This window comes from Aplidium turbinatum, chromosome 9 (assembly GCF_918807975.1).
Source record: "Aplidium turbinatum chromosome 9, kaAplTurb1.1, whole genome shotgun sequence".
Classification (NCBI taxonomy): Eukaryota; Metazoa; Chordata; class Ascidiacea; order Aplousobranchia; family Polyclinidae; genus Aplidium; species Aplidium turbinatum.
In genome coordinates this window covers 19,876,508-19,940,386 of record NC_137480.1, presented here as the reverse complement: position 1 = coordinate 19,940,386, position 63,879 = coordinate 19,876,508, and the positions used below count along the sequence as shown (strand labels likewise).

At 37.9% G+C, this 63,879-nt stretch overlaps 4 protein-coding genes across 4 annotated transcripts; 3 read left to right on the top strand and 1 right to left on the bottom strand.

Moving 5' to 3' along the window:
• The first annotated feature begins 7,041 nt into the window (after window positions 1-7,041).
• LOC145777693 (DNA ligase 1-like) lies at window positions 7,042-12,861 on the top strand. Its single transcript, XM_082589127.1, has one exon. It carries the CDS (start codon window positions 7,227-7,229, stop codon window positions 10,002-10,004), a length of 2,778 nt encoding a protein of 925 aa, XP_082445253.1. The 5' UTR covers window positions 7,042-7,226; the 3' UTR covers window positions 10,005-12,861.
• Window positions 12,862-12,868: 7 nt separating this feature from the next.
• Window positions 12,869-19,772, top strand: LOC145777694 (CTD small phosphatase-like protein 2-A). Its single transcript, XM_082589128.1, has 13 exons — window positions 12,869-13,049; window positions 13,428-13,505; window positions 13,591-13,730; window positions 13,817-13,884; window positions 14,197-14,292; window positions 14,397-14,549; window positions 14,812-15,018; window positions 15,844-15,983; window positions 16,306-16,368; window positions 16,783-16,862; window positions 16,982-17,108; window positions 17,322-17,417; window positions 17,804-19,772. The coding sequence occupies exons 1-13, from the start codon at window positions 12,933-12,935 to the stop codon at window positions 17,873-17,875; spliced, it is 1,437 nt and encodes a 478-aa protein (XP_082445254.1). The 5' UTR covers window positions 12,869-12,932; the 3' UTR covers window positions 17,876-19,772.
• Window positions 19,773-24,385: 4,613 nt separating this feature from the next.
• Window positions 24,386-41,349, top strand: LOC145776764 (uncharacterized). Its single transcript, XM_082587990.1, has 20 exons — window positions 24,386-24,406; window positions 24,567-24,774; window positions 25,431-25,632; window positions 26,264-26,499; window positions 27,083-27,197; window positions 27,435-28,063; window positions 28,696-29,026; window positions 29,686-29,916; window positions 30,635-30,856; window positions 31,668-31,779; window positions 32,145-32,226; window positions 32,893-33,043; window positions 33,727-33,921; window positions 34,323-34,552; window positions 34,996-36,032; window positions 36,311-36,568; window positions 36,890-37,129; window positions 38,132-38,371; window positions 39,684-39,908; window positions 40,362-41,349. The coding sequence occupies exons 2-20, from the start codon at window positions 24,582-24,584 to the stop codon at window positions 40,638-40,640; spliced, it is 5,208 nt and encodes a 1,735-aa protein (XP_082444116.1). The 5' UTR covers window positions 24,386-24,406; window positions 24,567-24,581; the 3' UTR covers window positions 40,641-41,349.
• Window positions 41,350-41,780: 431 nt separating this feature from the next.
• Window positions 41,781-62,199, bottom strand: LOC145776941 (cilia- and flagella-associated protein 221-like). The gene is made up of 21 exons (XM_082588189.1): window positions 61,948-62,199; window positions 60,714-60,901; window positions 58,942-59,037; window positions 58,157-58,367; window positions 57,847-58,015; window positions 56,788-56,915; window positions 56,339-56,467; window positions 55,412-55,562; window positions 54,847-55,027; window positions 54,096-54,267; window positions 52,653-52,696; window positions 51,971-52,090; window positions 51,318-51,506; window positions 50,702-50,926; window positions 50,024-50,109; window positions 47,278-47,320; window positions 46,590-46,690; window positions 45,476-45,571; window positions 45,191-45,310; window positions 44,622-44,675; window positions 41,781-42,100 (listed from the first exon to the last, which is right to left on the bottom strand). Exons 1-21 carry the CDS (start codon window positions 62,069-62,071, stop codon window positions 41,989-41,991), a joined length of 2,739 nt encoding a protein of 912 aa, XP_082444315.1. The 5' UTR covers window positions 62,072-62,199; the 3' UTR covers window positions 41,781-41,988.
• Window positions 62,200-63,879: the final 1,680 nt, after the last annotated feature.

Below are 63,879 nucleotides of genomic sequence, written 5' to 3'. Positions count from 1 at the left end.
AGAGGTTGGGGGTTAGGGGTTGGGGTTAGAGTTCAAGATTAGGGTTAAGGTCTTATTTCAACGTTTAGCGACGTTAAAACGATGTAAAAGTAGCAACGATAATTAGGCTACGGTACCCGATAATTTAAAAAAAAAATTCAAAAAATTGCCGAATAGGGAACTCGCCGAATAGAGCACTCGCCGAATCAGACTAGCCGAATTAGACTCGCCGAATAGTAGCAGACCCATCTATTTTTTTCCCCTGAAACGATGAAGATAAAAAATGTTATTAGTTCTGTAGCCTACCAGAGAGTCTCCTCAAATTTTTTTCAATTAATCCTAGAAGTAATCAAGATAACAAATAAAGCAGTGCCGAAGTCGCTGATTGGAGTTCCTCAAATTTTTATCAATTTTGAGTATCTTTGAATGGAGAACTACTTTATTTTCTGTCTTAATCTTTTCTGTGGACAAAATAAGTGTCATCTGCAGTGAATTAACCAAACATTAGATATTAGGCTAAATTTGAATCAAATATATTGTATTTACCTATGTACCGGTAATGGTTGTTGGGTGCAACCTAATTCGTACCATGAACAATTCGTACCGTCAGTTCGTACCTTGAAAAGATCGAGAGAAAAAATTAAAAAAAGTCGAAGTCGCTGATTGCAGTTTCCGCAAACATTTTAAAAGGTTTAGGTAGGATGGCCAAAAACAATTGAAATTTTTTATTTTTGTTTGCACACCCGCTCATTTGAGGAGGATTCATGAAAAAATGACACTGTGAAAATTTGAAGTAAATCCGACAAGAGGAAGTGCTCTCCCATTGACCTCAAAGTTTGCTTTCTTTGGCATAATTCGTCAAAATTCCTTGAATATGTGACGTAATTCTTTTTTGACTTATCTACATTGCAGTTGCAGCATTTTTGTGTTAACACCATTGTTTTCTTCACACGGTAGATTTAAACGATCTGTCTTAGCCTGATGCTGCGAGTTTGCTGTGGCAATAGTAAGTTGCGCAAGCTTTCGGAACACAGTTCCCTAGTCATGTGCTATGATGAATTGTTTTACTCTGAATTTATGATACAATAAGTGTTTCCACATGCAGAAAAACATAAATAATGCACAAAATAGATCACATTAACAAGCGTTTGGTATGAAATTAAATGCACTAAACTTTAGCAAAAACCGCATAAAAGTACGTTCACCAGTCACGATCGCAACGCTTCAGGTGACAACACATTGCCCAGAAAAAGCAAAAGAAATGTTTGTAAAGAGTCAAGCCATTGATTTTATTTAATGGAGCTGTTGGCTTTTACTTGCACTTGTTGGAAGCAGCTTTCTGTGGTGCTCGACCACCTGATAGAGGAGCTGGCGTTGTTGTTCATTTTCCGTAAGGACTTCATTGAAGTCAGTAGCTAATTTGACTGCCCAGTGCCCGCTCTGCACAATCATTGACGACTTTGAGATCACGGCATGCAAGAAATAGCAGCCTTTGATTAAATGCCTGCTGCACGACAGTGATAGCTCCAGTGTGGATTCTCGTATTGCTTGATGTTGTGTCAAAACAAAGTGCAGCTAAATGCTCTGCTACAACTCGTGTATGAATTCCACTACTTTTTGGCCCATTAGTGATACTGATCCCGTTCCAACAGGCAGCTTCAGAATGCCAAGCAGTATCTCAACATGCATACCAGAAACTACAATGGCCAAAGAGTTGCACTTTGTGCCAGTGGCATTAGTGAAATGTTTACCATGAAAATGAGCAACAAGTGGAACTGTTGGTTTAAGTTTTTGCCGCACTGCAGCTGCCAGGCTTTCACGTGAGGTGTTTCGAGCATTCATGACAGAGGAATGTGACATTGTCAATTCATTTATATCAATTCCAGCTGCAGCAAGAGCAGGAGTGACGATCATCATTGCTTGACGACTTGATGTTATAGTTCTGTTCAGTGTTGCATTAAACAGTGAATTATCGATAATGCAGCGTTTTGGTAATGGCTGCTCCTACTGGGTTTTCTGTTGTTTTGGTGTTATTTGGATTTATAGTGCAAACAGTGGGTCACTGGAAGAATCTTCATCATCTGCTGATCATTTTCAGATGAGAAAGCAGCAGCACTTAATGGTACTGGATCAATGCGATTTCTGTTGCGTCTCTGTTCATCATCTTTGCGCTTTCTATACTTTGCAGCAGCTTGCCGATGCATTGGGTCCTCTGTTGTCATCAGTATCTGTCATGCACCACATTGGTCTAACAAAAACTGGCAGTCTTCTGGTATTGTTGTGCGGCTTTCCCAGTTAGCATGTGCAATATCAAATAATGCACTTAAGCTCTGGGTGAAGTCAGCTTCTGAGGTCAGCTGGGAAGCTGAATTTCGCCTCCCTTTGTGCTTTGATTCTCCTATATGCTCTTGATGGATGCGTTTTAGTTTGGTAACAACGTGAGTCTTTGCAGTGGTAGCCAGGGTTGGAAAAATCATGATTTTTTTTAAAAAATCAAAAAAATCGGATTTTTTTGATTTATATCAAATTTTTTTGATTTAAATCAGATTTTTTTGATTTTTTTATATAAAAAGCGTCGAGTCTACTTGGGGGAAGAGATCATTTTAGTAAGATAGCAGAATTATTTTTAACCCCTTGATTGATTGAAAGGCTTTGCTTTGCAAGTGTTTAATCATTTTTATTATATTGTAGGCTAGCCTGTCTATTGCACATATTTTTAAGTAGGTGTGATATGTTGCTTTATACTAAATCATAATGTGCATATCAAGATTGAGGTACGTCTCAGACTGTCATCTCACTACACTAAGATCTTTCCTATTACGTTTGAGCACACATCACTTTGTTTTTTTGCTCAACTGATGCATAGTCTACAACCAGACTTTTTGCAAAGAAAGTTCAACTGTGTAATATAATTATGTTACCGACGTACCCATAGGCGCCGACTTTTATTTTTGCACGGGGTGGCGGATAGCACAATATGGCAACCTAAAAACTTTCAAACTGCATGTTTTTGTTTTTTACTAAGCGTGTTTCGTAGATGCAATTGTCTTTTCACACCTGATTTGTAGCTCGATTATTTACAAAGCCACTTTACAACAAAGCACAGGAAGTATGTCGTGAATTTTATTGTTACTTTGTCGCTCTGACACTTAACATTTGGCAAAAGTATTTTTGCGAACGGCAGCTCTGTCAATCCAACTGGTCAAGTTGTAACCGTTAAGCTTCAGCTTGATAAACATTTAAAATTAGGATGTGGTTTTATCGCTGTTGCGTCATGGTAGATCACAAGTAGGTTTTTATGCGCCTGAGTGCACTTCTAAACGATCGCTCCGCCTCGCAGGTGGTGGAAGGCAACGATAAGTATATTTTCACAATGCAGACCACGTTTGGAAGCATTAATATTCTTGTTTCATTGCTTGCAAATAGATCAAACAGTTGCGACAGTTGAACGCTTTTTCGGTGGCATCTTTAAGCTGAATAAAACTGGAATGTCGGGGAAAACTTTTACTGGACGACTTTTTGTAATTTTTTCTATGATGTAACAAGCAACTCCTAACTTATGTCAGACCAATAAATTCCCTCCTCAAACTTTTACAGGACAACTTTTCGTATTTTTTTCTATGATGTAACAAGCAACTCCTATGTAAGACCAATAAATTCCCGCCTCACAATTTGTAACGCATTGACACGCAATATTACATTATTACTGCATAAAGTAGATAACAAAGTAGAAATTAAAGCAAGAAGTAGATGACAGTACACTCCAATTGAAATCGGAAAATAATTCAAAATGCAAAATCTTGACGAATTGAAAAAGGTTGCTTTCATTATTGGGACTTGGCAGGGGGTGTAGCTTTCCTCGAATAGAATCATGTAAACGTGTAAATTTGCAGAACGTTAAAACTGCTACTTTACTAAGTGCACTTTTTAAATAAAACTCAAAAAGTTTCAAAAATTGCATTTTTTTAATAAAATTTGAAAATAAATATTCATTTAGGGGGGGGAGGATGGAGCTATAAATCATCGAGATAATTTTATTTCCAAGTATTTTATAGCTGGCATAATTTATAGCGATATTATGAGCAGTTTAAAAAATTTCAAAAAAGATTTTTGAGGGAGGCAATGGAAAGATCGTATTTTATTGATTAATAAATCCCATTGTAAACCTAACAAATGTAACAATGACTTATGACAAATAACAAATAAAACGATCGCAACAACAACAAGGAAAAAATCGTAGCCACGTGTTGCGTAATCTTCACGTAGCTTGCTTGATGTTACGCGAGTATCATGCTTGAGACAAAAACAATCATTTTCTTCGCAATACTGTATTGGTTCACCTCTTGCTTTACGTTGACTTGAAGCGAAAACCAATGATCAAAAAAAGATTTAAACGTCCGTTCAAATTACATTTATTTGCAGTAAGTAATGTAACCTAAGCGGGGTGGCTGCCACCCCGCCACAGCGGTTATGGGGTGGCGTGGCCACCCCGTAAGTCGGCGCCAGTGGACGTACCATACCAAAACAATAAAAGTTCAGATGACACAAAATTGCAGTTTATTTTGCATTGAGAAGTTTGTACATAAATACAAGCTCGCCAGCTTTTGCAGTGCCCAATCGATTTCGAACTTCTGATTGAACCAGACCAAAAGTGGAAAAAACTCGCTCAAAAACTATGTTTAGTGAACAACACTGTTTGTGAACTGCCAAGTAAACTAAGTTGCCTTTCAAAACATGCATAGCCTATAGCCTTAAGTATTTAAATATAACTTTTGTATTACAGAGAAGCAGTGAATTGTTTGTTGATGTATTTATTTTTATTTTAGCAAATAAAAAATCATTTGATTTTTTTAATTGATTTTTATTGTTTGATTTAAATCATGATTTAAATCAATGATTTAAATCATTTGATTTAAATCAACCAACCCTGGTGGTAGCGATATTAGCTTTCACTCACAAGAACTGTACTGCAAGCTAGTGGCAGTGTAACCTTATTGATCTTCATCTCGTAGTAGAGGTGGTGAAGAACCACACCCCATACAGGTAGCTGACATGGCCCCTCAAGAGAGTCAACACTAGGCCATGTCAGCTGCCTGTATTGGGTGTGGTTCTACTGCATTGCTACTGCAGTACAGTTGCAGATGAAGTAATATTAACTACTACCATCTATGCCACTTTTTGGTTTGCCTTCATCAATATCTGCCCCTACAAATGACCTAGCAATGCTACAGCTCACAGAGGAATATAAATAGGTTGACAATGCAATTTCTCAAGTGGCAGAAAAAAGTTGAGGTTGCACTTGTGGTACATCAGTGAGGATCTTTCTGCACTGCCTTTATTCAGTGATAATATCACAGATGATGAAAAGAAGGCAACCGTTAATGCTCTTAATAAAGACCCATTTTCCGAAGATGTTCGTCGTGTTGCCCAAAACAAAATTGTCAAGTTTCAACGTCTCTCTTTGGCACAATTTGTAACACAGCATTCACTTAACCTTTTCGAGTCACTGCTTCTGTCGACACATGGCGTGATCGTGATGATTATAAAGAAGCATGCAAAGTTTGGCGTCATCTCAAAGCCGTCAATAATTGTGCAGAGCGGGCAGTCAAATTTGCTACTGACTTCAATGAAGTCCACAAAAAATGAACAACAGCACGAGCTCCTCTATCAAGTGGTCGAGCACCACAGAAAGCTGCTTCCAACAAGTGCAATAAAGTCAACCAATGGCTTGACTCTTTACAAACATTTCTCTTGCAATTTCTGGGCAATGTGTTGTCACCTGAAGCGTTACGATCGTGACTGGTAAACGTACTTTTATGCGGTTTTGGCTAAAGTTTAGTGCATTTAATTTCATACCAAACGCTTGTTAATGTGATCTATTTTGTGCATTATTTATGTATTTCTGCATGTGGAAACACTTATTGTATCATAAATTCAGAGTAAAACAATGGTTAACACAAAAATGCTGCAACTGCAATGTAGATAAGTCGAAAAAGAATTACGTCACATATTCAAGGAATTTTGACGAATTATGCCAAAGAAAGCAAACTTTGAGGTCGGTGGGAGAGCACTTCCTCTTGTCGGATTCACTTCAAATTTTCACAGTGTCATTTTTTCATGAATCCTCAAATGAGCGGGTGTGCAAACAAAAATAAAAAATTTCAATTTTTTTTGGCCACCCTAGGGTTAGGGTATTGGTTAGGTATCGGTATCCGCAAACAAACGAACTGAAAAGATCGAGAGAAAAAAATAGAACATCGCTGATCGCAGTTTCTGCAAACATTTTAAAATATCCGGTAATGATCCTAAGAGTTTGCCGAAGTCGCTGATCGCAGTTTCAGCAAACATTTTAAAAGAGTTAGGGTTGATCGTAGTTTCAGCAAACATTTTAAAAGGGGTAGGGTTTAGGGTGTTTCCGCAAACAAACAAACTGAAAAGATCTAGAGAAAAAAATAGAACAAAGCCGAAGTCGCTGATCGCAGTTTCCGCAAACATTTTGAAATTTCTGGTAATGATCCTAAAATAGTTTGCCGAAGTTGCTGATTGCAGTTTCCGCAAACATTTTAAGAGGGCTAGGGTTGATCGGAGTTTCCGCAAACATTTTAAAATGGTTAGGGTTGATCAGAGTTTCCTCAAACATTTTAAAATTTCTGGTAATGATCCTAAGAGTTTTGTTTGTTTGCGGAAAATTTTAAATTGTTTGCGGAAACTGCAATCAGCGACTTCGGCTTTTTTATTCATGGTACAAATTAGGTTGCATCCATGGTTGTTGATATCATCACAAAGAACTAAATGTGGAATTACTGTACTTAAGCATATTTCCTTTATATATCTTTGTGAGCTTTTCACCAAGCAGATGCAAATGCACACTCAGCCTTGACGGTTGACAAAAAAGTGGCATCAGCATACAACATATGCTAAGATTGGTTATTGCAATAGAGCAGTGCAAGAAGTACGGTACTTTTGCCTGTACTCCAAAGATATATCATAGCTACTGTAAATTATTTTTCTTTCAGAATATAAAATACATGTAAAACTAAATGCTTTGTCATGCATTAGGTCATGGTAGGAACTTTTGCAAAACGTTGTTTGTTGGTCTTAATGCAGTAAACTGTATAAGTATTCAACCTCTCAGATATTGCGTTGTGAGTCGCTCATTTTTTTGTTGCAAGAATTCAAGACCACATCTACAGTTGTTGAAGTGTATTACTTTGAAACAGCTTGATATATTTTCTAAACCTACAAATATGCCCCAACGATCCATTGCATCATTTTTTCAACGCAAAGAAAAATCAACATCAAAAGAAAATGCAGTAAATAACAATGGAAAGCAGTCAGAATCGGTGGAAGTTAATAAAACTGAAGTATTGTATGATGGTGAACTTTTAGAAAGCAAACATGAGAATACTGTCGAGCATGGAACTGGTGAAACTTTTGATGAGCATAAAAAAGTAAAGCTCACCTTAAAACAAGTTGAAAATGAAAGAGCAGATGATATAATCCCTAAACCACCTAGGGATGTTACTGTTACACCAAAAGGATCTGTGAAGCGTAAAACAGCTCGAAAAACTGCCCCTGTTTCAAAGAGACTAAAACTTTCTGAAAGTAATGCTTCAGAATCTATTGTGCACAAGAAAGAGAGTGCTGAAAAAATGCAAATTGCTAATGCTCTTGCTGAAAAGATAACTGATCATAATGCTAGATTATCAGACGAAGCAGACATTCTGCTTAAATCGCCTAAGTCACCACAATATTCACCAAAACCTGTAATTGACAGTGATTCTTCACCTGAAAGCCCTATTGTTTCTGAAGATATATCTCAAATGTTCAATCCCAGAAAAGAAAGTAAGCCTTCAACAACAAATATCATTCAACAAGCCAGTGAAAAGAGGAAAGCCAAAAGTCCTTTGTCATCACCAATGCATAGTTCAAGACAAAAAGTTAAATCTCCAAAGAAAGAAATTATCACTTCAACTGCTGATAAAGCTGTTGTAAAAAAAGATATCATTCAAAGCAAAGAAACAAAAGATGGCATAGCCGTACCTTTTGTTATTCCAGAGGAATATGACCCAAGTATAAAGCCATATCATCCCATTAAGCATGCTTGTTGGAAATTCAATCAAAAAGTTCCATATTTAGCATTGGCAAAAACATTTAAGCTCATTGAAAACACTTCTGGTCGGTTGAAGACAATTGAACTTCTTTCTAATTTTCTTCGTAGTGTGATAGTTTTATCTCCTGATGAACTGGTTATGTGTGTATACTTAAGTCTTAATAAGTTAGCTCCTGCTTATCAGGGGGTTGAACTTGGAATTGGTGAGAATTTATTAGTAAAAGCCGTTGCAGAAGCTACTGGAAGAAATGTTGCAAAAATTAAACTTGATATAGGAAGTACAGGAGATCTTGGTATTGTTGCTGAGAGCAGTCGCTCCAATCAAAAGGTGATGTTTACTCCTGCTGCATTGACGATCAATGTGGTGTTCAAAAAGCTGAAGCAGATTGCTGCAATCACAGGAAGTTCTTCAATGAATCAAAAGGTTGCATTGGTAAAAGGCTTGCTTGTTGCATGCAAGCAATGTGAGGCAAGATATCTCATCAGGTCACTTGGTGGAAAGCTAAGGATTGGGTTGGCTGAACAATCTGTTCTGGTAGCAATTGCTAATGCTGCATTTTTAACTCCTCCTGGACAAGCCTATCCCCCAGAAATCACAAATGCTGGCCATGGAATGCCAGCAGATAAACTTAAATCATGCTTAGATGAAAGAGCACTAATCATGAAGACTACATATTGCGAACTTCCAAACTATGACATTGTAATAAAGAACTTATTAGAGCATGGCATAGATGCTCTGCCCAATCATTGCAAGCTCACTCCAGGTATTCCATTGAAGCCTATGCTTGCACATCCTACCAAAGGAGTTTCTGAAGTTTTGTCAAGGTTTGACAAAGCTGCATTTACATGTGAATACAAGTATGACGGGGAGAGAGCTCAGATTCACTTATTAGAAGACGGCACTGTTAAAATATTTAGCAGGAATCAGGAAAACAACACATCAAAGTATCCTGATGTTGTAGATCGCATTCCAAGTATTCTTAAAGACACTGTAAAATCTTGTGTTATTGACTCTGAGGTAGTTGCATGGGATACAGAAAAGGAAAGAATTATGCCTTTTCAGGTACTGAGCACACGAAAAAGAAAAGATGCTGATGTGTCAACAATTAAAGTTCAAGTATGTATTTATGCTTTTGATCTGCTTTATCTCGATGGAAAAACCCTTGTAAAAGAAACTTTTAGAAAAAGGCGTGAGTTGCTTCACAAAAGTTTTACTTCTCAGTCAGGGCAGTTTCTATTTGCTCATGCACAAGATACAACCGACACTGACCAAATTGCCGAGTTTTTAGAAGAATCTGTTCTTGGAAATTGTGAAGGATTAATGGTAAAGACCTTAGACAAAGATGCAACATATGAAATTTCAAAACGTTCTCATAATTGGCTCAAGCTGAAAAAGGACTATCTTGATGGAATGGGTGATACACTAGACCTTGTGGTGATAGGCGGTTTTCGGGGCAAAGGAAAACGTGTAGGCAACTATGGTGGATTTTTGTTGGCTTGTTATGATGAAGAGAGTGAAGAATATCAGTCAATTTGTAAAATTGGAACTGGCTTTTCTGATCAAGCACTTGCTGATCATACCAATTTCTTTAAGGATCATTTAATTGATCAGCCTAAGTCTTATTACAGACTCAATGGAGGTGACGCTGATATATGGTTTGAACCAGTCCAGGTGTGGGAAGTAAAAGCAGCTGATTTATCTGTTTCACCTGTTTATGCTGCTGCCAATGGCATTGTTGATGCAGAAAAGGGAATTTCTCTCCGTTTTCCAAGATTTATCAGAATTCGAGATGACAAGAAGCCTGAACAAGCTACTAACAGCAATCAAGTTGCAGACCTGTACAATAAGCAACAACAAATACAGAATCAACTCAAAGACAAAGAATCTACAAAAGACATTGACTTCTATTAATATATTTGCAACTACTGTCCGCAACTCATCTCCAGCAGTCCAGAACCCATTTTTGTCACAGTATGTTTAATTCATGAAGTTACTCTTCTGAGCAAACACCAATGTGATTTGTAGCGTCTCAACCAATTTAGGTATTTATGGTGCTTTCTAAAATTTTATAGACATTATTTCAAAAGTTTGTTTGTTATGGCAAATGTTTCAGTTTAAAAGACGTAATTTGCAAGTGTTGAAATTCAAAAGTAAATTAAACTTTCGAATTTGGTTTGTAATTTTCATTTGGATCTTCCCCGTTTTTTTTTTGTCTTGATATTTGCTCACTTAATGTTCCTCAACAGCTGTGTATGTTGCACTTGCTGATCAACATTACATTGTTTTGTCGTCATCCTGTGTCACGCAGTCATAGCCTAGAACATAACGCAAGTTCATGCTCTGTCATTGGTGAACCATTACACTGTTTCATCTTTTAAGCGATTATGTTATTTTAAAGTAAAAAAGTTTGATATCACCCAAATATGATGTATAAGTAAATGTTAAAACCTGTAGGCTAAACTAATAGGCTACGGCATTTATCAGTAGGTTTGGTTAATATGTGTAATATGTAGAATTGCACTAAAAGGCTTTAAAGAATTTGCTAATTTATGGCACCTTGCCATCATCACCTGGGTTTTTTTTTTCGGTCATTTATCGGTCATTGACCGATTTTTTAGCAAAATGTCCGAAAAAAATATAGTCAATTCGGTCAAAATGTCCGAAAAATATATAGTCAATTCGGGTGTTGCACGGTTGAGTTTCGCTGATGAACGTTGAAGAAAGTTTTCTCAGATAAAACACGACAACGTTTCTCAGCGAAACTTGTTGTAGCTCATAGGCGCCTAACTATTTTTTTGGCTGTGGGGGCGAAAGCGTGTTTCATCAGCAGCAACGTAAATTCAGCAAAATGTCACGCAGATGGATGACATAATTATGTCGTCACACTAGGAGTGCTTTTATTGCCACACTCGGAGTTATCGCTACGTTCGACCTACCGTTAATTATTATAAACAAAACTCGACCACTTCGGTTAAGCAAACACATGCCATGCGTCTGCGTAAACTAGCGGTTGATGGACTGCGACTCTTTAAGCTAAGCACAACATAAAGTTTAGCAACGAATTAGATTTATTACCATGAAACAAGAGACGAAAAGGTTTACTAAAAAGTGAAAGGTATACTGTAAATGGAATGACAATGTCTTGAAAATGGAATGCAAATACTAACTTGATTATACGCTTGAAAATGTACCTGTTGAAAGTAAAACCATTCACGTTTACATCAATTCAACAGCACCGTCACCTTGAATAAATTTAGAAGTTGCTGACATCCGTAAACAGCCCTTGAAAAATAGTTACGGAGAGACGTTTGATTATAGCTCCCTTTTCACTACAATATCGCAACTTATGACTGACCTGTTTTCAACTTTATGGTTGACCTGTTTTCGTGTTGCAGATGAAACAAAATATGCGCATATTCCCGCCTTTGATCAGGTTTCTATGGCAACGGTCGTGTGTGCGCCATGCAGTTTGCGCGAGTTCGTTGTTGCGTTGATTATTCCGCATGTGCGCAATGCGGTTTGTACCAGCCCTTGTTGCGTTGGTTGGTGGTTACGTCGTGCCGAGACTTCAAGTTCATTTTCACAGCGAGCGGTTCACTGCCGCGACAATTCACTGCAGAGGTTTCGGTTTTCGAAAGCAACATCGAGTCTGTTTGCAAGCGCATAAAGCTAAACGCACGCTCCGTCTACGTAGCAAATTATGTTGTTTTTGGGTGCATTCAACATCTGATGACATTGAATCGACACAAAATGGTAGATTTTGCTATGTCGCAGGCAGCAAAATCAGTCATTTTTACATTGATTCAACGTCTGCAGACGTTGAATCAATGTAAAAATGACAGATTTTGTCTGGTGTGGAATTGTAGCATCCTACTCGTTCTAGTGATTATTTATCGCGAAGCTGTTGCGGTTTGCATTCAAAAAATGTTGTCCTGCTACCGATCGCTAGTTCATCTGTTGTTTTATGTATCAATACAGCATAAAAAGTTGGCGCCTATGTTGCAGCTAGTCAGGAAGTGCAAATTTTGGTTTGTATCAGCTACTTGAAAGGAAATATTTTCCTCAGAAAAAATGACCGAAATAAATAAAAAATGACCGAATTTTTTCAAGTCATTTCGGACAAATGACCGAAAAGTGTCAGCGAAAAAAAAAACCCAGATCATCACTACCATTGATCGTGTCTCATTTTAGAGAAGTGGTTCTTAACCTTTTATGCTTCATGCCCCTCTTAAAGTAAACCGTTGCTTCTGCTTGCCTATAAAAATGTAGATGGTATAAACTTGCAAAATTTAAAGTCAAAAGTTATTATTAGCGTTATCAGTGTGAAACATGAAACCAATTAATCTGAGATAATAATCCTTCCTTCGTCTTGAAAAGGAAATGCTCAAGGTAGTCACTTTGATGACTATTTGAAGGTGCAGAAGTTTACAAGTGTCTTTGGGTGTATTTTATTGGTGGGTGACACTAATAAGAGTGTACATACCTTTAAAAATCTTGTGCTCCCTTGTTGAGAAACACTGATGATGGTTTATGTTTTTCTTGGGACATCATGTAACAAAATTGCAGTTCAACTTGGGATTACGTTGTTGTTTCAACTGCACAGGTTTTATTTAAAGGCCTTCATGCTTTTCTGTGTGGCATTTGTCTATTTGAAACAATGGGTAATGAGAAGAATTTTATATTTTTGTTGTGCAGTTTTACTCCAACTTGCGGTTTAACTGTTTTTGCATAGTTAAGCCAAAACTACATGATATTATTGCTGTTTCAGTGTAGGTTTTAGTTAAACCAGCTTCCTTAGGATGGTCTGTTGCAATTGAATTTAATCAGACAGTCTCCACCATGAGGCTTAGACAAAGACAGCCATCAGGTGGAGTGACTACATCAACTCCACCTGCCAAGCCACCTACTCGAAGAGCAATGAAGCGGAAATTGTCATCCGATGTTTCTGACCAGGAGGTGCAGTCTTTTGCATGTGACTACTGTATTTTGATTGTTATTTTATGTTTAGCATGGAACTTATCTTTATTAGCCTATTCAATTTGAGTAGAGACTAGACAGGTAACTTTTTTAAACCATAACTCAGCAACAACACTACATTTAACATTATAAAAACAATAAGCTAACGGTTTCGGCTAGTCATACAGGCCTTTTAAAGCCTATAAGAATTTTTTTTAAAGGTTGTATGACTAGCCGAAAATGTTAGCTTTTTGTTTTTATAATGTTAAATGTAGTGTTGTTGCTGAGTTAGTCTGTTTATCTTTATTACACATACATTACAAAAGCAGCTTAAAAAAGTTAAAATGTTTTGACTTCATGTGACTTGGATATTTTTAGGAGGATCAGCAAGTAACTCCAAGCAGCATCTTGACGTCCATCAAACGCTTCATTGTCGGTGGCAATCAAGACAATGGGGTATGTAAAGTTTATGTCTATTTTAATATTACCCTGATTGTTGAGCTTGTGAATCTCATCATACCTTCTACCATGATTGTGATAGGTCTCAGAAAGAACTCCGCAACTTCAAAGAGCTGATCGCATTAAGAAGCGAAGAAGATATGCAGTAGATGATCCAGACACTTCCATGATCCATTCAACACCTATCTTACAGAAAAATAAGTCATCAGTTGCAAAAACTAAGTGAGTGCGGTTAAACTTTCAAGAAAACATCATTGGGCTATTATTCTATGTTTCTGTAATCATGAATTACTTCTAAACATTCTTAGGTCTCCAACAATTACTGGAAATGTTGATGCTACCAACCGAACATCCACTCCAAAGAAAGCCAAAAAAGGTGAGATGTGTAATTGTGTATATTTTCTACTTTTACAAAAGTCTTGTGCCGTAGGTTACTCAATAACTTTTTCAATTGTAGTTCATTCATCCATATAAAACTTTGTCACAGTGTTAGATTATCTTGATGCCTTTCTCGGACAAGTAGGGCTAATGGGATTGAATTACATACAATGCAATAAACTAACATGGAGAGTAGATTCAACCAAGATAGTTATTCAATCTCTTGAATTCTTAATTTTTCATTCATTCGTGGTCGCTCTTATCTGAAAAATAAAAATATGGTGTAATTCTCGAAATTTGCATTCAACAGGCAGAAGAAAAGGACGACGGAGAAAATCTTCGGCAAAGAGTTCTTTACTTGGAGCAATATTTTCACCTGTGTACAAATTTTTTGGTCAAGCAAATGGTAAAGACCTTGACCTTGTAGTTCTTGTTGTGCAATATACGTGCAAAAAGGGATAGTTTTGCATTTACTAAAATAAAATATTTGCTCAAACTAAAACTATTTAGATGAAGAAGTGAGCAGCAGTGAATCAAGTACGAGCACAGAGGAGACAGCCAATCAACTTGAAGAACAGGTCGCCGAAGTTTCATCTACAACAGATGTAGATGTGCCTACCGATAAAGTCGATGATCCTGTAATTATTGCCTTTGACAGCAAATGTAAGTGCGAAAAGTTTATTTGCAACTTGAACTTTGTATCATTGACTATATTGTGAACTCTGATCTATTACAACCACAGGTAAAAAATCGTGCTATTACAATATCCCAATCGGCAAAATTCATTATTTTTACAATTTTCTGTAGACATCAAATTAATGTAAAAAAAAAACTGGTTTTGTTGACTGATTTTGACTTAAGATTTTGGCATGGACCATGATGCATATTATAAGTTTAAGGTGTTGTACCTTATTTTGGATTTCAGATGCGGATCACGTCACAGTCTTAACTCCTTCAGCATCTACAGAAGAGGCCTATGAAGCAACTTTACCGGCTGTTGCTTCTAACTCAACTCCTACTGTTGCCACATCAAATACTGCCACTTACGAAGAAGACTGGGAAGTATTCGATCCGTTTCATTTCATTAAAAACCTCCCACCACTCACGAAGGAACAGAGATGTAGACAGCCAGGTGAATACCACGTCGCATGTACCATTTGTAGATTATTTGTTGAGCCTGGGGTAGTGCTGCTTTATTTGGAGTGCCTCATGAATTTTAGTTTCAAACAAACGCTTTCGGCAAAACTTTCTGCCCTCTTCAGGAAAATATCTTAATTCATTTAAACAAAACGATTATTCGTGAAATGTTAATAATAAATGACTGAAATTCAATAAAACTGCACTGACCTGCGTACAAGCAACAACTGACCAACAAGCACAAAAGGTGGCAGCAATCTGTCATAATTATGCGGGAGTTGTTGCTTTACTTGGCCGTGTGGCGTGTATCTGTCATAGCGTTTATGCAATGAACTGTCCCGTGTTTGCTTGTTGATAACACGAATTCCATAATTACACGGTGTAGAGTTGTGAGCTCACCTCTGTTGGCAAACAAAGCTTCACGCGCGTGGTTTGCTTAATAACTAACGACGCCTTGAGCGTTGTTGCTTTGGGCGATGTGTGGTCGACGCTGGGAAATGAACATTCACTTCTGGCGAAACTTTTCTCCACTACACCGCTTCGTGACGTATTTGCTCCAGCAGTATCAAGTACTGACGCGTGCTATTCGTGTCGTACCCAAACTTTTGCTGGAAAGCTGAAGGTTTAAAATATGTGAACTGAAATGGTCGCATTTACCTTAATCATGTCATTAAGTGTTTTGTCAAAGGCATAGCCTGGTGCTTTGAATAGGTGTCGAACAGACGCCTATTCGTGTTTTGTGAAGACGCAGTCATTCATAGTGACCGTTGTGTCGATTTCTTCCAAAGTACCAATGTGGTGATGATTTTTTTCTTTTCAGCACTTCCCCTAAAGACTAGGAGCTCTCCAGAGTTCTCGCTCGTTCTAGATTTGGACGAAACTCTTGTCCATTGTAGTTTGAATGAGTTGGAAGACGCCGACTTAACTTTTTCCGTCTTATTTCAAGACGTCGTCTACCAGGTTGGCAATTGTTGATTCCCAGACAGCAAAATTCGTTGTTTTTGCATTGATTCAACGTCTGCAGGCATTAAATCAATGTAAAAAAGAATTGCAGTTGGTTTTGCTAACTCGAAACATGGTTCACACCAGTAGTACCCTCCTTATGTTTATCTCAGGTTCTAGCAATGTTCCAGCTATGTAGTTTCGCTGCAAAGTTGGCTTCTTACGACGCAAATCGTAGTTTTTCTGGATTATTCTTTTTGTTGCGGTGATGGCTTTTATTGTTTTCCATCCAAATATATTACAGGAATCAGCAGATATTTACCATTGATTTTAACATTAGGTTTTTGTCCGAACACGACCAAAATACCGAGAGTTTCTGGAAAGGATGTCTAAACTATATGAAGTAAGTGTTATTTTTAATGGTAATTTTCAATAAAACTTTCAACTTTTTATGCCTGTAAGTTACGGTTGACATTATTTTCTTAGTGTAAAAAAAGGTAAAGGTGAGTCCATACTTGAATCCAAGCATCGGGGGATGAGGATAAGGTTTTCATTATACTAAGCCAGTAAGCATTCGGCACTAACGAGAGTAGGGTGGCCGGTTCCTTTCTCTAGGCCTACTTCAGCAACTACGCGCACCCAATTTATTACACCCTGGTTAGAGGTGAGCGGCGTTTTCAACAACCAGCTTAAGCCGAGAGTCGAACCAGGATTGCATGATTGGAAAGCGAGCGCCTCACCCGCTGCGCCATCCACCGCCTTTCTGAATGTATAACTGTTTAAAAAAAGGACTAAACTTGTATTGTTTCTATTCCAGATCATATTATTTACTGCCTCGAAGAGAGTGTACGCCGATAGGTTATTGAACATGCTCGATGGAGGGAAGCAATTTGTTAGGTTTGTGAATTTTGTTTATTTTCTTTTTGTTAAACTAACATTGATATTATCGTTTTTTACGTTGATTTGCTGTCTGGTATCCTCTTTCTCATACTCACTGAATGACGCATATTTTCTAGGCATCGGTTATTCCGTGAGCACTGCGTGTGTGTTCAAGGCAACTACATCAAAGATTTAAACATATTAGGCCGGGACTTGAGCAAGACTGTAATAATCGATAATTCTCCGCAAGCGTTTGCTTACCAGGTGAGGAAGTGTTTATTTTACGGCATGGAACATAAACAGACATTGGCTTTTGGTAAAAAAATATATATATCATCTTAGGAAAGATATCTTAGTATGAAACGACGGCATTTATTCATAAAGCACTTATTTCCTCAATTCCGTTGTATCAGTAAACACAAACAGTGTCTTCAAAAGCGGGGGTAGCAATGCAAAAAAATTTTCATTGCTTCTCAGCTATCAAACGGCATCCCCATTGAAAGTTGGTTCTCGGACAGAGAGGACAACGAACTGTTAAAGTTGGTACCATTTTTGGAAGCCCTCGCCAACCAGGTATGTTTCTTCGATTATATTTTTCATGTTCTTGTGACTTTGGTTGTAGAAGTCTTATCTTTAGATTGTCAGCCTTTACTGAAACTGAATTATCTTTGTTTCGCGTTACTTGGAGCGATAGAGGCTTTTAATCAATGACGCAACTTAAACCACTGAAGCGTCAAATCACTCACACTATTCGAATGGATTGTTAATAAGTACAAGGACATACAATTAAAAATCGTCGGACCAATGTCAGCCACTTTCAGAAATGTTGCTAGCTCAGTTGTTACTTGCTCAACTGTCATTTGCTCAGCTCATGACTGCTGACTTGTAATAGACTCCCAATTCAATGTCTTTTTTTTTTGACAAAGACTTCATCTTTTTAATCGTTCCATCCCTTGCAGAACGGCGATGTTCGGCCATTTGTTGAGAAGAAGTTCCAGATGCACGAACTGCTGCCTTCCGGCGATCGCTGATGTGTGACTTTACTTCCAGTGTTTTGCTGTCACCTACCCGACTGGACGCCTGCGTTTTGTTGCAAATGTTCTTTCATCATGGCGCGAATGGACTTAGCAGTTTCAACCAACACCGATATCCATCGATGCGATGGCAGCGATTGTCACAGAACACGTTCGGCTAAAGATTACACACGAGAAAGCCAACTGGCAACATCCGTACCTTTTTCGTTGTTGTTTGACACCGACAAAGTCTGTTCTTTTTCCATTAAACTTTAAGCTAGGTATAAAATAGCAAGCAAGCTAACCGGTAACTTTTTTTTAATTTTAAAACCTTGTTTCAAGAAGCTCACTTATCCCTGTTGCAAATGTCGAATTAATGAGAAAAAGCATTTTGTCTTGGCCATTTCGTTCCCCCCTAATAGCAGCTGGCGGTGTTTTGGTCTGCGTAACCCAAGAAGCTGGATTGCCCTACCCAAACAAGAAACACATCAAACAGTCTTTGGACAATTCAAAACATAAAACTAAAGTTACTTTTCTTCTCAAATGTTTAACTTGTCAAGGGTACAAGCTTTGAACCAGCCTCTACAAAACATGTCTTCTGCGGCTGCAAGAGAATTTAATGTATCAGTTCGTTGACATGAACTATGGTGCAAATTTAGTAACAGAGTCTTTTAGAATATTATACAAAGAATAATTTAACATTAAGTCGATTAAGTTTACTTTATTATCGTCACGTATCTTGATGCTGAATACACCGATGCATATCCCCAGACAGCAAAATGCGCCATTTTTACATTGATTTAACGTTTGTACATTTTGAATCAATGCAAAAAATCGACTAATTTGCTGTCTGGTAGGAGCCTTGTTTCAAAAGCAACAGTGCTTCCAAGCGGACATCTCCTACTGTATGTTTGCATTGGCGTCACGTTTTTTTCAATGTCTTCTGATGTGGATCTAGCTTAAACCTGTCCTGACGACGGGTTTAATTGTTGTTGTTTTAAAGTGTTTTGTTTGAAAGTTATATGTGTTAGAAGAAGCAGTTTATTTTGTGGTTCTCAAACTTTGCCTTTCGTTTATGGTATCGATGTAAAAACAGTTACATTTTTCTACATTACGTTTTCCCCAATGTCTTAACATTGATAGTATGTCCCAGGCAGCAAAATCCGCCATTTTTACATGACTTAACGTCTGCAGACGTTAAATCGATGTAAAAATGACGGATTTGAAGTCTGGGTTAGGTTGTTTGTTCATGTTAGCAACGGAACGGCTCGCATTTTTGCTGTTGGAAAAGGGAAATCCCTCTCTCTGCCAAAGTGTCGTGTGTTGATCAGGGATTTCCAAGTGCACTGATGCTGGTTTCACTCGTCGTTTTTTTTCACTTGCGTTTTGCAGAGATTAATGTAATACCGTAGCTTGTTTTTAGAGCGAACGGCTGAGCGATGCGTTTAAATTCTATTTATATTTTCTAAGGTTTTGTAAGATAGTTTTTAAACAGAATCTTGTATATACTATAAAGGTGTATTTTTACGCCTCACCCGTTGCATCGTATCAGTGTAATTTAACTTTAATTTGACGTCGGTTAGAATTTTCTGCCGCAGTTCTACCTTTGTGTTTCTTCGAACCATTTATTAAGAGCCAACCCATATTGCAATATAGTGTCATGTCAAATAGTGTGACGACGAATAAAGTGCCAACCAACCAGGAAATAGTTATCCAGACAGCCAAGTCCATCATTTTTATATTGATTCGACGTCTGTAAACGTTGATTCAATGTAAAAAAATACGGATTTTGCTGACTGGGGTTACACATTGAACTACTTTTGCAGGTTTACGACAATTTATCCCGGTGGTGAAAGCTGTCCACTTTCAATAAGTCCTCCCCAACATACAGTTGTTTGTTTTGTTTTCTTCTGTTCCCGTTCACATAAAAAACCATAGTATTCTTGGCCTTTTTGATCAGTAATCAAATTTCCTATCCTTTTGCAGCACATGCCCATAACAGATGAGGTGTGTGCTGTTGGTAAATTGTGTGAAGTCAAGGCATATGATAGTGATAGCAAGCAGTTGGATTCAAGTTGATAGTGTATTGCTTGGTATTTATTACGTTATATTAACGTTTCGAAAAGCTAAGTTTTTCAATCTGTACAAATTTTAGTGTATTCAATATTTTTATCACCTGATCTGGTGATGTAAACATTAGCTGCATTGGGATGCTATTTTACTGCCTTTTACCTCGACATAACATCGAACGATGTTTCATCAATTTCGAAACATTTTCTTGGTGTTTTTGTCAGGGTTTTTATCCCTGGTTTTTGTTCGTTACGTTCGGTTCTTAGGCTCGGTTCATTCACAGTCAATAACGTTTTGGTTGAAGAAATGCGAGAGAAACAATCTTTGATCCAGACAGCCAATCAGTCGTTTTTTACATTGATTCAACGTCTGCGTCTACAAATGTAAAACACGACTGATTTGCTGTCTGGGAAGTAATGTCTGCGTACATGACTTTCACTGAGAGGCCTGCTCTCGCAATTGTGTAAAAATCATGTTTATTTTCTTGTGTTCACTTTTTTAACTAGGTAGATCTATTAGTGTTAATGGGACCACAATGTTATTTGTTCAGCTTCGTTTCAATGACAGCATTTTTCTTTGGCTGACGGATATCTATACTACCGTAATTGCTTTAACAGCAACATATCTTATAGCTATTCCAAGTCAACTTCATCATTCATAAATATACAAATGTTTGTGACTGAAAATGATTTTGATTTAAATTATAACGTCACGCACGGAATTCTTCGTGTGACGGTGAGGTAGAATAATGCAAACTGCACACGAGTAACTAAATGTTGTTGCCAATTTGTTTCTGTTATAATTTGTGTACATAAATACATTGCCATTGAAACTCACCCATGTGCTTCTACATTATAGAAATAGTAGGCCTACACGAGTGTTCATCAGCTTGGGGACGATTTCTCACTCGTGAGCTCTCCATTTTGCTTCAAAGAAGCATGGTCTTTATCCCGAAACGTCAGTGTCGACCAGTTTTTGCAGTGACTTCTCCGTTTCTCTGTTGTTGGTATTTTCCAATTTCTTTTTATCAGGCCATCCTTCACATATTTTCTTTGGTCTTCCTTTTCTCATTTTGCCTATTACCACCTAATTCCAAACTCGCTTTGTCAAATTGTTCTCATCCATTTGTTCAAGATTTCCAAGCCATCTCAGACGATGACCACGCAAGTGCTCTTCAATCATCAGCATCAGTCCATTGAACACATACGAACCATCCTCATTTCTGTCGTTTGCATTCGCTTAATTTCTATCTTCATCATCGCCCAGCATTTACTTCCATAACATATCACGCTTCTTCGTTGAAGTATACTACAGTCATGTGGTGTCAGAATACAAAAAAATATGCTCATATTGACACCTTACGCCAGTGTTTCTTAACCTTTTTTAGCTAAAAGCAGACCTCTGAAAATGTGGGACCACCGGAAGAGCAATGGGAAATTTTTTGGTACAGGGGAGGCTACCTGCTTTTCTCTTGCTAACAAAATGAAGGCATTCTTGTTTCAGCAATCCACGGATCCTTTACACAACTTTTACTTGTATTAACTTGAGTCACCAGTTTGATAATGCCCTTGATGACATTGAACTGTTTTTACAGATCTGCCACTTGAGACAATATCGGGCGGCTCTATCTTAATCACGAATTGGTGATAATAACAGCCCAAGTAGGCCTACTGCCTGGATTTTTTTTATTTTATTGCTTTTCTGTGATTGCCATGGTAAAATCTGTGTTTAAAATAAAGTGTAATGACAATACCAAAAGTCAAGGAACGTTTGCATAGGAAATTTGAATTGCAGAAAACATAATTGCCAACAACACCATCAAGGAGAACGTTTGATTGACAGTAACGGTATTCGTGCTGCTTCAACCTCTGACGTTTGCTCATCTTGAGCTGTGACGTTCAAGTTCGGTTTAGCAGCAATTAACAAAAGAAATGTGGAGAATATCAACACAGACTGATACAAAAAAACTTGTACGTAAAAGTAATAAACGCGCAACTTCGCTCAAAGCAATTACAAATATTTCTGTAATTAAAAGTATCCAAACTGTCACGAACAATCGCTCGCGAGGGTAAGTGTGTTGCATTATTCCATCAAACAACGGAACAGTCGCTATTGTTGAAAAACCATAAAACATCGTTGTAATAGCAATAACAACCAGGTTACCATAGTAACAGCTCAAGATTAATCCAACAGTCCAAACAAGTGACAGAAAGCTGCCAGTGATGGACTGCAAGCGGTATGCTTTGAAGCAATCCAAGACTTTCCCTGAAATTAAACTTCCAAACACTGCGCCAACCGAATACAGTGGCATGACGTCAGGTGGATTTTTAGTGTGAAGTGATGGTAATATTGACCAGAGATGTACGTATACGCCGCATACTTGCGAGGTAGACTTTTGTTTACGCTAACGCTTGCCGCCACATTTTTTTGGATAGTTTGCGCTTGAGGCTACGCCGTAAAGTTTTCGCGGTTTTTTAGCGCATAGCGTCAACGCATACCTTTTAATGTATTTTTTCGCTACAACACGCCAATACCTTCTAGCGCTGCAGTTGAAAGAATGTTTTCAACGGGCGAAGACATATTGGAACCAAAACACAGCAAAATGTCAGATGAACACTTTCAGATGCTTGTGTATCTTCGTGGAAATTCAAAATAGAACTTGTTTGTTTCGAGTGGTTTATACCGTGTGAATGTTTGGCACCAAGCAAACAAAATTAGTTTACGCTAGTGTATGCGCTGACGCCGCCAACTTTTTTTACAAGTTACGTTTGACGCATACGGCGTATGGTTTTTCGAACGTTTGCGTTTACGCTGACGGCGTCAATATTTTTTGTTTGCGCGTACATCACTGGGTATTAATCAACAGATTTATCCAACATGCTGGATGCTTCTTCAATACTGTCACTGATTTTATTGGAGAACTTTTCATCTTGTGAAAAGACATAAATCAATTTGAATTTTTTTCTTTTAGGCTACAAGTGAGCTACGGTTCATATCCTTCGTATTTTTTTTAATTAAACTTCATCACTGAACAGCTTGTATAGGCCTAGATTGAGTTGAAACGATTCCGGAAAACGCAGTGTTTGTTTCTTGTTAAATAAATTCATGTCAGAATTAGCCTACATCTCATTTGACAATTTTTAGAATAAATTAGAATAAATAAGACGTGTAGGCTACGTATACTGTATATATACTGTACGTACAATAGAAACAATATAATATACTGTATTCTACAATACAATTGGAATAATACATTTTTAACTTCAGCGAAACGAAGTAATCGTGCATAATTATTCAAAATGAAGGCGTTCTTGTTTATGGAATTCTTTCACTCAATCACTCTTGAAGTCGCATGTAATGTTTTACTTAGACGACGTGGTTGGCTTATTAACCTAATGAGCCACTCGAGGATACATTCAGCTATCTGTTAATTGCTTTGATACTGCTATTCAAAACATATAAAACGCCGTAATCTACTTCGTTAAATTACTAAAACATCTTTTAAAGGAGTGGATCATGGCCATGAGTGGATGTATGGCCCAATGGCCCTCCCCTACATACGCCACTGGTTGCGGGTGCTTTATGTTTCCTGCTATTTATTTGCACGTTCCCAAAAACACTCCTGCTGTATCACAAGTACGGTAAGTAGGCTACAATGGCCATAGGTTTTCCAAAAAAACAATAAATAAGCATCTCACGTTAAGTTTGTTTCAAAAAAGTTCAAAAGTATAGAAAATATCTTGCACATAATCATTACTATGCGTTTGGTCACACAATAAGCAGTCTGCGACCAAAGATTGTAATTTAATGTGTGCTGGGAAGGATAGCATGTTTACCGAGTTTCTAAAGCAGTATTTACTCACTACTTGATTGATGGAAAGCAATGCAAATAGTAGATTTCCCATTCTTTTGTCCGAGCATCTAGTTTCTGAAATAAAAGCTATTGCATCATACTAATGTATATATACATCCATTTCATGCCGCGCGTAATGGAATTACAGCAAAGTCTGGACCATTTCGTTAAATTGTTTGATGAAAGCATATTGTTAAAACACAAATTTATATTGATTGATACATTCTTTGCACAAAAGCATTTAAACTATGACTTGGAAAATATATCAGTTGCACGAGACAGTTGTAAACTTGAAAATTATAGGCTACAGTTAGTAGATCGTTTTCATAACCATCACCTTCACTTAGCCCAAACAATTCCATTCAGGAATCTTTGTGGCGTTGAGATAATTGCGTGTTTGACGATGTTGAGGACAATGTTTGTCAAGCCAGTGTCTTTTCAAGTTTACAGAGTAAATAGGAATAAAACAGGCTTGACGATAACGGTGTGGCCAAACTAATAATAAATTTCCCGACAGTGGAGGTACAGTGTCATAATCAGCGCACGAGTTGCCATAGCAGCAGTTCTGGATTTACAAAAGGACATTGAATGCATGCCAATCGATAGGCTACAATGCTAAGATGACAGTACGTAATAATTGTGAAAGATGATCTTTTAAAAGTAGCTAACAAGTAGTTAAGTAGCCTATACTTTTTGAATTTTACAGTCAAGATGAACAGAATTTTTTAAGTCTTGTTTAGTAAATGAATGGTGTTTCAACTATTCTAAAAATTACTTTTCATATAGATGACTTAGCCAATCATGACTGTAGAATATCCTTTGCAAGGATGGCGCTCATGGGCTCGTTCTCAAATTCTTCAATCATCAAATGAAAATAAGGTAAAAAATCAAGAGAAAACAAAGGAATCAAGTTTTCCTTTGAAAGATGAACATGAAGAAAAGAGTTTAGCAAATTCTTTTGTTTTATTTATTCGCTTACCAAACTGGGAAAAAGGTAGGAGTCTAATCAATAGTTTTCTTGTCTATGTTGAACAACTATTCACATTTCTCAATAGGCTGTAGAACAGTGGTTCCCAACCTTTTTGTTGTCACGGACCCCTTTAGACAAATTATTAATTCTGCGGACCCCTACCTAAATTTTGCCTGAAACTCAATTAACATACTATTGACTATTGTAATAATTATGCTTCGCAACTACTGTACTGTGTCATATTGCATTGCGGCTATGACTCCTGCGGCAAATATCAGGTTAAACAGTTGCTCAAATAAGAAAATGAATGAATTGTTCAAGAAATGTCAGCAGTATTTGAATATTAAGGTGACCCAAAGTGGCATGCCGAAACTTTTTCAATGTAAGCGAATTTAATGAGAGAAATGAAAGTAAAAAGATCGTTTTTCGTTTTTTTTTCTCCAAAATTCATCAAGGTAATCACGGACCCCCAAATGCTTTCTCACGGACCCCCAAGGGGTCCGCTCTCACGGACCCCCAAGGGGTCCGCGGAGCCCAGGTTGGGAACCACTGCTATAGAACCTTACACTGTAACTTCAGCCTACGTTGTGTGAGAGTTAAGGCCCTGGGTCAATAAGAATGCACCAAATGCATGCTTTCAGTCACAAATTTTGCAATAAATTTTTGCTTTAATTTATCAGAACCCACTCGGAAACCTACAGAAATACGAACTCTCCGAAATCTTAAAAATGGTATTCAAGTTTTCCAAGTTAAAGCAGCGTTGGAATTATCTACTGGTTTTCCAGCTCATATCACTTCATTGTACGGTGTTAAAAATGAACGATTTTCCGATGACACAAGATTAATCCTCGGAGATAACATAAAAAATGGAAGCAGCTTCAGGTCAACTTATAAGATATTTATTTAGTTTTTTGAAACTGACAATTTGTTTTTTCACATATGCATGATGAGTGGTCATAATTAATCGATTTAATGTTGAGCTTGTCTTTATCGGTGATGTTGATCAAACTTTTGCAATTAAAGACTTCAAATATACTTCAACGAAAAGTGTCTTGATTTGAAAAATAAAGTTTTAGCGTACCGTACTCAAATGAAACAGTCCTTTATCACGTTTCATTTTGACTGTCGACGTATGGAGTTTGGTCTCACGATTTGCCTCAGTCAAAGGTTTTCACCTATTTGATTCGTCTGATTTTTAATTGCTCAAAACGTTGCATTTTTCAAGAAGTAGGCTAGTTTACACTGCTGAGCAACAAAACTGTTTATACTTGGTGTTTGACATAATATAAGCTATTTGCAACATAAAAATATGTATTTAAATTCAGTAAGAAAGTAGTAGGTTACTACAATGCAAAACACGAATCATTTGTTTCTTATTTTACTGAAAGTTATGACTTGACTACCACATTATCTTATCACCATTGTCATGTACAGCGCCCAGGAGCATAGTTTGCACAGTGGATGTGGCGCTATAGCCTATAAATGTTATTACTAAGCAATTATTATTTTGTAGTCTTCAAATACTTGGTGCTTGGGAAGAAATAGTCAGAAGTGCCTGGACTGGCAACTTGCCTCACATCCTCTACAACCAGCCATCTCAGCAAGTTAAAAGGAAGCGAACAATCCCGGATGCTTGGCAAGACTTTGCGTCTATTGTTGAAAAATCTGGGAAAGAAAACTCGTTTTGTGCTCTTTTTGCTGCTTCCGCCTGTGGAAATACGTCAGTTTGCAAAGCTATCATAAAAGCAGGTAGATTGCTTTTTTACTAAGCGATAGCCTAACTCTGTTGGCATGATTACGAGCGTGATTTCTCATCGTAAGAGTGTAGTCTAATACTTCAAAACTTAAAATGCTTTGGAAACATGGTAAACAGCGTTCACTAAGTTACTGCAGACATGTCTTTTTATGACGTACAAGCAGTCCATGCCAACTATGTCATGAGCAACCTAATTAATTACAGATAAGCTACTAAGGCCACTAAATCTATGCTTCATTATTTTTGCAAAAATAAATAAACAAACGTTGAACCAATAAAAATACGGTAAAAACGATTGATTAGACTAGCCTAATGTTAACAAATGCAAAAAATCATGATAGCTTTGACTAATATTTAGAATTATTTTGCTAAAGTTAGCTTTAATTATTCATCATCATGATGTCCTTCATTTATCTCCACTGAATGTAAGAATCGATAATATCCAATAAACACAAGAACAGAGATCGGGACATTTGCCTAAAATTGTAGTAAATTCTAATTTGAACTAGACTGCAGTCGATCGATTTGGAAGCGTTTTAATTTTTACCTGACTCAAATGTTTTTCGGATTTTGAAGGGAATGCGGATTTGAATCAAACAACATTCTTTGGAAATAGCTGCTTGCATGCTGCTGCGTTCAATGGACATCTTGAAATTATTCAATTACTTGTGGCATCGGGGAGCAACATCAGGTACGGTAATACAACGTTGTGTAACGTCTTTGTAGAACGTTGACAGGATTGCCATTGATAGAAGTAGTTTCGTAATCAGTTTTTACCACGCATGTATTGGAACCCCTGCTATAGGCTACTTTTTTGTAGCTATTAAGTCCTTCAGTAAGAAATTATTTCGCCTACCTTTGCAAGCGATGATTATCTTATCCAAATGCAGCAATTGCGTAACAAATCCTCTTTCTGATTGGTTTGTAGGTGTCGGAATACCGACGAAAAATCGCCTTTGGACCTTGCAGCTGCTTCCAACTTTATGGAATGTGCACGTTGGCTGTGGCTTAATCAGTGGTCTATCAGCATTTCATCATCAGATGCTAAATCTTCTCCAGATGTACGTTCCAATCAAGAAACTACAACTTTTCTTCCGAAACCAACTCCTCCCAATTTAGATCGTTTGAGCGGAATTGCAGCCCATCATGGAAAGAGGAAGAGCGCAAAATCTCCAAGATTACCAGAGCGGTCAAACAAGCCAAGAGTTTCAAACAGGCCAAAAACTACTCCCTATCTGAAGCAACCTGATGAAAATGGAAGTTTAATTCCCAATAGAATGCGAATCTCAACTCAAAGTTCTTTACCCGTGCATCACTCAAATACATTACAAAGACCACAAACGTGTTTTGTGAGGTCATCTGCTCCTAACCCACTGCAGCAGAGACCAAGCGTTCTTCCGAAACTTCTTCCCGAACTTAGAGCATCTTTAACCCGAGAAAGATCCATTCCATCTGTGCAAGAAACTCGTCTCAACTCTCAAACATTTGGTCATCTGAAGGTGGATGTAAAGCCTCGTACGTCTGACCAACCCCTAGAAGTGAAAGTTGTACTCAACCGTAAGTGTTCCAACCCAAAGATATTTTGTGCAAATCGTTTCACGGCGTAATAATATTATGTCTGGTGGGAATAGTTAGATTTAAAGCAAGGACGTGATTTCATTATAAAAGCGCAACTTAATTGTAGCAGAAAGTATAGAATAAATTCGAGCTTGAGAAAAAAATCAAGCAACTGAAATTTATTTTGTCTATTCTGAGTGCAATAGGCCTACACGGAATACAGAAGCGAAATTCAGTCTTGTTTTGCTTGTAGTGCACTTCATCAGCTAAATCAGGTGGTTGTCCCCTTCTGAATTTAAACCTGATCGTGTCAGAGTGGTTCCATGGGATCAGGCTCGGATTTAGGGAGGCAGAGAGTGCAGGTGCCCCGGGCCCACCTTTTGAAGTCCCCCTCGACGTGGAAAAAATGTGATTTTGTGTTATTATTATTTTTTTCTTTCAGCCTTAGAAGTTTCTGCAAAATGCTGTGCAGTGCAGTGCTGGATTAATGCTACTGTAGACGTAGAGGTGTTTTTTTTGCATGGGGACCCCCGATCTAAAAGTGCCTCGGGCCCCCATCAGCTAAATCCGCCCCTGCATGGGATATCAGTTGGTTGAACAATATTGATGCAAGAATTTATTATCTTGTATAGGTGAGTGGGTTAACCCTGGTCAAGGCAACACACAAGGAAGTCGACCATCATCGTTCCATGGAACTTCTCCGCAAACTCTTCACCGAACCGTGTCAAGTGAAAATACAGAGTCGACGTACCAGCAACAGCTAGAGAACATACAGAGCCAGAGGAAATTAAAATTTGAAAAGTTTTCCGAAAAAATAAACCGCCCTTTCACTGAACCTGCAAAAGTTCGTAAAAAAATTTATGTGAAGATGCAGAAAACGACAGATGAAGTCCCGCCCTCTTCGCCCAATAATGTATTGGATTCCTATGAAAATCTGCATAGCGGCAGCAAGTCTCCAAAGTGGTAAGTTTAAGTATGGCATTAAACTGAGTGCAAATATTAGTATTAATTTTTCCAAAAAGGCTGCTGAACCGATTTGTTCAAATGATTTTCTTAATGCAAGAGAAGCTAGATTTCTAAAGATTACCAACAGGTTTGATTCGGGTGAAAAAACAAAAAAACGTTTTATCTTTTAGAAGATTGTTTGACCACTGTGAATGGATTGCATCAGCACTTGGCTTATAAATTTTGCTGTGACATGCAATTATTAGATTGCATTTAACCAACAATCCGCCCACATTTAACTGGATCGCCATTCGTACGGCCTTTCATCGGTGCAAATTTTATTTTGCAGTAACCACTATGTAACGTCATTCGAATCAGTCGTTTTTTACATTGCATTTTTACGTCTGCAGACGTTGAGTCAAGGCAAAAAGCGACTGATTTGCTTCCTGAGCAATTTTTCTTCATTCAGTGGCTTGAATGGATGTAATCTTACCACATACGTTACAGATTGGCCAAATTTGTTCTCACTAAAATAAATGTTTTCCTAACTTTGTCGGTGTTTCAGAATATGAAAAGCTTTACATGTGTAAAGCTACAGCAACGTGTTGGTTACAGAAAACTTGTTCCTAAGCCTTTGTAGAAATACAATTTATTTTATCACTGCTTTTTTAATTCAGGTATAATAACAATGAAAAATTGTCTAAGCCGTCTGACGAAACAAGCAACACTGCAATAGAAGATCATTTGAAGCATCAACACACTGAGAAACCAAACTCAGCCTTCAAGTCTCACGTGTCAACACGTCACGGCGTTAAAGGTAAAACTTTAAGTCCAGTTGCCAAAAGTGACGGTTCAAGTGCTAACCCAACGTTGTCTCACAGCAAACATGCACAAGAGAAGCCTGAAAAGTAAGTTTACTTATGTCATACAACCCTGACCTTTTAAATACCACAAGGTTTGGCTTAGTTATGGTAACACAAACGTATACAAACAAATTGAATGTTTCCAATGGAAGTGTGACCTGGAATAGAAGAAGACCTATGTTAAAAACGTCGTAAATCACATATTTAAAGTTTGGAGGTTTGCTAAAGTAATGTTGTTAAATGGTCAAAGGATGTGCAGTTGTGCACGCTTTTTAGTTATTCTATTCGACAAAACATGTGTTGTTTTTTTTCAGACCACCTAGTACAACCTTAATAAGATGTTTAATTCAATACTCGGTACGCATTACTTTTGCAAAATTTTTGACGTTTATTTATCAAAACTTTAAACTCAGATTTTTAAGCAAAAATTGTTTGATACCAAAAAGAAAGCACAAAAATATGAATAACAAGTATATCATTGTATATTAGCGTTGATAGGTGTCCACTGTCCAGGGAGTACTTTTGGACGCGGTCGGGGTGATGGTAGGGGCCAGTAACCTTCCTAAGGGGGCCGGGAATTTGAAGAAACCACCTCGCATTTTTTGAAACAGTGTGTTTTTCTTAGAAGTGTCTTGATTTGGGTCCGAAAATCACATTTGTACCCGGCTCTCAAAGGCCCTGTTGGTGGGCTTTTGCCTACCGACTTCTCATTATTGAAATCTTAAATTTTTTTACATCACAAACATAGAAAACCAATTTTCAGACGTAAAGAGGAAATATCTCCGAACAAGCAGCCAGACAAACCAAAAGATATCTCATTGCGAGGTCCGAATCCCTTGAATAACAAAATAGAGAAACCAGATCTTCCTCCTAAATTATCTAAGATTGACAGCTCGGAGCAACCACTCCATGCAAAGATGGACCACTATCAACGTTTCAAAAGAGAAAGTCAAACGAATCCAAACGAAAACCAGCAATCAGCAAGGTTTGCTTGTTTACGGTGGTTACCACAATAACAGGCTGTTATTGCATTTTAATGTCGTCACGTTGGTGATATACTGCAAGGCAGACAGAAAATCGATAGGCTTACAATGAAAAATTTTTCTTACTTGAAAAAACACAATGTTTTTTTCATGATGAAATAAACACTTGCATAAAATTGCACCCTTTTAGAAATATACAGTATTTACTGTCACTCTGCAACTGCTACGGATTTGTACACACAATTTTGCTTTCATTTTTACCTTATTTACAATTCTTCTTTTTCACCTGTGCTATTGTTGGGGGTTTTTTTGCTGTCCGCGAGACAATGGCGGTGGCTTGGACTAAATGTCACGGCAGCCAGCCAGAAGGGTATTGAGCAGATTTTTTACAAAATTATGCAGATCACTATTGAGTAGCAATAGATCGTGCAGTTGATAATTTGGTCTGCAGCCTGTTCCACCATGTCACACTCACAGATCGCAAAAATTGTTATCCCTCAATTTGTACATATTCACAATGTAACTGCAATATGTAACATTTGTAATGTTTCTTGCTTCACGCGAGAAAAATGTTGATACCACCCTTTGAAAATATTTTGGCATTTCCCGACCTGGAATCGAACCAAGGCCGATTGCATGAAAATATTAACCACTTCTGCACTATGCCTGTTAGTTTATGGACGATGCCTTGAGATTTGAACAATTAATTACTCGTGGCTTGTGTTTGTCACAGTAAGAACGTTTTTTTTTCATTGCTTGACACAGTAGGAAGTCAGATTTGTCAAAAAGCTGCAACAATACTGTGCTGTCTAGGTCGAGGGAGGATGTCATCAGAAGAGAAAGAAATAAAACTGCTTGGAGTGAATGGATGGCAGCAAAACAAAAAGAAAAACTAGCTCAAAAGAAAGCGGAAGAAAATAAAAAGGTGTGCGTTGTACAAGCTATTTGGTGTCTATTGGCAGGTTTTAGAGAAGATTGCTGCGTAATTAACCTTTTTGTCATATATCTGATGGCTGTTGCCTGGATTCTTACAAAACTGCGTAGAAGGATGAATAGTTACATTTATTATAGTTACTGTGTGTGCTGACACGATTGACTTCAACACGGAGCCCAAGCAGGCAATGTTTACCTGTCTATAGTGTCTACTGTAGTGTAAAATAGCACAGCACATTTAGTTATTGACTTAGCTGTAATTTTATTGTGTCAGCTTTGAGCTACTTTCCATTGCTTTAAAAATGTCACTTTGACAAACTTTGTGGCGCTGTTAAACTTAATTTTCATGCTCATCAGAATGAAAGCGTGGCACAAAAATGGGGGATGACTTTTGATGAGTGGTTGGAGTCCAAACAAGATGAATTGGATAAAAAGTCAGGTAAAGTTTACATCTTACGCAGCAAGTAGAGTTAAAAGAAATTTATTTGTGGTTATCAGCAGTAAAATTGTAGTATGATAAAATAATAAAAGGCGTATTAACAATAATGGTATGTATCTTGTTGCTAGTGTACAGGTTTTAAGGTTGGATACACCAAAAGCGGATCAAAATAATCGTCTGATTAGTTAATCGACAACCAGTTTGGGCAAGGTCCATTGGTTGATCAGTAATTGGCAATTTTAATCAGAGGATTACTAAGAAAATACTATTTGTCTGCAAAGATGTGGTTTAATTCGGCGATCTGCTTAATCGGCGAATGATCAATGATTGGTGGATTCAACCTTTAACGTTTTTAGCGACTTTACATTTGTTCTATTCCAGTTATATTTGTCACGATACCACAGTGCATGATACGCCAAAGACGAAAACAATCATTCGACCGTCCCTTACACCCAGCTAGCGAATCAGTCCTTTTTTACATTGATTCAACATCTACTTGCATTGATTCAATGTAAAATAGGATTAATTTGCTGACTGGATAGTTACTTGGCCATGCTGACGCAATAAATACAAAGTTGCACGGTTGCAATGCAACGCTGCCGTGTTGCTATAAATACCTTTGGGATGCTTTTCCTTTACTTAAAGTAGTTTATTTTATTTTGAAAGAAGCACAAAAAGAAGCAGAAAAAGCCGCGAAGAAGCATCGTGCAAATACCAGTGGCAAAACGTTTGAAGACTGGTTGAGGGAAAAGGCTCAGGAAAAGCGCAAAGAGAATGAAACATCCAAAGAACTGACAGAAAAAGAAAGAGAAAAAATGTAAGTTCGATATGTGATGCTTGAGGTAATGTTGCAATCATTCCCAGACAGCAAATCAACCGTTTTTTACATTGACTCAACTTTTTGATTTGTTGTCTAGATTGTTTGTGGGATGATAAGAGATGATAATCCCAAAAACCCGTGGGACTATCTACTTATAAAACCAAGAAAATATATTTTGTGTGGTAAATGATGTTTGGTTGTTCTTGTCGCTGTATTAGTACGGGACTAGAGCGTAACTGCTAGGGTTATGGAACGCTTGATTGACAAGTTAACTATTAAAACCGAGTCAGAGGTTTAAATATATTTTGTCTAAATTACAGCATTTGCCCTTATTGTACGAACCTCCAGTACACCACTGAGTGTTTGAACTTGGGGAGCGTTAAACTAGTTAAAAAGTTAAACTATTAAAAGTTAAACTATTAAAACAAAACTATACATAACCATTCAATGGACGATACTGCACAAGTAAGTATGACAAAATTGATCCTTCAACAAAATAAACTTCTACGCTTCAACATGCTTAAACTTCATAATTTCAGCATTAACTCAAAATTTCAAAATTATAACCAAAGTAATGTTGGTTCGAAACTTGGGTCCTTAAATTTTAATGTAACGTTTTGATAACAGCACATTCAATAGGTCTAATCGACGCGTAATGCTTCTACCTTTTTGTGACACAGAGAGGAATCACGCAGACGTTCCTTTGCCATGTGGAGCACAAGAAAGCTGGAGGAAGCTAAGAAAGAACGACGTCAAAGCGAATTACAGGAGCAAAAGAAAATGGAGGAAATGCAGGATATGTATGATAAATGGAAGAGAAAGGAAAGAGTTATGTCATTCGAAAGTTGGTTAAAGAGAAAAGAAAGTTCGAGAGCGTTAGTCTTTAATTTCTGTACTTTGTTGCTTCTTACAATTTCCAATGTTATCACTGTGCATTTTACTGACTATTCTATAAGGCATGACTAAGATGTAGCCTAGGCCTACTGTACATCCAGCAGAATTCATGAAAATCAATAGAAGGTAGCTACTGTACGTGTATCACTAATCACTATTTCGCTTAAAAAAATAAAGCTACTGTAGCCTACTTATGGCTTTGAATAGGATTTTCTCGTCAAAACACCTGTCATTCTTGTTCAAAGTTTCATTTATCTAAATACTTTTAAATGTTTGGTGTCATTTCAGACTGCTGCTTTTTTGCTCTTTATTAATGATTGCTGTCCTTATTTTGTATTTTAACTTTAACTGGCCAACATAAAACTTGCTTTTCTGCGTTTAGGCTCAAAGCAGTTGATGAAGCACAAAAAGGTGCCCAGGTTTACATGGACTCGTGGGCTGCCCAAGAAAAAAAAGAGCTAGCCGATATTAAATTTAAAAAGTGGCTGATAAGGAAGGAGTCACTCTACGTGCAAGAAGCCGAGGAAGAATTGAAAGAAGCAAGATATCTTCGAGAAAAGGCTGAACAAAAGTCTCGGATAAGACGAGCTATGTTGAAAGCGAAAGCACTAAGTAAGAATCCTAATAGATACACAGTAATTAACGTTGGGTTTGTGTAAGTTTCAAGTCAAATTTTGTTGATCTGGGTTGTCCACAACAGTGTTGCCAACAATGAGAACCTTATCTTCTTATACCCGACACTTCAACCAAGTAAAGGACCACCTTTACCTTGATATCATCTGTCAGACCGAGTGCCAATTACTTCTTTGTGTAAAATTTAAAATAACGAAGGTTTTGCTTTAAAGATTTCATTAAAACAGAGACCTGTAACATGTAGCCTACCATGTAACATTATTAGCAAAACCCTACAGACCCATTCCCTGTTTTTACTGCGTACCGTACCTGCATTTACTCCACGTATTCTCCAAGTCCTCAATCTTTGTGACTGCACTTTATGGGGACAATCCTTCGCAATATCAAAAAAAGTAATTTTCTTGTCAATGTGTTTTTGACAGTGAGATTGAAGGCCATGTCGAAAAGTAACCCGGAATTACGAAGAGCCAAGCGATCGAGTTCCTCCTCAACGCCGAGGATAGCTGCTAAAAGCGTCCATGACGTCTCTATTCAACCAAACAGCTCTGATGAATCGGATTTCCACGAAAGAATATTAGAAACATCCATAAGAGCTGAAGATCAGGATGATGAAGAACCACGTGCAGTTTCAGATGTCAACACACTTGCATCAGTTGGTAGTGAGAGCTTGCGAAAAGAAGCTGTGGAACAGATACCTAAGGGGCATGTTGGAATAAAAATACTTGGTGAAGACATAAGAACCTCGAAGCACCCGAATTCCGCTTGGGAACATTTTTCAACAGAGCCAAATGTTTTGCAGTTAATTGAAAAAGATGAAATCGCCGAGGAAATTCACACAGTAGAAAAAACGGAAAAGAAACCCGAAACCTCGAATGGTGCAAAGAAAAGAACAAGTTCGAAGAAAAAGAAAACAAAAACAATGCAGGATGATAAAACAAACTTAGTTTCTAAAAAGTCACCTTCCTCAGTTATAACTCAAAGTGAAAGCAATGCTGTAAAAACAGCTGCAAGTTCCACTAAATCGAAAACTAAATTGATTCGGAAAATTCCTGAAGAACATACAGAGAGATCGAAAAAAGTTGAAAAGAAACCAACACGATCATCCACATCCTCTGTGGAAGTCAACAAACCGATTTCGTTAAAACCAAAGGTCAAGAAACCAGTCAAGAAAGCAAGTCACAAATCTAAAGTGTCAGGTAAAAAAAGTGCTGAAGATAAGCCAGTGCAGCTGGAAGTGTCTTCTAAAAATGTTGAAGAGAAACTAACGGAACGAGAAGAGGCAGTCCTTCAACCTCCCACAGAAGCACTTCTTCAAGATGAGATAGGCTTACCAATTCACACGAACTTCAATGTAGAAGATAGCACCCGTTCAGCAGGCATTAGGTCTTTTGATGAAGCTACCAACAAAAACAATAAAGAAGTTGATGCTACCCAGGAATCAGTAGACGCTTTTCAAAAGGTAAGATATTTTGTAAAATATTTTCAACATAGGCCTACTGTAGAATGCAAAAGATTGACAAAAAATAATTGTGATTTATAATTTATTGTGTGAAAGAACAAAACTACTTTTTGGGCGAAGCTGTTTTGTTTTAAATAGAAAAATTAATATTTAAGCTCATGGTTTTAATATTTTGTTATGTCTTGCACCAATCACCTAATAGTGTTTGTAGTGGGTTAAAGCAACCGTTTTATCAAGAAGTTAAAAAATCGCAACAAAATTCATATTATGCAAAAAAGAATCAAGCGAAAGAAAGATCACCATCGCCACAACGGCTCCAAGAAAAAATAACGGAACCAGAAGTGATAACACCACCACCATCACCAGTGATATCCACATCATCCCAAGAAACAGCTCTTCAACATGGGGCTGGAATTACCAACAATCCCAATGTGGGAGATAGCACACATTCGGCAGACATCAAACTTCCTGACAACATTGAAAACGTGAATGAAGATGTTGATGCTGAACAGGAATCAACAGACGCTTATCAAAAAGTACGAAAATACTTATATATTTTTAACATTGGCTGCAAATAATCGACAAAGAATAAGGTTAGGGGATTAACATATTCAAAATCAGTAATCTATATAACATTTACTAACTGGAGGTTTATTGTGTAAAAACTACGTAACACATTATGCTGTTGCCGCAGGTTGCAATACAATAAATTCATCTACCGAAGTTGTATAATTTGACACTGAAGTAATGACATTTATAATTGCATTGTGTTTTTTACACAAATAACCTAACATTATTTTACAGTAAGACAGTATTTTTGTCAAGATTTCAAAAACGTTATCTTTATTTTGATGCAGACGAATCAAGCAAATGGGACATCGTCCCCACCTCCACAACATAACCAAGAAAAATTAATGGAACAAGAAACGGCACCACCATCACCACCCACGGAAGCAGCTCTTCAACATGAAACTGCAATTACCACGAACCCCATTGTTGAAGATAGCATACGTTTGGTAGACATCAAGGTTCCTGACAACATTGAAAGCACAAACGAAGATATTGATGTTAATGAATCAGCAGACGCTATTCAAAAGGTACGAGATCATTGAAGTATTTTCAACGTATAGGCTGCAAATTATCGTATGTTAGATTGATCATCATTAGTCCATTAGCCTATTTAAATTCGTTGTAGCAAATTTACTGACTGTAATCTTATACTGTATAAACATCGTAAACGCAGATGTGGCGGTCTACAACAAATCTAACTTTTATGCCAACGTTGCGTTATTTTGAACTAGAAACAGGGATATTTACATTGGGACCTTTTGCAGTAGTGTAGACCGGGTAGGTATGAAAGTAACACTTTTTGTCTAAAACGTTATAATTGTCAAATTCTTGTGTACACCTTTTGTAAAACCTCGCAGCAACTGCTCAAGTGATCGTAGCCTAGTGCTACATAATGAGACATTTACATTTTTGATTTTGTTAGTGTGTCGGTTGCTATCGCTTTAAGAATTGCTACACGTTTATTGCAACCATTCCTATAGGCCTACCGGATATGGTTGTTAGGCAGCATAAAGGGATGGTTGTAACACGTATTCAAAAACATTCCTGGTAGTTTTGCATACTTGTAGAGGCTCTTGACGTAGGGCCGGTTACCGAAATTGATAGAGTGAAGTTTTCCGATTGTTGAAGTGTTGCTGCCGGGGAATTATTCCATTCATTAGGAGCCGCTGAATGGAGAGCAGTCCTGAGAATGCGTTGCTCAAGCGTACACCCCTAGAGTCGAACCAGCGTCGCTTGATCTTGAAACTTCTTCGTTTACGAAGAATCGATTTTTTTGTCGTGACTCCAATCGCCTCGGGAAAAAGCACACGCATGTACAAAAATTAGGAAACGTAATAATGTGATCACCTTACTTGTATGATGACAATCAATGGAAGAAGGAAAATAGAGTGTTACAATCTTACCGGTGTTACTTTCATACCCAATCTCCCCTACCCTACCACACTTTACGTAGGCTACCATTGTTCCGCGCTAAGACAATATTTTTGTCAAAATTAAACAAACTTTACCTAATTATTATTTTTATGCAGAAGAATCAAGCAAATGAAAGATCCCAATCTCCGCAACGCAACCAAGAAAATATAATTGGACAAGAAACGATGTCACTATCACCACCCACAGAAGCAGCTCTTCAAAATGAGACTGCAATCACCTCAAGCCCCAATGTTGAAGATAGCACACGTTCGGCAGATATCAAGGATTCTGACAACATTGAAAGCACGAACGAAGAAGTAGATGCTGAACATGAATCAACAGATGCCTTTCAAAAAGTACGATATTTGTAAAGTATTTTCATCATAAAGTTATCAGCTGCAAATTATTATAGGTAACAAATAAATTGGAATATCATTATTCAAGACCAACAAAACGAAACTACCTTGACCTGGTTTTCCACATCCTGCCCTAAGTTTATCCTAAATTATATCAGCGCAAAAAATAGCCATTAGACGTGTAGGCTGCACTTTGTTTAGATAACCTATGAACGGGTTTGGTATTTTTTCAAAGAAGGTAAAACACGGTTGCCTTAACACCTTTTGTATTGACAATTTTATTATCTCTTCTGATTTTAAAAAGAAAACATGATATTCAGTTAAATTACTTTGTTGTGGATCATTTGCTCGCTTTGGTAGGCTGCAATCAGGGCCGTGTGAGCACCACCTTGCTCCCCCAAAAAAATCCCATGTGTTTAGTGATAAATAGTTAATATGCTATGCCGACAATGCAGTAGCGGATCTAGAAAAAAGTTGGGGAATGGCAAGAGTTTTAACAAGGCAAAGTTTATAACTTAAATGAACAATGCAAAACTTAATGTTTTAAAAAGTAAAAGGAAAAGGGGGTGTGGGGGGCTTGCCCCCCAGAAAACTTTGACAAATAAAATTTTGTTTTAGTCACTTTGAGGTATTTTTAGGAGCAACGATGTGTTTTTTTTTTATCAAGACGCACAGTTTGTATATAATCAAATTCATCAAAATAAAATTGGATTGGGTTGAAAGCTTTGGTTTAAAAGCTAAGTTAGCCTACCATTTGAAAAAAATTCATTCATGGTCACAGAAGGATTTCAATAATTTTTTTCTTAAAAGTTTGTGTAGCCTTGAAAGTGGTGTTGTCTTTCAGCAGGGTAGAACTTCAAAAATTTATCTGACGTGTCCCCACGTTTACCGATAAGTTAGCATTTTCACTTAATAACCTATCTCGATTAACACTGAAATTTATTAATTTAATTGTTAATTAACTAGGCTATTTGAGTGAGCAATGTTTACTTTTGAATAAGCTATTGAATATAGAGCTTCTTAAGTATTTTTGATTATTTAAACAGTCAAAAACATTAAACAGACTAAAACGAGTGGGTGATCCCTAATCAGCCATGGGCTTCCCGGCCGGGAGATACGGGGGCGGTTAACACAGGTCTGGCTGCAATAAAACTTAGCAATGTATTATGTTACCGGTATATTAAATTTTAAAAAAATGATATTAATATTTATGACATTGTATGGTTCTCAAATAGGCTAATGGTTATTGCTTGAGCTTAAACAAGATGTTATCAGAAATTTTAAGATTTAACAAAGATTCTATTCATGAAAGAATCAAACGAAAGATAGATCCCCATCACCACTTCGCCGCCAAGAGGAAATAAACGAAGAAATGCAACCTCCCACTGAAGTAGGTCTTCAACATGAAACTGCCATCACCACGAACCCCAGTGTTGAAGATAGCACCAGTTCGGCAGACATCAAGGTTTCTGACAACATTGAAAGCTCGAACAAAAATGTTGATGCTGAACAGGAATTAACAGACGCTGATCCAAAGGTACAATATATGTAAAATAATTTCAACTTGGCCTACTGTAGACAGGAGCGTAGTTAGAGGGGAACAAAGGGTAAAATTCCCCCACCTTTAAAATTTTGTGTTGGCCACACCCCTGACCGTAGCTTGTAGACAACTGCGAGTGATGGACATCTAATACAACGGTGATGTGAAGAGAACATGTCTGATCTGAACGAATATCCTGACCTCAATTTTAAAAAGTTTAATAGTAGGCTAAAACAACAACATACAGGCTAGCAGTAGGCCTATAAACGGCAAGCTGGCTTTGTAAAATTTATAAACCATGCTGTATTTGAAATACACACTCTAACCATCGCTATCTTCAAATGCAACCTGATAAGTTCTGTTTACAAAATACTGGTAGCATTTCGTCTATAATCATATAAATAATCGTTTTAAGAATTGAAAAAAACCAAACATTTTTTTGTACTGAAGAATGAAGCAAATGAAAGAGGTTCACCGCCACAATACAGACCATCCATGGAAAACACATTCCTTTTGCAAAACCCAAGTATTTTGGCAATGCTATTAAAAGATGAGACAGACGAAGATACGATAAGCAATGACTTACCGAACGAGCTGATGTTGGGAAATCCAAACAGAGAATCGATAAAATCTACCAACGTTAAAGTTCCTTTGAGGAAAATAACAGTCGAGATGCCTGTCACTATGATGGATGATGACAGTGATGATGTCTCGTCTGTGTCTGTTTAGGCTAATATTACGTTTTTCGTTAATTTACAGAAGCCAAGGCTATATTTATTCTTGCTCGTTTGTAATTATTGTTTTTTTCTCTGATCCTGCGGCTTAGCCTACGTACTTTATCTTTTTATTTGTAAATAGTTTTATAATTCTTTGATGTGTTCCTCTACCATTCGCACTTGATTGCATTTCCAGTTATTTTCTTCTAATGCTAAAAAATAACTTGTCAAAATAATACACAGCCAACTAGATCGATGAGCTGAGCTTGGTTCAAACGCTGTTCCGGTAATTTGGAGGCGTTGAATCCAAGTGATTCTGATTTAATTTGAAACCACCTGTTGCATTTACCAGACAGCAAAATCCGATATTTTCACTTTGGTTTAACATCTGTAAACGGTCGAGATGCCAAAATGACGGATTTTGCTGCATGGCACGGTACCCGGTCAATTGGTCGACAGTCATTTGGTCGACAAGACATTTGGTCGACAAGACATTTGGTCGACAGAACGATTCATTTTAGGGTTAGGGTTAACTAACCCTAACGTCCTGTCGACCAAATGTCTTGTCGGCAAAATGTCTTGTCGGCCAATCGACCGGCCACCGCATGGCACGCACTTGCTGAGATTAATTGTTGTTGCATTCCGCACTGTGATGTCATAGAGCCTGTTGTTTGTGGTAAGTCATAACCACTGGGTAGCAATAGAGTATACTTGCACGACTGTTCACGTTGTGATGTCAACTCAAGAGACTTCATGAGAAAGTGATCTCGTATTCACCGGCTCAGTGGTTAAGCGCCCGACTCAACATCAAGCGGCGCTGGTTCGGCTCTCAAGGTGTGCGCTTGAGTAACGCATTTCAAGACTGCTCTCCATTTAGCGGCACCCAATGGGTGGCATAGATCCCTGGCAATAACACTTCAACAAAGCCTCTACTGTACAAGTATGCGAAACTGCCAAAAATAACCTATGGAAGGCTTTGTCAGTCTGAGGATAAAGATTCAAAAGCAAACCACACTATCAAAGCTGATCTCCTCTCAACTTTTAGGAATCCGGTTGAAATCGAAATTTTTGCAAAATTACTTTCAAAATATAAAGATATTTTCCTAAAAATACGTACTTTACGTATAAGTTGCATACACGTGGGCTACTTTGTAAGATTTTTCAAGTTTTTAATCAAAATATAATGAAGAATGAAAAGATACGCTCGTAGGCTAATTGACTCTATAAGCAGTAGGCTATGCATTTCAAGAGATTTTATTGTAGAAAATGTTGAATATTGATGTTTAAAAACAGCGATAGAAATCTGCACAGCACAAAGAAAGTTGAAATATTTACAGCACACAAATAAAATTTTCGACATGTCATTGCTCATAGTCAAGATCAAGACCCTCCAGGTGGTTTCGAACCCTGGTTCCCAGCTTATCGAATTTGTTTTGAACGTAACTCTCCAGCGCTTCCAATCTGGATTCTTTGCTGTGAAAGAAAACAAACTGTCAATGAATCTCTGGGCCTTACGAGCAGGATTGCCAGATGATCTAAAAGTGGGACAAATACCATAATTGGCCTGATTTCATGTACTGTGTCCGACCGCTAGAAAATTATTCGGACATTAATTTGTCCTGTTGTTCAAATAAAGCCTTTTTTATCGTTTGTCTTAAAATGTCTGAACATCAGACTTGTACAGTTCAAAATCCTCCAGGGTTACCTGGCAACCCTTCTTACGAGCCCCTTTCAAAACAGTAAAGACTCGGATCTGTAAAAAAAACCACGACTAACCAAAGTTGACGCGGACCGTGACATTGTGACACGAAACAGCCTGGTATCAATTTCCGTGCTTTGTCTTGTTACGGTATCACAAACCCTCGCCTGAACTATTTAAAAAATGGCTACAAAGAAACGATATCAAGATAGCATAGCCGTACGAGCCAGGGGGGCAGCCGCCCCCCCTGTTGTTTCAAAACGTCGCAAATTCGGGCAAAATCTTGAAATTATTAGGGCAAAAATTGCTATATAAAAAGCTACAAAGTTGCTTGAATTAAGAAAAACTATAAATTAATATATTTTACCTATCAAACTAAGTTCAGCCTCTTATTTGCACAAGAAATGTGCCGCAAAATTTTCATTTGGCACACCCGTATTGATGTATTGTATTGCATGGTGATCAAACTATAGTACGAAATGCATTTAACCAACTGCATCATGACAATTTGGGCAGCCACCAAAATATGTCTCTAATACTTTTGTGAAACTGCCCAAATCAAAACACAAAATTTGCTATAAAGCTAATTTTCTTAATTTTCACAAATGCATCGTGTTGATTTGGGCAGCTAAAAACATGAAATTATTTGATGAAACTGTCTGTTTATGTTCTGTTTATGCAACTGCCCAAATTAGCGTGAGGCAGTTTCCCCAAAATGAACAAATTCATTAATTTTTCCCATTTACATAACTGTATCGTTTAGATTTGGGCAACAAAAAATATGAAATTATCTGATCATAGTCTAGGCCTATTTATAAAACTGCCCAAATTGGCATGATGCAGTTGCCTCGGCACCAAAATTACAAAGTCTTTAATTTTTTTCATAATAGCCTATCCATAAATGCATCATCTTGATTTGGGCGACTGCAAAATATGAATTTATATAAATCTGGTGAATAGCCTACGGTACTTTTACAAAACAATTTGGGTGGGGAGGTCACAGTACTTTTTCAACCATAAATGGACATAGCTAAGCAACACCACAACATTTAACAAAAACATGTTATACCTGTTAAAAGTACTGTAATGTTAAGGTGTTGCTTAGCTTTGGTTACTTTCATAAAAGGTTCTGCTACTATTCGGCGAGTTTCCTATTCGGCGATTTTTTGAAAATCCAACGACGCCTTCTGCAAATCCGATGATGGAATATTATTCAATATTCAGACATTGAATCAATGTAAATACGTACTGTTAGGCTAATTGGTTTCTTTGAATCCTACGTCGCCGTCTGTATGCAAACTTAGAATATATTAAACTTAGTTATTTTTGTCATCAAATTACCTGGCCTAACTATATTTTTAGAAGTAGTGCTGCCAGACCTTTTTCTTTTTGTACTAAAATTTGTATCATCAAAACTTTTGAACAGAAGTAGTACGGTATGTCTGTGTTTTATTACATTTAATTATAATTTCTCTATTGTTATGTACTTTTTTCTGAATCCGCATGGTCACCCTGAGCCGGTTTCCTGCAATGTTTATTTTTCTGAGTTATTTATGACATCACAACTGAATATTTAAGTGGCCTTGTTTATTATTTGTGGTGTGTAAAACAATATTTGTTACTCCTACTTACCATGCTCTTCAAAGATGAATTCAGTTGTTCTATCTTGATTACTTTGGTAAGAAATTCTAGCTAGCTGGTGATCAGTGGCGTAGCCAGGGGGGGGGGGGGGGGGGGCTGGGTATTGCAAAGAGCGAGTTTTGCCATTACCAAACATTCAAATATCTCAGCCAGGAATTAGCAACAAGGAAACATAGAGAATTGTAGCTTTATTTCCGAAAAATACTGAAGAAAACATGATCTTATCCTTTTGCTATGCCACCGGACAGCACCATTTTACAGGAATATTCATAACCACATTTTTGTTGAAAATACTCTCAGAATGCACCAAATTCAAAGTAATTTTTCAAAATTTTCTGGGGGAGGCCCCCCAGACCCCCCGCTGCTGGGTATCGTCATAAGCGAAACACGCCCTCAACCCCCCCCCCCCCCCTTTCAAAATTACTGACTACGCCACTGCTGGTGATCTTGTTATGTTGCTTTTTCACTGTTATCATGCACCGCATACATTATATTTGGGCAATTTCTATAAAAGCGTGCACATTTGGGCAAATTTACTTTCTGCCCCCCCAAAATGGTTTGGTCTCGTACGGCTGTGCAAGATAGAATACGCCAGAAAACACAGTTCAGCAAACAATTTAAGTATTTGCTACCACATCCGATATTGTTACCAACCTGATGGATTGAAGCAGCAACTCACTGGGTACTCGAGCTGTGTTGACGCTTGCTCTGAAAATGCGAAGCAACTGTTGTTGGGCAAAACCTTGATTTGTCACATTTGGTACATGTTGATAACTTGTCCATTTGATACTGATAATTATGGTGGCGCAATTAACAGAAAAAATCAAAAATAGTAAGCCTTGATAGTCTTGGGGGTCTCGCAGTGCCAACAATATAATATTTGGAATTCAACAATAAATACTATTAACACTACAAAAAATAGGCTAAAGACAATTTCAAATAAGTTAAATATAGTAACTGCAATAGCCTATGTTTGATAATTATATGTAATATTACAATTGCATGAAAAATGCCTCGCAAAACAAACGTTAGTTTTATTTTCAAAATTGGCTACTTATGGCCACCATACTTTCCCAGTTCTTCAATAAAATGATATGTTAAGTTTTCAATCGGTTTATCACTGATTTGAATCAAATTACGAACGTTTTTGAAAACCATCGCAATTCCTTCGCATCAGAGAGAAAAAAAGTTCATTATAAATCGTCGTAGTCACAATATCTTACTCTTTGATGGTTTCCTCCGGAGACCCTTCATCTCTCTCACTCTCTAACTGCTCCTCCGTCACGAAGTTGCAGCTGATCATCTCCGGTGTCAGGAGTGGAAACTGGGGAGCAGATGTTTTCCTGAGAAAGTTAAACGTTGTAAAAACGGTATAGATTTTATGTCGAATTTACGCAATATGATGTTAAAACTCCGAAAAAATCAGAAATTTTAAAAAACACATCGGAAACCTTGCTTCATATTGAAACGTATCCTCAAATGCTCCACAAGGTTATGAAAACACTCACTCATCATCCAGCAAGTTAACTTCATCTTCTTTCGGAAGAGCAGAAAGGAATTTAGGTGTAGTCGCTGGCACCATTCCTTCACTGAAGCAATCACTCCTGGAAGATAACAATAATAAGCCAACAGATTAACACCATTGCCAAAGTGAGGAATAATGGAAGCTACTCGGGAGGATGAAGGAGATACAACACCATGAAAAAGGATGATGAGGATCAGATAATAAATTGAAATTTTAAGCACGTCATTTACTTTGAGTGAACCATTGAAACGATTGCTTGTTTGGATATAAGCAAGTTCATCATTATAAGTGAAATACTTTTGAGTTTATGAAATATTGTTCTTACTTTTCAATAAACATACAAAAAAGTTATTGTTGCGTCAATTTCAAACGCAAGACATGGCAAGTGACTTCCTCTGGGTCATTGTGAAAGTTTGACTCTCATTAGCTATATAACGGAATACGTCCTACTGGTCTAAACTAAGCTAAACCATTACTAGATGTGTAAGGTGATAATCTGCTTTTATTCCGACGCTTCGTCAATCAGTCACCACTTTCTTCAGGGGGATAGATCAGGTAGTGACTGCCTGTCTAGCGTGGCAAAACGCAGGACCATGATGCTGTAAGTCAACTAAACATGCAAAATGAAATCCAACTTCCAAAAAAAAATTAGATAATGATGGTAGATGAAAGAAGGTTTGATTAAAAAAAGATGAAAAGAGCACAGCGATAAATCGGACACACTCTTCAGCAATGGGATTACTAAATGATGTCATCGAAGGTTATGAGTAAAATGAAATCGAAAGGACGCCGGTTCGCCACCGCTCAAGAACATGCGGCTGTGTCTTTGGCAGGACACTTAAAGGCATATCTGAAAGTGGACACAAAGATTGGCTTCCTTGCCTTCCTGTTCACTTAATTTTAATCTTCAACCACCGGGTGTAAGCCTGGATACGACACACAAAGTAAAATGAAAATGTTAAATTCTGTAATGAGGGTAGTTACTAGTCATTGCGAAATCAAAAAGAAAGCAAAAGTAGGTGAAAGGAAGAAGAGCAGCGGACTTTCCAGGATGCAGAGAACTAAGCAGAAAATGACAAATGAATCGGTGAACTCACCACCTAGGCAACCAGACGTCGATCAAGCTGGGAGTTTGGGCAAGAGATCCGAGACCATGAGAAGAAAACTTCTTCCAATTCATCACTCCTTTGATGACATCCTATTGTCAAAAATCGTTTGCTACATATTTACATACATCAGTACATCGACAACATTTGACTAGATCTATAACATGAAGTTCGATTGCACATTGGTCACAAAAGTAGGAGCTTAATGCTTACCTACAATCCTTCCTTCTTCCTGATACAATCATAATTTGCGATCTTTTATTTATTGAGTCTGAAGTGGGTATAAAAACCTGATTTTTTTACCCGAACTTCACAACGGTTAAACTCAATTCAAAGTACACACATTTTTTTTTAGGCGTTCTGGTATCATCTCTCGCTTGTTTAACCAATACTGAATTCAACGCAAAGGATAAGTGGTCTCTCCACACACAACGGCTCACGGCAGAAGCAACAATTAAGACTGGAACGCCCAACTCCGCACGCAGGCCACGTCACGGAGAACAAAGAAGAAGCAACGCAAACTCAACACCAACACAATTACACATCAAGAGTGCAATCGAGCCACCGGGACGCGAATTTTTTTCCCACGAACTTTCTGCCTCATTTGCATATTTCTGTAAGCGTGTGGGAAAAAAATTTCGCCACCGGGACACACATATACAAGTAAACAAAACCTAACCTCTCGGTCCAAAAACTTAGTGGCGCCAGGGAGCATGGTGTACCTGAAAGAAGGGTAAAATTGTTTTAAATAATGAGAATTAAAATTAATCAAAAGTGGCTGTTTTACGTACCAAAAGTGTATTTCATGCATGTTCTTTTATATACTTATGACAATATCATTATATTTTTTTACCACCCTATCATTGGCAATGCTTCGCTGGATTACATCCAGAAGCTACGGTAGAGGAGCCAGACTTTGGTATTTTAGTCCAAGACACGCACATCTTCTGCGCCTTGGTTAGCTAACTGATGATGGCGTATGAGCGATTTTTCCAGGCTAGATTGGAGGGCAGGAAATCTTCAGCCACTCAGCAGTCTCGTCGTCCAGGACCCTCAGACCATGCGCACCGTGTGGAGGCCGGTGGGTTAGGCAGTGGTGGATGACATGGTCTGCGGTCTGTTCCGTGGCACCACACTCGCATTCCGATGGAGCCAGGCCCCACTTGTGCATGTCCGAACGAAAGCGGCTGACGCCAGTTCGCAGGCGGTTAAGCCTGACCCAGGCAAGCCTTGTGAGGGATATCCCTGGTGGGCGGGGATCGGCATCGGGTATGAAGTCACGGAGCATGGAGGTGTGATTTTGCCACTCCGTGTTCCACATGTGGTTCGTCCAGTGTGCCGCACTTAAACCAAGTTCTTCTGCGTTCTTAAGTAGTTGTTGTGCGGCAGGCACAAAGGGGCGTCTTGATTTCAGCCGCTGCTTTATAGGCGGTGGTCGCCCGAATGTTGCTTGGAGGAGATGGTCGGGGTCCAAAGCGCGGCGAGCGAGAGAAATCGTGGCCCCTTTACGGCGTAGCTCAGCGGGTTGTATGCCTGCTAGGATGGGTAGGCAGTCCGTTAGAGTGGGACGCAGGCATCCAGTCACAGTACGCAGTGCGTCGTTGATGGCGGTATCAATCTGGTGGGTGTGAGAACCACGACACCAGACCGGCGCACAGCACTCAGCGGTGGAACGAAGAAGGGCCAGGGCAGCTGTACGAAGAGTTTTAGCACCAGCTCCCCAGCCGAAACCCGCCAATCGCCTCAAAAGTGCGACGCGTGTAGATAGTTTTTTGCGCAGTGACTTCAAGTGTCGGCGGTACGTGAGTGACCTGTCCAGGGTTATGCCGAGGTATGTAGATTCGGCACAGTAGGGCAGGCGTTCCGAAGAGTTTTAGCACCAGCTCCCCAGCCGGAACCCGCCAATCGCCTCAAAAGTGCAACGCGTGTAGATAGTTTTTTGCGCAGTGACTTCAAGTGTCGGCGGTACGTGAGTGACCTGTCCAGGGTTATGCCGAGGTATGTAGATTCGGCACAGTAGGGCAGGCGTTCCCCATCAATGTTGATGTTTATCTCACGCTGTGCCTCCCGGTTGTTAAGGTGGAAGGCCGCCGACACTGTCTTTGACTTGCTGAGCTGTAGCTTCCATTTCTGGAGGTATGCTGATAGTGTTTGCATGTCTTGGCTGAGGTTCCTCTCCACTGACTGCCAGTTTCCTGCTGAGTGCAGGAGTGCCAGGCTGTCCGCGCAAGCATATTTCCTGGAGACGGTGGGGGGCAAGTCGCAGGCGCATATGTTGAACAGGAGAGGAGCCAAAACTGAGCCCTGTGAGACGCCGTTTTTAAGTCGGCGTAGTCTGCTTCGACGACCGCTACCGGTTGTGAGGGTAAAACTGCGGTTTTGCACAAGTTCCATCATCATATGGGCCATGTGTCTGTCAGGGAGCAGACGGAGTAACTTGCAGGTAAGGCCGCTATGCCATACGGTATCATAGGCAGCCGTGAGATCAACAAACACGGCGCCAGCCTTCTTCTTAGCCGAGAAGCTGTCCTCAATGTCTTGGGTCATAAGTGTGACCCGATCTACGGTTGATCGTTCGTGTCGGAAACCAGCTTGTTCACGGGGGAGCTGCGGATCTATTATTGGTTCGACACGGGCGTAGATGAGTCTCTCGAGGATCTTGAAGGGGATGCAGAGCAGTGAGATTGGACGGTAGCTCTTCAGGTCTCCTGAGGGCTTCTTCGGCTTAGAAACTGCAACCACAAGGGCTTTTCTTCAGATACTGGGAATTATCAGGTGGCGCAAACAGCAGGAAAGGAAGTCTTTTAACCAGGACTTTAAGGAGGCAGCAGCATGGAGTATCAACTCCGGGCATAGGTGGTCAGGGCCCGGGGCTTTACCTGGCTTTATGTGCTGGAGGGCGGCGGAAAATTCTTCCGGGGTGAACTCACCCGAGATGTTGTCCCCGTCTGGGGTTACCCTCCAGAGGTCCGTCATTTCCTGCAAGACGGATCTATCTGATTCACGGTCTCTCGATTTGTATTTCCCGTTCTCCACAAGTTGTGAGGCGACAGAATTTGCTGAAACGGGACATTGTTGACGAGAGGCACGTGATCCGTCAGTTAGGTTGTTCAGTGTACTCCATGCTATGCGGCTGGAGTGCGTGAAGTCGAATTTTTAAGCTCAGCAGCTAACTCAGCAGCCTAGACATACAAGGACTAGTAGCCTAACTGCACTAGAGCCCCACTTTTTCTGATGTGACAATCAATTTCCCAAACTACTATTGATCTTGACCAATTTTGTGTGTGATTTCAGCAGCAGCTACAAGCGGCGATTGGCGACCTTATTGCAAAAGCGTGGTTGTCCACTATAGCTAAATATAACCATAACAAAAGTATCCTCTTTCATTTTTCCACACTCGTCTGCCAACACGCTTAATATATTACCTCGGCATGGGACAGAGGTGAAAATCTTGATCCAATTCGCTTTGAGGCAGCGGAGTGTAATAGTTGACCAGACCTGGCGTCCTATTCTAAAAGAAAAAAGAAAGACATATGTTTATTGTTTAAACTTGAAACACAGACTTCAGTGTGTGGGCAACACTGCAGTGCGATGTGGGATCACAATTTGAGATAGAGTTACCTATAGCCTGACCACTAAATCCCATAAACAAGCTTTGTTTTTAAAACGATTCGTAATCTTGTCAGGATGCACATCAAGCTAGCTGTTCACACGTCTAACTTTCATTGAAAAAAAAATAATAATACAAACAATCTGCTATGTCACTGGAAACTAAATCAAAGCAGTTGGCAATTTCACCACAAAAATAGCCCAGAGATATCTATCTGCAGTAGTTTTCAATGTTCTTGATGGTGTTTTAAAGTTGACGTACATACGTGTATGTTATTTTTTCAGAATTGAAAACGGTCTTGCAAAGTGAAAACGTTGCATTTTAATAAGGGTTGAAGCTAGTTAATGATGGTTTTCCATCTATGTAATGTAGTCTATGTACATCTATGTCATCTATGTACAGCAAATGCTACTACCCGGACAGCAATTTGACAGCAGATTTTACTGTCCGGGTAGTAGCGCAGAACGCATAGTTATGGTTAACAACAACCTACAAAAACATGAAGTTTGTGGTATCGAGGGTTCTTGAAAAGAGCGGGAGGGGGTATAAGGCCCGATGACGTGGTCTGATCGGATTCAGTGGCGGCACTGACGTCATTCTGCACAAAGTCATCATGTCTTGTCTCCTCATCTTCTGTCGATAACGGTCTTTCCGTTTCTTCAGCCGGGGACTCTGTTCGTGCCAGATGGGATGGAAGAGTGATTTGGATGATTTCGTCCTGCGATAAAAAGGCGGCGATTTTAAAATATTTAATTTGTTCACAAATAGTTTGAACGCTGAGATTTTTTTTAAAGTCTACAAATTGTACATATCTCTACATATGCTAAGAAACGGTATTCACAAGTGAAGTGCCGATAACTAGGCTACTTTTGTGGTTTATTAAATCACAAAAAGCGAAATTTATACAAGTAAATTTACACAACAAACTATGGGTGGATTCAAACCTATAGAGCTTGACCACTTGTTCAAAGAAATTAAACAAAGAAGTTAACAAAGCTTATCTAAAAGCCATTGTTGTAAACATTGTTGTAGACCAATACGGAAAGGCGTCGTTTCCAAACAAAGCAAAACACGGACGCGAAAGCAAAACAAAAATCTTCTAGCCTTACCTCAGCCCCTGTACGTAGACGTCTAGCCAGGTTAGGCGGTACGTAGCTGGTCAGTGCGTCTGTGACGTCATGACGTTCATAGCTGGCTACGTTATAATATTTGGGAACGACAAGATCGTGAAAAGGAACGTCTCGTTTCACCAAGACCTCCGTTGGTTCCGCGGGAACTTCTCCCAAAGCGTCAGGTGCCTGTTGTTTAAACAAACATGAAAAGTTTTTGAAAGAAGAGCGCAGTGGCTTCTCGCCAAGGTTATTTAGCAGAGATGTTCGAAGTAAGTTTTATCAGGGTAAAACGAAATTTTCTAGTCAGAGACTTAATTTGAAAACTCATTTTAAGAATTTTTGCTTCAACAAATTTGTTGCTTTAACATATTTTAGTTTCGAACAGCTCCACCTGTTCTTAAAGCCGAGCAGGGTTCACGTCACATTGCTATATAGAAGTTTCTCTTAAAAGAAACTTAATTTAAAATAAGTGCAGTTGAACTTTAAGAAGCTGCGAAAACCTAATACCGTGAAACTATTATTTCATACTTGGAAACAAATTCGGTGCATACAACATACAATTTATTTTCCTTGTTTGCCAAAAACACACAACAAATTATTTGCAGCTCGATATAAAAAATACGTTAAAAAAAACGGAAAGAATCACTTACAATATCTTCCTTAGTGTCAGGGGAGACATAGACTGGAAAAGCGAAAGGCTTCACCTTCTCCGGGGTAAACATGTTCGAGATGTCGTGCATGGGAGTTTGGAAGGATTCATGGGACGCCACCTGAAGAGGCACAGGCAGCAAAATTACAAAAGAACTCCGATTGGCGACTAACTCCATAACGATACCACTCCGTTATCACAGCTACTCAAGCGCGGTCCCAAATATTTTGCTATTTGGGACCGCGCTTGAGTAGCGCGGTCCCAAAATGCATTCCATTTTGTTTCAATACCATGACCACTGCATGGTTGATCCGTAACTGCAAGTTTAACCCTACCAAAGCGCCACTTGTTATTTTACATGATTAACACAATGCAAGACCAAATAAGCGCCCGAACACACACAACAAAGAATGCAACTACATGATGAATCCAAAGTGTGAAGCACAGAACAGTGTTGTAAACTTTACGTTTTTCCTCAAATTTAGGCTTGTCTTTGTTTATTGTTTTATATCAAGCGAGAGTCGTGATTATTTTCCCGACCTCAACTCCACAGCCTTGGTGCCAAGTTAAACAAACCACTAAAATACTTTATGTTTGCATGAGAAGTCGCCGCAACTTTAAACCACTCAAAATTTGGAAATGTTAACGCAATTTAATTTCTTAATGACTTGAAGAAAATTTACCTGAAAAGGTAACAAGCCACTTCCAGAAGGGACACTGACCTCCACTGTGGAAAAAAAGAAAATAGATAGATTGTTTATAGAAAGGAGTCTTTTGTTACACCACGGTCAATATACCAAAACCAAAAAAACCAAAAAGAGAACAAAGTAGTAAGGGTGTTGACTTAAACCAGCGTTTCTTAACCTTTTCTGACTTTAGCACCCCTGTAAATAGGCCTGAACAGTCTAGCACCCCCTAACTATCATTAACATACGACTATACTGCAATGCCGGATAAACGTTTAGTAGAAGCCGAAATTTTGACATGCCTGCAGATCGCTGGCGATATATTTTGTAATGAAGTCTCTTGTTGTCTAACAAACTGTGCTGTTGTTTGAACGAAGTTGATGCAGAATTTGGCATTTGACTTTCATTCACCATTATGTAAGTGAATCAACTCTCTTAAAACAACAGAACAGTTTGTTAGACAAGAAACCTCACTACAAAATATATCGCCAGCGATCAAAAAGCATGTCAAAATACGGGCGCCGCCATTAACCTTTGGTGAAGGAAAAAAGCGATGTACAAATGCATCATTTGTTTATTCTTCAAAAGTACTCTTCAGGGATACACGGGTCCTAAAAAAACAAAATTTCTGTGTTTCAATGCGCGCAATTCACGCATGGTGAGATTCTGCAGGTGAATACAAAACTGCAGGTATGCACCCACCAGGGAAGTTCGCACAAACTAGCCTACTCAGGATCAAGTTGCGCAGGGAGATGACTACAATAACAGCAAACCAGGTATCAGGCTACTTCGAAACAGCAATTATTGATATGACAACTGCTGATACTGGCAGAAAGACGAAAAAATGCAAAAAAGTAAAATGACATTTTTTGATATTATGCTGCATGCATTTAGCACCCCCTCCAGTCTATTCCAGCACCCCCAGGGGGTGCTAGCACCCCCGGTTAAGAAACGCTGACTTAAACGTTGAATCAATGTAAGGTCGGTAGGTATATTTTACGAACAGATATACTTTTATCATGTGGAAAAACGTAAACTGAACGTGATAACTTTGCTTATTGGCAAGAAAATAGTTTGATTAAAGTAAGCCAAATTACATTTAAAAACAACTTTTTATTTTTTACAAAATTTTTTACAAGATAGCTTGACATCAATTGGACTCGTCGTACATTTTTCTTGAATTTATAATTATTAGGCAGTACATCCTATGGATCCGTAATTGGGCCTCTCTCTTGCGCCAGCTTGCTGGCTGTGCAGTTGTTCTATTGCGTTATATTACCGTTTTCATTATTTTTACATTTAAAAACATGGCATTTTACGGTCACGAGCACTTCAGAGTGACATATCCATTTCCTTTTTAAATTAAAGAGTGCATTGTATGTGTGAACACTTTAGATTCCAAGGTAATTTTTTTCAGAGGGAGAAATTAAAAGCCCTTACACAGGCCGCTGTTGAAATCTTGAATCATCTTGCGCAGCATCACAACTTTCTTGTCAGCTCTGCGACGAATCAGTATTGTCCTCGCCGCTTGCTGAAATCGCTCTAGCGCACGATGACGTGTGGACCAAGGGTTGTTTTTAAACAAGTCAAACTTTGGTTCCATGGTTTGCCTCTGAAATATAGAAAAGAGCAGGCTCATAGAAAAAAAACTTTCACGTCTTCAAATTAAAAAGATCTGACTTTGTTTAAACAACGTACTTGTAACACTATAAGGCTGTCTTAGTGTCTTACTTAAAAATTCAGTAGTTAAAGCGATTAGCAGAAGAGATCAGTTCAGTTTATTTTTATTTCTGACCATCGCTACAAAAACAATACATGCCAAACATAGCAGAATTCTAGAAAATAGTAGAAGCGACAAAACGCGAACGTTATAACGTGAATCAGACCAAGATTGGATAATCAGTTCAAAATTGGTTGCGATCGCAGCATCTACCAATGTCTTAACATGGACAACACCAACACCTTATATATCATACTGTTGATATTTATAAAAAAAAAATTAAAAAAACGTGAAGATGAAAAAACTTTAATGAAGCAAATGGCTCTTTTTTATTCAACTAGCTTAATAAATGATACTTTTTGTAAAAAATAAAATGTAAAACAAAATGTTTTCACTCAAAAATCGCCTTCATTTATCATAGAGCAAAATGTCCGTTTCGTTGCGATCTCTAAATACTGAATTAAAACGAACCTGGCCGGCTCTTCGGATGGTTCGCTGCAGAGTGCACTGGCATGCTGGTCTTGAGAGCTCATCCTCCGGCCAGGGAGTTTTCATCTTGACAAATTTGTAATCCTTATCAATCAGCTCTCTCTGCTGCATAATCTCAAGTCGAGTCGTATCTGACATGGGACTCTGTCCAAGGTGGACTTGCCTGTGGGACGTAAAGCGCTGTAGAGTTGACTTTCTTTTAAACTATATAGCTCATAACGGTAGCGTTGATAACTGAATTTTACAAAGTAAGTGCATCACATAAAAAGGCTGACATTTGAGAATGCGTTAGATGCCCAAAGAGCCCGAGCTTCAACAGGTGAATTGGCCGGCTTTGGACTACGAGTATTTCATGCGTATTGCGGTTTATTTTAACAATCACATATTTTGTTAATAGAAGTTTTAAGATATTGTTTAAAAACTGATACAACAAAATTTTCGATTTGTTCATTCATACGTGCAACAATTGATCAAATTCAATGTTAATAATATGCAAAAAAAGTGAAAACGAAACTACAAGCAATTTTAGATATAATCACGTGAATACCATCGCAGCTGATTGGCGCGTTCTTCGACTACGTCAGACCGAACCATCTTTTCAAACGCAGCGTCTTTCATTTGGCGGGTACTCGTCACTGATACGATGACGTCAGTTGAATGTGCTTCATCTGCTGTGGCCTGTGCTTTAGCTGTAATAGCTGCAAACCGTAGAATGGTCGTCAAAGATGTTGTATCAGAGTGGTTAAAGATATTGAACTGGTTGATGATGGCGTATGAGCGATCTTTCCAGGCTAGATTGGTTATCAGTGACGTAGCCAAAAATAAAACTAAAAAGAGAGCAGAATAGAAAAACTATATTGAGGGCAATTATTTTGAATGGACAAACAATGTACCAGAAAAACCTTTATTGCAAGCATTAGTGTTGTAGCCTAAAGGGGCCGATCCAGGAAGTAACTTTAAAAGGGGGTGGGGACATTTCAAAAAACACACTGATGTGTAGGTCTATATTAAGCCTACCTTGCAAATACACCGTGAATAAAGTTATTTTTTTTTGTTATGGGAAGGGGGGCGATTGCCTTAATCCAAGATAACATTTTTGGAAAGATCAATTACTTTCCGTCTTGGCCTCTTGTAGCTACATCTCTAGATTCAACGCTAACCTTAAAAAATGGACTACAAATAGCAATAAGACATAGAAAGTCGCAATCACGTTTCATTCAATCACGTTTCATTCAATCACGTTTCATTCAACCTCCGCCACAAGACATTTTCAAGGAGCGGAAAATGTGGACGGAAATAGAATCTTACAAATCTTATGCAATACCAATAATTCTTTGCACAAAGCAACGTTTTGCACAAACGCAAAAAGAAAGGATCGTTGAGTATGCTTTATATAAATTTTTAAATGCAGAACTTTACAAATTTACGATATCAGCAACAATTAACTATCAAAAGCACCGTTCAAGATTCATACCATTTCTCAAATCTTTCATCCTTAACTTTCCCTTCTCTTGCAGTAAGACGCTGTTAACGGCGTGTTGGGTGTGGATCTTATGCGGGAAAACATGGCCTCCGAACTGAAACTCTTTTGCGCTTGGTACCTCTGAAAAGTAGTTCAACGAAATAATATTCTTTTTTCTGTAACAGCTACGACTGTATTATTAACTGTTACTGCGCAAGAAAACAGTGATAGCCTACAATACATTAAATTTAATGGCTTTTGATTATGCAAACGTAGCAAGAACAAACACGCTGGAAAAGCTTTGAATGCTTATACTTAGCAAACCCGTGTTAAACAAGATTCCGGTTTTCCTTTTTTTTTAATTCGACTTAGGTCTAACTACAAACATTTCATCAATGGAACGGGGAAGCATGTTTCAAATTAAAATCGCTTAATATAAATGGCATGAAGCACAGACTCACCCGACATCTTTGGAGTGATAGTCTTCCCCGACCTCGCTTTTTGTCTCCTTGCAAATTGTACAGGAGTCAAGGATCGCGGGTCAAACAACTTCGTCTGTCTGTATAATTCATCCAAGTCTTTCACAGATCTGCGGACAAAAACAAGGCACAATCATCCATGCTGTAAGTACGTACCAGTCCAACCGGTTGAAGGGAGGTCTATACAGAAGTTTGGCTTCAACGCTCAACACAAGTGGAGTTATTAGGCTTCTTTTTTCGTCGAGAACGAAGCTCTTTGTCTTTCACCATGTCTTAGAACAGGGGCTCCCAACCTTTTTTACACCGTGGCCCCCTTTGAAAATTTTGAAAAATCAATGGCCCCCCTATTTTTTTCAACCTTTTGAAAAAATTAAGAAACGTCATCTTAATTAAAAAACTTGTTTATACAGTAACCGGTAGTTAGAATGATAAAATGATATAAATACAACACACAATAAACATGATAGTACATTAATTAGTTATGACATATGCAGTTAATGTGATGGTTGAGCCTGTTTTTCCTCTAACAATGTTTTAATTGCTGGTTTGGTGGTGGAAAGAGCAAGCCGCATGTCATAATGAATATCCAAGACACTGCGCTGCTTTGTCTTCAGAAGTAACATCAATTGTTGAAAACCCAAAAACAAATATAATTATTTTTGAAACAACCGGGAATTAAAGACCATTTCATGAAGATTTGGGCAAAATGTACTAGTGTTGTTATTAAATTTTAATTTATTTATTTTGTTATATAGTGTTGGAGTGGATTTAGAGATGATAAATTAAAAAAATTGTTATTTTTAAAATTTTTCCATGGCCCCCTTGAAAAAGGCTCATGGCCCACTAGGGGACCATGGCCCCCCAGGTTAGGAACCCCTGTCTTAGAGTTTCAATGGGGTTATCCCAGACCACCGTAAACGGGCAATAAAGAACAGACAAACTTTGGCAAAATTATCCCAAACATTCTTCAACAAATTACGACTATAACAAAAGAAGTGTCCGTAAATTAGATCCAGTTTCAGCCTGTCAGACCAAACTTGCCTTGCCAATCCAAGCCCTTGGGATGGAGAGCAGCTTGCAGTAACGTTGCAAATCAAGGGCTTGGTGTTAAATTGTGAAATAACAAGCTGCATCGCCATGTGAGCTGTTATGTATTCGGTTGGTGTAAATGTGACGTTAATATTCGTCGCTCCTTCGCCAGGCACAACACCTACAAAAGCATAGAAAAGTTACATAATTGCAAAAAAGCCACATATAGAAATAATGCAAGAAAAGATACCTATTAGTACCGGTAGCTTTATTCTTAAACTAACTGTACAAAAAAAATCACTTTATATTAAAAGGCTCATACCGGTCAAAGGGTGTACGGAAAATGACGGATGAGACTGAAGCATGGTTATTTGGAATTCGAAGTCGACAGGACAATTTGACGACAATGGCAGAACTTTGGTGCAGCTTTGCGCAAGGAAAATTTCTTTGGAAGGAAACACAAGTTTTTGAGGAAATTTGGAAGAATCCATAACGGGAAAAGCGTGTAATGGAACAATAATGTTTTCTTCACCCTAAAAGGAATGACATCCATTGTTATGTAGATGGCAAATTAAAGGTCTTAGTGGCACCACAATATCATTGGCTTCACTTTTGGTCTAACTACGTTATCAATAAAAAAGTAAATACATGTTGAGGAGTAGAACATAAACTTTTTTTCTCTAGCTCTTGTTTGCTTATCAAAATATTTTTAGTTATTTCCAAGTCCTTGTTTTTTTTGCAAAGTAACATCTTAACCTAACCAGAATACTAAAAAGCAAGCTTGAGAGTTCATCAGAACAATTATCATTTCTAGCACTAGTTACAACGTTCATCTGATGAACATTGCAGCTAGTGCTAGAAACGACAACTGTCCTGATGAACACCCGAGCAACTAGTTCTAAAAACGTTAACCTAGCCAGTGAATCAGTCTTTTTGACATTGATTCAACGTCGGCAGGCGTTAAATCAATGGAAAAAGGAATGATTTGTTGGATGGGAAAAAATGGAGTCGTAGCCTACTAGTTTGTCAGTTATATTATTTCTACAAGACAACAGTTTTTTTAGATTAAATAACAAACTTTGCTTCGGGGAATATGTTCACCAATACCTTGCAGTGTATGCGAATACAATCGTAATAATATCTCCACTCATCTGGAACAAAGCTAATGGTAACATCAATGGTGAAACCAGGGACAAACCGACCCTTCAAAAAATAAACATTGATTTACTTGATGCAAGAAAAACGGTGCTGATGGAGGAATAAAGGGAGCAAGTCTTTTAGGCGCTGACAGTTAGGCGCTGGTCTAATAGGCGCGCACACTGTGGCGTCTGGATATTTAGGTGCGGAGCACTGTGGCGCCCGGTCATTTAGGTGTTATTCCTAGTAAAGTCTGTAGATTGTATCAGCTTGGCAGCTTGCCAGAAAATTATATCATGGCTTCCGTGAGTGAAGAGCTGCTTAAACCGGCAATGCCTTTCACACAAAATGTTATATTGAACAGAAAAATATATATATTGTTGTTTTATTGATTTATTATTGTTTTATTTGTTGTTAGTCCAAGTTTGCGTTGGTGAAAGCTTTATCAATAAATTATTCAAGCTTCCGAACATTATTGAGTTCATTTTTAGTTAACTCTTTCGCGACCACGGACGTATACACACGTCTTGGGATTTTTGCCATGATGCCCAAGGAAGTATCCCTACGTCCAAGGTTAAAAGGTAGACTATTTCAAGCATATAACATTTTGTGTGAAAGGCATTTCCGGTTCAAGCAGCTTCACCCATATATTTTTCTGTTGAATATAACATTTTGTGTGAAAAAGCATTGCCGGTTTAAGCAACTTCACTCACTGAAGCCATGACCAACAACGCACAAGCATTAACAAAACAACATATTTTTCTGTTCAATATAACATTTTATATGAAAATCATTGCCGGTTTAAGCAGCTTCACTCACGGAAGCCATGACATATTTTTCTGTTGAATATAACATTTTGTGTGAAAAAGCATTCCCGGTTTAAGCAGCTTCACTCACTGAAGCCATGACCAACAACACACACGCATTAACAGAACAATATATTTTCCTGTTTAATATAATATTTTGTGTGAAAAGCCCCTACCTGCCAAGCTGATACAATCTACAGACTTTACTAGTAATAGCACCTAAATGACCGGGCGCCACAGTGCTACGCGCCTAAATATCCAGACGCCACAGTGTGCGCGCCTATTAGACCAGCGCCTATTAGACCAGCGCCTAACTGTCAGCGCCTAAAAGACGTGGACCCGGAATAAATGCAACAAAAATATGGTAGGAAAAGTTTTCATATACCGTAGTGTATGACAATAAAAAGCAAAAAAGTGAAAGATAAACATGAAAGATAAGTGAATGAAGACTTCAGTAATTAGCGTTTCGTAATGTTATATATGGTAGCAGATTTTTTTTAATAAAACTTAGTCTCTCATTTAATTGTAAAAAACAAGGCAATCCAAATAGCAAAAAATTAATGAATTGTTTCAAAAATCCCTTTTATTTACAGGCAACTCATAATATAAAACGCAGTGTTAACTGTTAACCAAAATAGCCTTAGAACTGATATCGTAATCCCAACAGTTCAGTTCAATTTATTCGTTTTGTTGTAAACAAAATTATACGCACAAACTGCAAATAATTCACACAACAAGGATGGCAGCAAAAGACCAAAAGGTCAACAAAGTCAGCTACACATATTAGTCCTAGTACCCTATTACACTACTTTCTCAATAAATGTTCATCTTCCACAATAAATATCCTGTCTTATATTGTCAGCGGTTACGAAAATTTGAAAAGCCATTTTTCATAAAATTAAAAAACAATAAAACGATACAACCAGCTCTACTGACTTTTTTCATGTATTGTATAGAAAAATATTTTGAAGAAGGTGGGATAATGTGAACAATTTCAGGATCCGCAGAGCAATTGCATATCTTTATTCGAGATTTATGAACTTTATTAAGTTTGTAGCCAGCAAAATGCACAACACTGGGTTGAACCTTCGTCACAGAGTTTTGTGATAACTTGCTGAAAAGTTCTGAAAAAATAACATAAAAATAACAATCACTGAAAGATGAAACAAACTTTTGGTAATTTTATTTACAGTATAGCACCATTGATTAAAGGCAGTATTTGTTAAACTCTCTTTAGCAGTGAAATACTAAGTTTCGCTCGTTTTTACTCTATAACAACACACTTAAAAACAAGGCCAAGACTGTGATTGGACTGCTAGAGTGCTACATCCTACAGAAAAAAACTATCAAATCTGAAACCTTGTTTGACTAACATAAATTATTGTATAATATTATGTACCCTAATGTAAAAAGAGCAATCTAGTACCTAACATCAGCGATCGGCATAGGGTTAAACACTTGCGATAGAACAGAAAGCGATGCTGTGTAGCTTCCACGCTAGCATAAAAACTTTTTCAAACAACAAATGTTTCTCAGTAGTCGAGCGTAGTAAGAATTAATAGCACATGGGCAATTGGGCATCACACCACTAATTTATGCTACTAGACTTTTGCTGGTTCTCTATTTGCCAGTCAATTGAACTCTCAGCGTTGCGGAAAGAAAACAATCAAATCAGTTGTCACCAAGGACATGAAGGTTAACTTGTGATGTGTGACGTGTCATGTTTTTAGAGTGCAGTTTTAAAAACACTTAGTCATTATTATTGTTTCTTTATGTAAATTGCAAGCAAAACAATTTGGTGTTGTTTTATAAACCAAAAAATTGATTAATAAAGTTTGAATGCCTGGTCAAACTAATCAAAAAATAAAGAACCCAACAGGTCGATACTACGCTCATGTTCAGGAAACGTTCTGAAAACTAAACTGTCTTCATCATCAATGCCATAATTTTACAGTACTAACATGAAAACTTTGTGATAGTGATAAACATTCATAGCGCTAAAAATGAAAACATTTTAGTTATTGAAACATTTGCTGAACATGTTTAGTATCTACATTTTGGGGTTTTTATTTTTTGACCTAATCAAAAATATTTTATACCATAAACTTTTTTTAAATAATCTCTACACACAACACATTTTTAATAGGATACTTTTATGTAAATAACTTACTGGTATCTAATAGATGATTGGGAACATCATAGCGTTCTCTGGGCGCAACTAAATCTTCCAGCATGTTTTCCTTCTTCAATGGAGCATCAGTCTCTGACTGCAGGATTGTTTTCAGTGCAGCCATTATAATCCTGGTGTGTACTGTGTAGTATGACTAATGCATATGATATCACATGTTACTAGTTTTTAGCCAACACAAATTCACTTATTTTTACATAGCTGATTATTCAAGTTTACACTAGATCAATGCAAAAACCTGTGATGTATTTCAATTATATATAAATTTGTCTATGGTTAAAAAAAATCACCTCTACCAAAATTGAGTTATAGATTTGTCATACAACAAAACCAATTGTAAAACTTTACCATATTATTTTTTTAATAATTGATAGAAGCAATGTTTTCCTTTTTAAACATTCCATTCTAAGGCTTAATCTTACCAATTTTAGAAACTTGCAAAAGCTTTGATACCACTGCAAAGCAAAAGCACAAAACCACTGATAAAAGGCTGAAGTTGGCAATGTAACAATTTTCGCTTGCAGTAAATGGTGCTGTATGGAACAAACTCCGCTAATGAATAGCTACAAGGAGATGAACATGATCAATATGATGCCTTCATGGCAATGGCATAGGAGAGGTTGTTACAAGTGTCATATGATATCATACAGATTACAGGTTAGGGAAAAAAATCATGGTTAGAGTTATATAGGATGAATGAAACAAAAACAACATGTTTTGATGTTTTTATACCTCTCAATATTAGTTACATTAAATATAGTTATTATTTACTACACCTCTACAGTCTGTTACACCTTAAAAGGGGAGTCACCAGAAGTTCCTTATTCAAATAGAATCAATATTAGTTATATATGCATCACATACAAGTTTTATAAAATCTCGTTTTTCAGCAAGAACATCAAAAACTTTTGAATTGAACCATAATTTATTAAAAGTTTTAATCTTAAACATTTTCAATTTCCATACATCATAACACATAATCTGATAGACTGCAACTGTTCTAAAAAAATGTATAGCTGTGTATACATGAGGCAAATAATATATTCCTCAAATTTCTTTGGAATTTGCAATATACTCAATTGAGGACATATCATGCAAGTCAATCTCTTCACTTTAATAAACCAAACCCTAGCTATAACCTTGTTATCATGCTCATTGACATGCTGGTAGTATGTCAGTTATTGTAACTAGGTACTATATTTATGGTTTGTTCACGTTAATGACAAAAATAAAATGATAATGTTACAATAATTACAGTACCAAATTCTGTTAAGTTTCTATCAATAAAGTTTATTCTTTATGTAGATTAATGCAAATTAAGAAGTATTAGTCAAGTGGGGTAAAAAAAAACAGTGGGGTTATTGGGGTAAAAAAAAACACTTACCATTTTACATCTAAAATGAGTAGATATTCACTCAACTTTTTTAGTTCCTGTTTAAGTGGTCTCTAGTGAATACTTTAAGGGGTAGAGAAAAAAATTAGATTTGACAAAGAAGAGATATGTTAGATAGAGTAAATATGGCCAGCAAAGGGTGCAAAAAAAGTTTCGGAAGAGTTTATTAAAGTTTTTTGCTCAGTTTTAGTGATAGGTAGTATGAATGTTTAAATGTTATATTGTGAGTACTATGTTGTGAGGCTACTTGATGCAACAAAGACTGGGGCCTCCAAATGTTTGTGTAGATTATTATTGAGGTGTTTTTTTTTACCCCAATAAATTTTGTTGATTTGGGGTGAAAAAAACAGTGCATTTTATGAAATGTTTTGGCTTCATATTAGTGTTACATCAACTGCCAAGCAGTATATCACCAAAAGATACAAAAACAAACTTCTGGATGCATCAGTGCCAATGTATGCATGTGTTATGCACAATCAATTGTTGGAATTGGGGGTCCGAGGTTAAGATTAGTGTTGCGG

Excerpts from the sequence above, each read along its gene's own strand:
- LOC145777694 (XM_082589128.1), top strand. The coding sequence starts at position 12,933 with ATGAGGCTTAGACAAAGACAGCCATCAGGTGGAGTGACTACATCAACT. Across the intron at positions 13,050-13,427 it reads CCGATGTTTCTGACCAGGAG|GAGGATCAGCAAGTAACTCC; the intron begins GTGCAGTCTTTT and ends GGATATTTTTAG. Across the intron at positions 17,418-17,803 it reads TGGAAGCCCTCGCCAACCAG|AACGGCGATGTTCGGCCATT; the intron begins GTATGTTTCTTC and ends CATCCCTTGCAG.
- LOC145777693 (XM_082589127.1), top strand. The coding sequence starts at position 7,227 with ATGCCCCAACGATCCATTGCATCATTTTTTCAACGCAAAGAAAAATCA.
- LOC145776941 (XM_082588189.1), bottom strand. The coding sequence starts at position 62,071 with ATGGCTGCACTGAAAACAATCCTGCAGTCAGAGACTGATGCTCCATTG. Across the intron at positions 56,916-57,846 it reads CAAGGGCTTGGATTGGCAAG|ATCTGTGAAAGACTTGGATG; the intron begins GCAAGTTTGGTC and ends TTTTGTCCGCAG. Across the intron at positions 46,691-47,277 it reads CTAAGTTTTTGGACCGAGAG|GATGTCATCAAAGGAGTGAT; the intron begins GTTAGGTTTTGT and ends TTTTGACAATAG.
- LOC145776764 (XM_082587990.1), top strand. The coding sequence starts at position 24,582 with ATGACTGTAGAATATCCTTTGCAAGGATGGCGCTCATGGGCTCGTTCT. Across the intron at positions 25,633-26,263 it reads AAAAATGGAAGCAGCTTCAG|TCTTCAAATACTTGGTGCTT; the intron begins GTCAACTTATAA and ends ATTATTTTGTAG. Across the intron at positions 26,500-27,082 it reads CAAAGCTATCATAAAAGCAG|GGAATGCGGATTTGAATCAA; the intron begins GTAGATTGCTTT and ends CGGATTTTGAAG.